Source organism: Sceloporus occidentalis, unplaced genomic scaffold (genome assembly GCF_023333645.1).
Source record: "Sceloporus occidentalis isolate IW3139 unplaced genomic scaffold, rSceOcc1.0.p SCAF_2, whole genome shotgun sequence".
NCBI classification, from domain to species: Eukaryota; Metazoa; Chordata; class Lepidosauria; order Squamata; family Phrynosomatidae; genus Sceloporus; species Sceloporus occidentalis.
In genome coordinates this window covers 209,185,557-209,257,645 of record NW_028316982.1, presented here as the reverse complement: position 1 = coordinate 209,257,645, position 72,089 = coordinate 209,185,557, and positions in this window count along the sequence as shown.

Here is a 72,089-nt window from a genome sequence, read left to right as displayed (position 1 = left end):
GCTAAGCATCCGCTACATCAAGATGGCGGCACCTGTGTAGAATGGGCACCGCCATTTTGTACATCCCCAGGACGTACTAGGATTAGGGGTGTGCATAAAGCACGCCCTTCCCTAACCCTAGTACGTCCTGGGGATGTACTTTACGCCCATGTGGAATGGGCCTTTGTATCTTCACAATGGAAAAGTCTAGCAAATGAGATAGGAAGGTGTCTTGCCAATGAGTTGTTAAAATTGTGTGTTGTTATTTTTGTACTGACTGGATTCAAATTTGTCAAAGCCAAAACAAAAAAGGTCACATAGAGGAGGTAAAGGAGGATGTAGCTTCATATAGTTTATGAGGAAAATACCATCCATGTTCTCTGGCCACCATGGCTGGAGACGTGCTTTTGCTGCCCTCTTGAATGAGGCTAGCAGCCAATTAGATGTGGTTTCTATGCCACATCAGGGAAGGGTTGGGGGTGGAGCTGAGGCTATTTAAGCCAGCACCACCCTTCCTTATCTCTCTTTGCAATTGTTGTCCCACCCTCCCATCTCGACTTCAGTGTGGCTGTGTTGGTCGTATTAAGGGCCAGATAGGAATTTTCTCCCCTTTCCAAGGGTTTTTTGCCTACCTCACACTGTTGTTCGGGGGCTTGGAAAATTGGCTTAGGTGTGGATTTAAATAGGTGGTCATGGGCTGTTGATGGGGGATAATTACTTGTCAGATGAATACCTTTGGCACCCACTTGGGGTGACGGTTAGGCCTCTTAAACTTGTGACTAAGGTGAGAAGGAGAGATACCTTCCTTAGGGCTGACCTGGGATATAACTCTCAATCAAGTCCTGTGAGTTGAGTAAGGAAATCTCAGGTTGGCGTTCTAGATGCGAGCTGGCCGGGAGCAACCCAGTCATGGGTTTTTCCATGGAGCTCAGGTGTTTCACCCAGGGGAAGCTGAGGAGGTGGTCTGAGAGATAGACCACCTGCCACAGCTGCTCCCACATCAGGTTGCTCCCATCAAGTTTGCAAGTATTCAAAAACAATTATAAATTGTTAATTCCTTAATAAAATGTCCTATTTCAACCACATTTGTGTCTGGTCTCATCGTTTCAAGTTAGATAGTAATCTTTGTACTAAAAATGTTTGTGAGCAAAATGGGGAAAATGTGGGGAAAACCATCTTAAACTAAATTTCAATAAATAAATAAAGCAAGCAAGTAAGCAAGCTCTGTTTTTCATTTTCACTGGAGGATGGAATCTTCATGGGAAATATCTTTTAAAAACATTTATAGTAAGTAAAATGTACTACTTAAGGCTACATGCGGAAATTTCTTTCACTAGCTTTAACTCTTTTCCCCCCACAAGTTCATAATATTCCATTTTTGAATTAAATTCTTCTGTACCAACAAAAATTAGTTCACAGTTTTATAACATATCACTTTTTGTATGGAGTTTTCCCTGTTTTAAAGATTTCTCTGTGCTATGTTTCCCAATATACACACATTTCTATGCATTTTTGGGGTAGAAAATTGCATGCAAATTTTATGGACATGCAAAAATCAGACAATAATCATGTTCTAGGGCTCTTTTGCACTATGGATCTACCTTAACTCTCATGGTACCATCCTGTGGAATGCTTGGATTTGAAGATTATCATGAGCCTCTTAGAACTCCCAGCCAAATAGCACTAGAACCTCACCAGACTTCAGGGTGTGTATGATGTAGAATGACAGTGCTATATTTGTGTAATGTGAAAGAGTCCCAGGTCTATTGTTACTCATAGTATACAGCAATCTCCTAGCCCGTAGCTTGCCAATGCACAGTACTGCTTTTGCTGCTTCCTGTCAGAAAAAGTATATTCCATAGGTGTCAGTCAAACACAGAAGAACATCTAGCTGTTAGCACCTTTCTGCTAAGCCATTGTTTCTAAACTATATCAATTAGAAAGGGCAAGATCATTGACAACACCACTTTTCCATAGAGGGCCTACTTTCTGTTTCTAAGCTTAAGAATTTCAGAAAGACACAATGGAAATATATTTGAAATCTGCTTGTCCAGTGTATTATTTATTCATTTTTTTATATGTTATCATGAGGAAAAGGGAATTTTGCTACTACCCTGGTCCCTCATTGTTATAATGATGAGAAGCCATTGCCTTTAGGGATTTTGTTCATTGGTTCATGAGTAATATTTTCTTTTCTTCTTTTATTTTTCCATAGCTGGCTATGCTGAGCATATTATTTTACTAAGGGGCAAAACAGACTGGCTAGAAATGCCAACATCAGGGTGGAGTGGGGTTATGGCAACTGTATGCCACATGCCCTGACTCCGCCCCAATGCTGGCATCACACCGCATGCCGACTGCACTGTGGGGGGCATCATGGCACTCCTTTGGCACACGCTGCATCAAAGAAATGCTGAAAGGCCACTGCTACTGCTGCAAGAACAGTTTTTTGCCAGTTCTAAAAGGAGCAACATTTTGACATTCTTTTTAGAGCCAATAAAGTGCTGAACTGGGGTGCAGCATGCAGTTGCCATGGCCCCCCTAGCCAGCATTGAGAGGGGCAGTGAGAAGCTGCTACTTTGGACTCATCTGTCGAGCCCCTAAATCTCTCTTCCTCCTCTATCTGCAATGAAGAAAAAGAATATTTGCTGCCATCATAACTGTTCTAATCAAATTGAGTGTCATAGCCTTTGCTGGCTATTGTTCACAAGTCATTGATTCATGAACTGGAGTTATTTTCTGCAAGCAGAATGAACTATCCCTCTCTGCCTAATGTAAAGGAAGGATCACTACTTTTAAGGATTCACCACTCCAAACAATGGTTAAAAACAAAGTTATGATGGTTTGTGTTAAAGCTACAGCATTAGACCTCAATGTTTAAAATTTCTTTGAAAACATCTGATTGTTTTTATTGATGTGCAGTATAGACTCAACATGGTTAGTTCTGACATATGCATAATGTGTGCAATCTAGCTTCTGTTTCACTAGTACCTCACTGCTGAATATATAGAGATTGCAGTCCTGACCTCATTGTAAATGAATATTTATGTACTGTAACCTGAATAAATATATCTCACTTTCAGGATGTAAGACATCTCTGTAGATATTTAGGCAAGCAATTTTTTTCTTGAATGTCCCAAGCATTCCCCTCAGCAAAGAAATAAAGATAGGACAACAAATTTAAATTTAAACATTTGTTGTTAACTTTTCGTAAAACAATCCATAGTGTGTAAAGGCATTAGCTACACTAACAATAAACAATACAACCCCTGAAGGACAAATCAAGAGTGGAACAATTCAAAGGCAATTTTGAGACAAAGTCCCATCATCAGCCAAATTTTCTATTGGGTTGGAGGTCCAAGACCTCCAAGTCATCCTGTCAACTTGCTCATGCCTTGCAGACTCCAGCCCCTAAGGGGCGGCACAATGCCACCCCTTTTCTAGCTGGATTGAGGCCATGGCAACCACTCGTTGCAGCCCCAATCCAGCCTTTCTAGGTTGCAAAAAGAAGCCACAAAAAGCAGCTCCTTTTTGCACCCTGGAAAGGGCATGATAGCCATGGCGCTGTGGCTATAAGGAGCTTCTTCCGCACTGCAACATATGGACACAGGGCAGAGGAGCACCGTGATGCCGCGCACCATGTGGTGTGGTATGTGGCGTTACAGGACCCTGGGGGCAGAGTTGGGGTGTGCGTCATGTGGACACGATGCCCCAACTCCACCCCCAGGCCGGCTTTAATGGTCGGTCTGAACAGCCCCTTCCTTGACTTAATCTATCTATCTATAATGTGGCCTTCCTCTTTTCTTACTCCTTTCTACCTTACATCATTGTCTTTTCTATTCAGTCATGTCTTCTCATTATATGTCCAAAGTGTGGCAATCTCCATTTAGTCATCAGTTTCTAGGGAGTTCAGGCTTGATTTGGCCTAGGGCTCATTCATTTGTCTTTTTAACAATCCACACTATCTGTAGAACTCTTTTCCAGCACCACATTTTGAATGAATTTATTTTCTCTATATTGGTTTTCTTCACTTTCCAGTTTTCAGAACCATATATAGAAACTGGAAATACAATGGCATAGACCACCTAAATTTAGTATTCAATGATATACCTTTACAATACAGGATCTTGTCATATTCTTTCATAGCTGCTCTTCCAAGTCCTATTCTTCTTATTTCATGACTGCATTCTGATTATTGACTGAGTGAAGGTATGGCAAATCTTGAACTATTTCAATGTCTTCTTCGTCTTCTTAAAATGATCCATTTAAAAACACCTGTGGTCATTATTTTTGTTTTCTTAATGTTCAGCTGTAAACCTGACTCTGCAATTTCTTCCTTGAATTTCTTCAGTAATTGTTCCAAGTATTTCCTACGTTTTACTAGTAGTATGGTATCTTCTGTGTATCTTAAATTGTTGAGGCTCCTTCCTTCTATTTTCATACATTCTTCCATCAAATCTAATCCTGCTTTACATATGATATCTTTAACATATGTTAAATAGATTGAGTGATAAGATACAGCCTTGTCTGACCCTGGCTGTATCCACACTGAAGAAATCATCCAGTTCGACACAACTTTAACTGCCATGGCTCAATGCTATGGAATTCTGGGAATTGTAGTTTTGTGATACATTTAGCCTTTTCCATCAGAGAGCCCTAGTGCTTCAACAAACTACAAGTCCCAAGATTCCATAGCACTGAGCTATGGCAGTTAAAGTGCTGTCAAACTGGATTATTTCTGCAGTGTGGATGCTGCCCCTTCTGACAATTGGAAAGCATTCTGTTACTCCATATTCTTACCTAATGATAGATTCATGTCCTGAGTACAGATTACACATTAGAACAATCAAATGTTGTGGCACAACAATTTCTGTAAGAGTGATGCATAGCTTTTCATGATATACACAATCAATCTGTTGTAATCTACAAAGGAAAGACTGATTTACTTCTGAAATTCTTTTGTGTGTTCCATTAGCCAACATGCTTTTTGCAATATGCTCCTAGTGCTTCTTCCTTTCCTGAAGCAAACTGGGTTTCATTTTGCAATGAGGCATTCTCCTTTCATATATGGTAAAAGTATTTGATTATGCCAAATTATGCAATTAGCTAAATAAATAAATTAAACAGAGAAATAAATCTGCCCTGGGGTAATTGAAAAAGGTGTGGGGGGGCAGTAGATCATCATTGGCCAAGTGACAGCACCTCCAAAAATTGCTATGTAGTGACAAATAGGATAACTGGATTAATCTATGCTGAAAAGTAAATGAGAGTGAGGGAGGTACTACAGAAAAGACCAAACTCAAAAAATAAAATAAAAATAAAAATGTTAAAAAAAAAAAACTGAAACAAAATGAAACAAACTCAGGGATTGGGACTGTCATCACAGAAATCACCCTAAATAAAACACATACCTCCCATATCCTAACTCCTTCAAGGTGAGAAAAGTAGCATTCATTCCTTCTCCACAAGGGGGAAGGGATGGCAAAAGTGTCATTTCTTTATATCCCTTTCTGTTCAGGCATGGAGGAGCATGAGATAAAGCAGTAACAGTTGTTGTTTTGTTTTCTTTTGGGTTATTTGAAAAGCGCAAGAGGCGATGTACTGGTGTGATAATCACCACATCTGAGGTGATTTAACAGAAGAAGAAACAAAACTGACTGCTATCCTTTATTTATTTATTTATTTATTTATATCCCCATGCTTTGTGCAAAAAAGAGTGATGTGTTAACAGGGGGAACAGGCTCTTTTCCCACTTTTACATGAAATGTCAAAATGGGAGAAAAGTATGTACAATTCATTCCTTTCTCCTCTCTTAAAAGTACTAAGAAATAGGTAAAGTGGGTCTTGGACAAAGGGCAAAAATGTACTATTTTATCATATTATTTTAAAAGGACCACAGGATACTACTCATTCAGAAACCAGTGGTTCATGTAGTCCAACATTTTCTATCCTAACTCACAGCAGCTGTATAGGATTTCAGATAAGTGCCTTTCAAAGCCTAATTTGGGAGATGCTGGAGCCTGAGGTCTCTTTCACACAGGATGCTTACCATGTGTAAATCATTAGGAAATCATCAGAAATCATGGGAAAGTCGTGATCTGTGTTCACACCCTTGTGTAATTCTCCCATGAGTAAATTGTCACGGAGGCATTGACGCTCACTGGTTCCATCAGTAAAGTGTTCTTGGAGCTACCATTTGGCAATAATAGAAGATCCTGTTATTGCCAAATGGTGGCTCCAAGAACACTTTACTGATGTAAGGAGCAAATGCCAATGCCTCCATGATGATTTATTCACAGGAGAAGTGTGTGGTGGTGTGAATACAGATCATGGATTTCTCATGATTTCTGATGATTTCCTGATGATTTACACATGGTAAGCCTCTCATGTGAAAGAGTCCTCAGAATCTATGTCATCTTGTGTAACATCTGTTCTACTTCTAAGCCAGAAAATATAATTCTACTGGATAGTAATCATCCATAGTACTATCCCATGCATGTTTACTCAGAATGTTCCATGGGGTTTAGTCTCTGGAACGTGTATTTAGTACTGATTACAGTGAAATCTTATGTAAAGTGCAATCCTGATTTATTTAAAATCAGTGAGTCATTTGTAAATGTTCAACAAAAGTAAGTACAGCTCTCCTAAATAAGACCTGTGTAGAGGATGACTTGGAGGTCTTGGACCCCTCACCGGAATAGAAAATTTGGCTGATGATGGGACTTTGTCTCAAAATTGCCTTTGAATTGTTCCATTCTTGATTTGTCCCTTAGGGGTTGCACTGATGGGAAAAAAGTCTTTCTGTATACTGTATGTGGGAAGTCCCTATTCACAAGCAGTTAATTTCTACCTCGTTCAGATGGTGATGTCTTCAAAATGGCTGAGAATACTGTCCTAAGTGGCTGCTTGAGCCTCAGCTTACCTTCCTTATCAGTGATTACAGAATGCTTCTTAAAAAGCTTAAAGATCACAGCACTATAAATCACAAGATAAAACAGCAATGGTACCTCTCCAGGCCAGCTGCTGTACTGGTGTGATAATATTTGAGCTTACTTAGGTTGCTGCCGACATGGCATATTTCTTGCAAATGAGTTGACTGTTTCTCAGTTCTTCCCCAGAAAATTAATAATCTTGACTTTACATTCAAGAAGTAAAACAGAAAAGAGTCAATTTTTTGAAATTGTCAGGCTGTTTCTATAAAGAAGTCTGTTTCTTATAGCAGCTATTTCAGCTTTGCAATTAAGCCTTCTCAAAATATTACAACTTAAATAAACAAAGTATTTGTGGAAGGAACAAAATGTTCTATAACTGCAGCAAAGGATCTGCTGATCTGGAGAAATATATTTATGTAAAAGAGATGTCTAAATAGGTTTCATTGCAAATATGGTTAGGTTTTTTTCTTTTTCTTTTCTTTTTATCATGTTTCATTTATCATGTATTTGGAGTTTTATGTATATAACAGCAAACATGTGAAGACAGATTTTGTGACATGGCCAAATCTGTTTCACCAAAATCTACAATAATTAATAAAGATGTAGAAATATCCCATACTTCCCTAGTAGAGTAAATCCCATGTACTCTTTAGTGGAATAAAACCCATGTGAAATTCCTAGATTATGAATAATCTGGATGGATGTTTGCATGTTTATGGTGCAAAACATTGTACAAGCCTGTTTTAGTCAGGGTGAGAGGGTAAACTCAGTTGCACAGTTTACAACATGTATACACATGTGCCTGCACACGCACACACACACACATACAGAAAAATAATAAGCACAAATAGTGATGATTCCATCCAGTTTGGGGCAGAGAAAAAATAATGGAACTGGACACTACCAGATGTGGTGTTAGTTTTCATTTTTACACTGCTTTCTTTTTCTAACATATATATATATATATATATATACACACACACACACACACACACACACACACACACACACATTTCCATACATCACATCCAAGGTATTGTATAGAGCGCTTTTTCTGAGGAAACACCGCAAACAGGAAAGCCACAGGAGTAGCTATAACTCAGTACACTGATATTCTTAAGGTACAATGTAAATAAGTCATTATTCTAAGATATAAAAATTTATCAGTCTCCTTGGCACTCTGGACCCATCCTACCTCTTTATGACTTTCCCCCCACCTACATTGAAATTTTGTCATATGCTTGTTATCTGTGCATTTGTGTGTGTGTGTATATATTACCAATTCTACATGTCTAAATGTTCTATTCCTTGATACGTTTGCACCCATTTTTAAAATCTATGAACTTTTGATCTTGCATATTTTTCAGACCTACATACAGTTTTGTGCAATTTCTTTCCTTTGTTGAAACACAGCACAGAGTCAGGATGTGTTTAGTCCCATTCCCATTTTCATAGCATTAGAAAGTGAAACATTTGAAATATTTTGTCGGTATATTGGTAGCCAATTAATTTATTTTATATTCTGAAAACAAATCTAGTGGTGTTTCATTCATGATAGTTTACTCATAGACTTCACTGGTATCAGTTTGTTTATTAATTTATTATCCCTTTTTTCTTCCAGTATCATTATGACAAAGTATTACAAGACATGTTAGTCATAAATATACCTTTCAATCCTTAAAGAAGAGGCAGTTGTTCACAGCTGGTGAGGAACAGTGGAACAGATGTAGTTTAGCATTTAACCAACAAGGCTTCTCTTACCTTTTTAGTCTTTTTTAAAAAGAGTAAATGGACATTCATTGACCTTTTCCCATTAAAGCAACAAAACCCCCATACAGGACTCATCTCAGCTTTCTCCTTCCTCTGCAATGAATTGCAGGTGGCTTAGTTTTGTTAAATCCTAACCAAACTGCATTCAATAGAAAGAGAAAGCTGACAACCTAGCTATTGGGCATCTCAATGGCAGCTGTAATCCATCACTCTTGTTACAAGATAGTGGATACTGTCCTATCATCTTACCAACTAATACATGTTATCACGACATCTTACCAACTAATACATGTTATCACTCAAAAATGATTCAGAGCAATAGTTCAATCAGGCATGGAAACAGTGCACTTAAATGTTTGAAGTGTAACAGGAACTGAGATGGGCTGGATGGCATGGCCCAAGCCCACACTACCTGCCACAGCTCTGACATGGGCCAGTCCCTGGGCTGGCATGGTGACAGGTGTTTACACACACACACACACACCACTGCACCATGGACCTGCTACCATTTCATCTGCTGAGAAGACCCATCACAGCCTGTCAGAGCGGAAACTAGGCACATAGCTACATCTACATGACCATGTGCCCCCATCTGATGTCACAGGCTATGATGGGGGGTTTCTCAGCAGACACAATAGTGAGGAAGGTACAAGGCATGCAGGGCCATCCAGTCTGCCAGCTGTTGCACTAAGTTTCCAAGAAACTACATGGCAAACAGCTGGTCTTTTAAGACTTGGTTAAGGACCTTTTGGGCTGGGACCAGATGGGATCCACCAGATCCATGTTGGGTCTGCCAAAACCTGGCCCAGGGCTAATGGCTTGCATTGTCTAGACAGGATGATGTGAGGCCACAAGAAGGCCCTCAGTGAAAATGGAATCAAATGTTAAGATACAACCAAAAGTGTTGTTGCATGCTAGTTTCTTTGGCTCCCAAAACACTGCAGAATGCATCAGAGAATACATAACAGTAAAAACTGTCATATATGAAAACATATGGAATATGTACTTCATTTAATTTTTTCTAATGATGCAATCCTGGGCATGTCTACTCAGGAGCAACACCTATAGTGGTGAGTAATCCTTACTTCCAGGAAAGTGAGTTTAAGATTGCAGATAATAACACAAGTTTGATAACTAAGGAGAAAATCAATGGGTTGATATACAGTGGACCCTTGTTATACACTGGGGTTTGATTCCAAGATCCCCCGTGGATAACAAAATCAATAAATGCTCAAATCCCATTAAATATAATGACATAGCAAAATAGTGTCCCTTATAAAAAATGGAAAATCAAGGTTTGATATTTGAAATGTATACCTTTTTTGAACATTTTCAAACCGTGGATGCTTGGATCTGTGTATAAAAAATCAGTGTATAAGAAGGGCTGACTGTAGTAGTCTTTTAAAAGAAAATTAGATTTAAGTTACACTTTCTTCAGCTTCTGTATGGTGAGTATAATTTACCCAGACTAAAATAGGATAGATTAAGGCAGTCAGAATAATATATAGAGACATACAAGCAAGAGCACAAAGGATGTGAGATTGGACTTTCTTCCTTACCCTCCACACTTTCTTGTTCATCAAGCTTCTTCAGGAACCTAGTAAGAGTAAATTTAGTACCATGATCCCTTAAATTATTAGCTCATATAAACGGAACTAAAGTTGCTTCTTAGTGCTTTTCTGCTTATACCACAAGATCTGATGTGCCCTTAATGCTGCATATTTTAACAGGCCTAAAAGTAACACTGGTATAATTTTCTCCACCATCATCCATTGTTAATGAATCAGTGCCATTTCCATTACTGCAAATATGTTCATAGAACATTTTTCCTCATTAAGAGTAATTGATGAAGTAGCATATCATTTTTATCTTCTCCTTTGGTTTTTCCATTTAGTGACTAAATGCTTCAACAATTGTATCTTCTTTGCACAGAGAATTTCAGTTGAGCCCCATGATATATTCATTTTCTGATTATTGTAAGTTCATAATTGCTCACTATCCTTAGGGTTTTAGGAGAAAATCCTAATCTATTGTTAACTTCCATTTTAGTTGTTCAATGTCAAAACCTTATTTAGCTTAAAATATTATGAATTATTTGAAAGAGACTGAGTAATAGATGCAGAATTTTCAGCTATACGTTTTTCTGTTTATTTATATTTTAGGAATATATTATTTTAAATATTTATTCCAGGAAACTGACTACTGGACTTTCTCACTGAGACAGATGGAACATAGAAGAGTTTGATTTGGCCATGGGATTTTGTTTGTTTGTTTAATGTGCAACCACACCCAAAAAATGCAATTGTGGAAAATATGTAAAGTTCTGAGAGAAAATTTATTTAGTTTAGAAATCCCAGTCTGTTAATTTCATGCTATTTGATATGAATAATAGATTGGTAATGTGAAAGATAAAGTAAGTATTCTAGGTTCCTTTATAAACATGAAACGTCTTCACACAGACACATCTTTTCTTCTTTTTTTCCAAAAACACTCCCCACAGACTCTGCAGGGACTATTCAACAATTTTTAAAATATGAAAAAGATTATTCTAAAAGAGGAATGGCAATGTGTAACTCTCCAGACAGTTTTGAATATCATATCTTGCTAACACCATTGCTGGTGAAGGATTGTGGGAGTCTGCAATCCAAAAACATCTGGAGGACCACAAATTGCCCTTTCTTCTTCTAGACATAATACTTCTTTCTTAATAAATCACATGTGAAAGTGTCACATTTATGTGCATTATTTATTAATTAATTACCTATTTATTTCTAGCACTGGCGTGAGTGCAGTATATGTGCATGTGTCTACACACAAAAATAATCAGCTTTGTATTATAGGTAAGATCATCTATCTTCTAGCCACAGCATTATAGAGGCATATTCAACCACTGCAGCACTGATACTAATTACCAGCACCACCTCAGTTTGGTAAACATAACTATTCCCAATGTTGTTTCAGATTTCTTCATTGCCAGGTAGAAATTCACTAAAGCTGACATTCTATGTTTACCTAGATGTCAGGGATGATGGGAGTTGTAGCTCTTCACCTCTGGCTCGAACTCACCACCTTGTTACGCACCGGCGCTGACCAGTTTTGGCCAGTGGTTAAAGCTTTGCTCTAAAGCAGCAGAGTTACAGAGAATAGGCTGAAGACCCTGACAAACTCTCCAAGCCTTCTCACTCTTGCTTCCACAGAAGTCTTCCCACTTCTTCAGGATCCAGCTGGCTCTTGTATCTTCACTCAAGACACCAGACAACTCAGTAGTCTTATATAAAAGATCTACTTTATTCTACTATATACAGCTCCAAAACTATCCAACACAACTCCACTACTCCTCACTACTATCCACTACTACCCACAAAATACATTAGGAATCATAACCATTATTATAGTCCTTGGATCATAACACCCACTCTTGTCAGTATCCACCCAGTGGGCGTGTACATCCATTCTCATTGGTTCTCTTGTTTCTACCCACAATTAATGATTTCATCATCTCAGCCTTGACCACTTAACAATTCTCAGGTGTGTTCAATTATCCACTTTACATTTCTGTCCTTGGCATTTAGGACCTGTTAATTTCATTACCTTCTACACCTGTGTGGCTCTTAATTTGCTTCTGCTGAGTCATCCTGACTCTCACATACATGTTTTATTTCAATCACTGTATATCCCATGTTGCTTTTTCCTTAACACTAGAAACTGTACAGAGTATGAGAAAACAGGCAGTCTTGTATCAACATGTAATCCAAGCTATTAGGGCACAGTAGCTACTAGTACAGGAATATCTTGTTAATCTAAATGAATTTAAGGCCTGTTACAAACTGCCAAAATAAAGCTGCTTCGGGTCTCTTTGGAGGTATGCTGTTTAAATGATGCATGCATCCTAAGAATCCGGAAGCTGCACCAAAGCTGCATTCCAGTGCTTAGGAATGGAGTGTGGCTTTGGCGTGACCTCTGGACTCTTAGGACCCATGCATCATTTAAATAGCATACCTCCAAAGAGACCCGAAGCAGCTTTATTTTGGCAGTCTGTAACAGGCCTAAGTCTCCAGGACCAGATGAACTACATCCAAGGATATTAAATGAACTGGCAAATGTAATATCGGAGTCATTGGCAATAATCTTTGAAAGCTGCTGGAGAAAAGGAGATGTCCCAACAGACTGGAGGAGGGCAAACATCCCCATCTTCAAAAAGGGAAAAGAGAGGATCCCAACAATTATCGTCCAGTTAGCCTGACATCTATACCATGAAAGATTCTAGAGCAGAGAGTCTGTGAACATATAGATGACAATTCCATATTCACAAAAAGTCAACATGGGTTTCAGAGGAACAAGTCATGGCAGACAAACCTTAACTCGTTCTTTGATAAAATTACCAGCTTAGTAGATGAAGGGAATGCTGTGGATATAGTATATCTTGATTACAGTAAGGCCTTTGAAAAGGTTTCCCATGACAATCTTGCAAACAAGCTTGTAAAATGTGGGCCAAGATAATTGTTACATGGATTAGTAATTGGTTGACCAGCTGAACCCAAAGGGTGCTCAACAATGGCTCTTTTTCATCCTGGAGAGAAGTGACTTGTGGGGTCCCACAGGGCTCTGTCCTGGGGCCAGTGCTGTTCAACATCTTTATCAATGACTTGGATGACAGAATTGGGAGCATACTCATCAAATTTAGAGATGAAACCTAATTAGGAGGAATAGCTAATACTCCAGAGGACAGGATCAAAATTCAAAATGAGCTGAATAGACTAGAAAGCTGGGCCAAAACTAACAAAATGAAATTCAACATGGAGAAATGTAAAGTACTGCACTTAGGGCAGAAAAATGAAATGCACAGATACACGATGGGGGACACCTGGCTGAACAAGACTACATGTGAAAGGGATCTAGGAGTCCAAGTAGACCTCAAGCTGAACATGAGTCAACAGTGTGATGCAGCAGCTAACAAGGCCAATGCAATTTTAGGCTGCATCAATAAAAGTATAATGTCCATATCAAGTGAAGTAATAGTACCACTATATTCTGCTTTGGTCTGGCCTCACCTGGAATATTGTGTCCAGTTCTGGGCACCACAATTCAAAAAAGACATTAGGGCGCGTTACAAACGCGCCAAAGGGGCATGCTAGGGCTGAGAAGGGGCGTCACTTCATGAGGCCCCTCAACCCTAGTACGGACCGAGTCCGTACAAAATGGCAACGCCCGTCCACATGGAGGGTGCCATTTTGACATTGCGGGCGCATAGCATCTGGATGTCATGCGGCGGAAGTGACGCCGCAAGTGCACGACTATCGCCTCGCGGAGCCACTTCCGGGGCCCAGAAAGAAGCCCCATTTTGGCTCTTCTTTCTGGCTGCTCCTGGGAACCACATGGTTTCGCCGCTGCGGTTCCTGGACACAGCAACTGGCGGCAGCGGCGGCAGACCGCCCATTTTGGGCAGTCTGTAACATGCCTGAGAAACTGGAAAATATCCAAAGGAGGGTGACTAAAATGGTGAAGAGTCTGGAAACCATGGCCTATAAGGAACGACTGAGGGAGCTGGGCATGTTTAGCCTGGAGAAGAGAAGGTTAAGAGGTGATATGATAGCCCTGTTTAAATATTCGAAGGGATGTCATATTGAGTAGGGAGCAAGCTTGTTTTCTGCAGCTCCAGAGAACAGGACCTGGAGCAATGGATGCAAGCTTTAGGAAAAGAGATTCCACCTCAACATTAGGAGGAACTTCCTGACAGTAAGGGCTGTTCGACAGTGGAACAAACTCCCTTGGAGTGTAGTGGAGTCTCCTTATTTGGAGGTCTTTAAGCAGAGCCTAGATGGCCATCTGTCGGGTATGCTTTGACTGGGATTTCCTGCATGGCACGGGGTTGGACTGGGTGGCCCTTCTGGTCTCTTCCAACTCTATGATTCTATAATTCTATTACTCTATGAACAATATCAGCAACCCACAGTCATAAATATCTGCATGTATAGCTATGCTATATTGTGTCATTTACCCTACCCTGACTTACTGAAAAAGCCATGAAGCCATTGAACATGGCTCCCTCCTTGACGGCCTTCCACTGGCAGGTTAAGACCTACCTGTTCACACAGGTTTTTAAGGAATTATTATAAGGACAGGCTGGGATGTTGCACCATTTTTAAAAAATTATATATATAGTATAGGTATGTATGTGTGTATTAAAATGTGTTTTATTCCTTTTAATAACTATCTGTTTTAATATTGTAATAATGTAATTCCTTTTTAATGTACTTTTTCTATGTTTTTAATTGTACATTTTTTAATGATGTGAAGCTGCCCATATGTATTTTTTGGAATCTATTTGATCATGCAGGATTTTATCTCATGCTGGGAACCTAGACAGATACTGTAGCTCCTTCTGCATGTATTTGCCACCAGTGCATGGGCTACAGGGTCAATTCAAAAAATAGGAATGATCCAGTTAAACAAGACTATTGAAACACATACAACAGCTTTAAAACAAGACATCACTGATGACAGCAGGTGTCCAGCCATGTCACCATCTGGAGCTTCTCTATCTTGCAATTTGCTCATTAACTTAGCTTTATTTTCCCATCACTTTCCCTCTGCAGAAAATCTGAGGCATAATGAACCACTTTCAGTTGATGTTTGGGGTGAGGTGGCAAAGTCCCATGATGAGGACTCAACCAGATCATGCAGCACTGACAGAGTCCTTTTTGGCTCTCCTTTCTCCTTGTGGGGAAGATCTATGAAGCAACTGAGCTGTGGGTTCAAGCATGAGGCCTAAATTCTTCTCACAGCCTATCTTCTGAATTAATTGCTATTCAACATTTACATGAAACCGCTGGGAGAGATCATCCGGAGACACGGGGCGCGGTGTTATCAGTACGCTGATGACACCCAAATATGTTTCTCTGTGTCTCCGGCTGGTGCAGTAACTAAGGATGGCATCTCTCCTCTAAATGCCTGCTTGGAGTCGGTAATGGGCTGGATGAGGGAAAACAAACTCAGTGTGAATCCAGAGAAAACGGAAGTACTGGTGATAGGTTCCCCAGGTCCGGGTGTTGAGATTTGCCATCCAGTCCTGAATGGGGTCACGCTCCCCTTGAAGGACTCGGTACGCAGCTTGGGAGTGCTCCTAGACTCTTCGCTCCAGTTGTCTTCTCAGATGGATGCGGTGGTCAGGAGCGCTTGTTATCAGCTTTGGCTGATACACCAGCTGCGCCCTTACCTGGACCGAAGGGACCTTGAAACTGTTGTACAGGCTCTGGTAACCTCTCAATTGGATTTCTGTAATGCGCTCTACATGGGGCAACCCTTGTACCAAACCCAGAAGCTACAGTTAGTGCAGAATATGGCAGCAAGACTGGTCGCTGGTGCTTCAGGTCTGATCATATAACACCTATTTTGAAAGATCTTCATTGGCTGCCTATTCGCTTCCGGGCCCAATACAAGGTGTTGGTATTAACCTATAAAGCCCTAAATGGCTTGGGCCCAGGGTACTTGGAAGACCACCTCTTCCCATACAATCTGCCCCGCACACTTCGGTCAACAGGGATGAAATTGTTGGAGGTCCCTATGTCACGCTATGCGAGGACCTCACAGAGGGCTTTTCCCATCGTGGCCCCTAAAACTTGGAATAACCTCCCAGACGAGCTCCGTTTCACCACATCTCTAGCTCTTTTTAAAAAGAGCTTGAAGACGTTTTTCTTTTCCCAGGCCTTTCCACCGTGAAACCATCTTATCCCTAGCCTTTTATTGACGACCCTGGATTTATTTATTCCCGATTCCCCTTTACCTCTGGCCCTTGTTGTTGTTTTTTTTATGCTGTTTTTAACGTTGTTTTAATAATTTTTATTGGTATGTTTTACGCCATGGTTGTATGCCGCTTTGATCATATTGTTGGAAAAGCGGGTTACAAATGAATAAATATTATTATTATTATATTATTAATTGTAATTTAGGAAAGTGTGGAATGACCTGGTATTGTTCCACAATCTGAAGGCATGTCAGTTTAACCGCTGAGTTGCACAGAGGGATGTCCCACTATTGATTTATAAAACGTACAAATCACAGTTTTCAACACTACATGTGTGTTAACATGTCCATGTGTCAAGTCAGTATATTCCTTCAGGAAACAAGAGAAATAGATTTATGGCTACTTGCTTTCCCTATTAAATGAAAACTAAGCACAAAATTAACCAGAATGTGAAGAATGTTTTGCTTGAGTAATGAAATTACTGCGAGGTGGCAAGTTTGAAAAAAGCCACCTGCACCGATTATGACTGACATGTTAAACCTTCTGGTGGTAGATAACATCAACACAGATGACACTTCTGTTTATTCCCTTCAGGAAAAATCAACCAGTAATCTATTGTTTTCACTGATTCTTCTGAATAAATAAATTACTTCTCTCTCCCTGTTTTTATTTGTTGAGACTTGTCCTGGTATCAAGGCTATTATCTGAGTGAAAAGTTACTGTCTGAGCAGAAAGTATATGTTAAATGTATTTACTGTGACCAGCAACACTTTTTGACAGAGTGAAATGATGATATGTATAGACTCATTAAAATTTAAACCATTTCATACTTTATTGTGGAATTTAAAAAGTCATCATAACTTTGAAACCCAAAGAAATTCATGGAAAATTATAGGGGCACCAAACAGAATTCAAGAACTAAGTTTTTAAATAATAATAATAATAATAATAATAATAATAATAATAATAATATGTCAATCAGCTTCAGTAGACTCATATGTTTCTTTGCTTTTCACTGCATTCTGCTTAGCTCTCAGTTCTATTTTTTAAAAAAACAAATAAAAAGACCTTTTTACATATAACTTTTAGTGACACTCATTTCAAAGTGACTGTTATTTTTAAGAGTGAGCATGAGTTATATATATCAGTATATAAGGACAAGCTGTCTAACTGTATATAGAGGTCATATACAGGAACTTGTTTCTGGCTTCATAAAATCAATGATGTATATCATTGAGCTGAACTACTAACTAAATACAGTCACATCTCAGTTAACAAACACACTCACATTTTGCTCCTGTTTGCAAAGTCTTTTTCCATATGCCCAGCCTCCCTTTTTTTCTTGATCTTCTGTCCTGCAGAAAGTTTTTTAGCAGTATCTGCATTGAGAGAATAGTAAAGGAGGGTTGAGACATTTGATATAATAATAATAATAATAATAATAATAATAATAATAATATATTTTTTTTATTTTTATACCGCCCTTCCATAGATCAGGGCGGTTCACAGCAAATATCAATAAAACAATTAAGAATACATAAAAACACCCCTCTCTCACTGACCCCTCCCCCCTGGTAAAAAGCCACCACAGCGGCAAGATAGTCCTCCGCAGTTCTGGGGAGCTTCTTCCCAGGTGACATGGGGGGGGGGGGCAGCGGCAGAAGTAGTCCTCCACCAGATTGCACCAGATATCAGATTGCAGCTGTGTTTGTGCAGTAAACAGTGCAATAAAGCTTGGGGGAATTCTATTCTAGCTGATCCTATTCCATCTCTCTGTGTGTCTGAATGACTGACAAAGTATACAGCAGTTGCTCCCAGAGTCCCTTTGCATGAAGAGCAAAAGAGAGAGAAACCAGATACTGCTGCTTCACCAACTACCTACTATGTTTAAAAAAATATATGCATCTATAAGTTTCACTATCAAAATAGAAATCAGAAGAAAAGTGGAGTCTGGTGAAAGAGAAAAAAAACCCTCTCACCAGTGGGTAAGGCTGCAATAAGGAAATGTGTCAGAGGTCTTCTGCTTGTTGCCACAATCATGGGAAACATTGCCTAAGCGTGAAATGCTAAAGTACGATAATATCATCAATGACAGTGAAAAATATATGACATTGTAGTGCAAAAATATCGGAATTAGCAGGAATGAATGAGCCCAGTGTGATAATCTCCTAAAACTACATAGTGTTACTGAACAGAGTAGCTAGGGATACATAATTCTAGATCATGGGTATCTAACTGCAGTATAGAATGTCAGACACTGTTCTTTAGGGATACTGAGAAGCATATGTCCAGCAAACTGGTAACTAAATAGTCAGACTATTGGATTACTATAGCATAAATAAAACCCTGCATGATCAAATAGACTCTAAAAATAAGGTGAGTGGCTTTCTTAGTCTGTTGTTTAATTTCTACACATACAATTACACATTAGTCCTATGCAATGTGAATAACATCTTAACCCTTCCTATTATTCATCATTTTCATCTCTCTCTACATTTGGAAGGTTACTTCTGTCAACAACTGCTGGGCCCAATAACCATTGGCAGAGTATAGCAGAGTAGCTGATGAATCTTTGGAAGCGTGTTCACAGCCCTCAGCGAAGATAACAGCAGATGGATGTCTTCCAGAAATAATGGAATGCAGGTACCAATGGAAACTCTCCAGCATTCACTGCCAGGCTTCTGCTGATTAACGACCAGACAAGCCAAGCTCCCGAAAGTGCTTATCTTTATTTACAAAGTGCAACCAAACAACCAACGTGACTATACAGAACTCAAAATCAACTCCTCTCTCAAAACCCATAATTACTGGAAGTCCCTCAGTTTATATAGACACCAAACCATGCGGTCCCACAAACTCAGCCTCTTCCTGTCCCACACAGAAAATTGTCCCCTTGTCTAATCAGACACGTGTTCAACTTCAGGCTTGCTGCACGCAGGCAGTAGAATGACCTTGTACCTATGAGCAACAGCTGTAGCTTATTAGCTTCATTCATGTGCTCATCGTCACCACATATCTAAACATTTTGTGTTAGCTGGCTTTTAACCCTAAACAACTTCTTCATATGGATGTGAAAATCTCTCAGTCTTCATTTAGCTGTTGTTGATTCAACCAGGGCTCATGGCAACCCTGTGGATGATACATTTCCAAGACTCCTTGTCTCCCATCAATCTGCTTAGGTTTTGCAGACTCATGCCCATAATTTCCCCAACTGAGTCTAGTCTTCTATGGTGTGGTCTTCTTTTATTTCTGTTGCCCTCAACCTTTCACAGTATTATTGTCTTTTCTAACAACTCTGCCTTCTCATGATGTGGCAAAAGTGTGACAGCCTCAATTTGATCATCTTGGCTTCTAAAGGCATTTCAGCCTTGGTGTGTTAAAGGATCCATTTGTTTGACTTTTTGGCTGTCCATGGGATCCTCATCACTCTTCTCCAGCACCACATGTCAGATTAATTTTTTTTTAATCCGCTCTTTTCACTATCCATTTCACTCATCCATGCATAGTGATGGGGAATGCCATGGCTTGGAGGATTCTAACTTTAGTGCTTAGTTGTATATATTTACTCTATTTCAATTTCCATATTTTCTAGTTTGAGTGTATGTATGTCCTCCATGCTGCTGCTGCTGCTGCTGCTGCTGCTGCTTATTATTATTATTATTATTATTATTATTATTATTATTATTTCTGCCTTTGCACTTTCTTTCTTGACCTTCCTTAGTAATTGTTCCAAGTCCGTAGCATTTTCCGCTGGTAATATTGTGTCATCTGCCTATCTTAGATTGTTGATGTTCCTTCTTCCTATTTTCACTCTTTCTTTTTCTAAGTCTAATCCTGTCCTTAGTATTATGTTTTCTGCACACAAGTTGAACCAGTAGTGTGAAAAAATTCAGCCTTGCCTGACCCACGCCAATTGGGAACCATTCTGTTTCACCATATTTTGTTCTAACAGTGGCTTCTTGTGCTGAGTACAGTTTTCTCATCAGATTGATCAATTCAAGTGGTACTCCCATGACTTCAAAATCATTCCATAGTTTTTTGTGATCAATGCAGTCAAAGATTATGCTGTAGTATATAAAGTACATGTTGGTGCTTTACAGACCACCCAAAAAGAGTGGTCTGCTAGCGCCTCTGTTTCTGCCGTCAGGAAGCCTTAGCCTCCAGATGGCGAGGCTTCCCAGCAGCCGAAAAAGAAGCCCCAAAAGGGGGCTTCTTTTTGCACAGTGGAAATGATGCCACAAGGCGCCAATGGCACACTCACGGCGTCATTTCTGTGGCACGACGTGCAGATGCTAAACATCTGCTATGTCAAAATGGCGGAGCCCATGTAGAATGGGCACTGCCATTTTGTACGCTCTTGGTGTGTACTAGGGTTGGGGCATCCAGAAAGGACGCCCCTTTCTAACCCTAGTACGTGCCGAGCACGTACTTTCCACCCGTGCGGAACGAATCGTTGATTTTCTTTTGGAATTCCTTGGTGAGCTCCAGTAGCTACTGTATGTTTGCAATGTGGTCCCTGGTGCCTCTACCTTTTCCGAATCCTGATTGCATGTCTGGGGTTTCTCTCTCCATATATGGTTGTAGTTTGTGCTCCAATAGATTAAGCATAGTTTTGCTTGCATGGGAAATTAGTGCTATGGTCCTATAATTACTGCGGTCTTTTGTGTCTCCTGTGTGTGTGTGTGTGTGTGTGAGAGAGAGAGAGAGAGAGAGAGAATTGGGATATATATTAAGCTTTTCAAGTCGGTTGGCCAGAGTTTTGTTTTCCATATTGTTTGGCATATTTTAGTTAACACTAAAATTTACACAATTTCTACTATTTCTATTTAACATATTTACTTACACAATTTATATAATTTACTTTTTCCCACTGTTCAGCTCATAATTTTGACCATCTCCCCATTATATCAATTTTAGATCTTCCTGAAATATATGTTTTTGTATGCATCCTATTTCTCATAATTTCCTGTAAGCTTTACAATTGTGTGAATATTCAAAAGCAAAGTGCACATTTCTTGCAAAAGGTTTGAGCAATGTGAAAATACTATTTTCATTGACACTATCCAACCAAGTTTCTTTATCCCTGATTTCTGAATGGGAAAACCTCTTCTATCCATGATCACTCTCTGCACAATTTCCAGGAATTTAAATTATTTGGAGATATTCCATGATTAAAAGATTGCCTGTCCTTCAGAAGTTTATTCCCCATGTATGTTGTTTGTGTATTGTTAATGGATGGAAAGGGCAGAAATGGTAATGGGGGGGGGGGTGTTAGCACACTCTTCTTTCCCATGTTTTTATTCTACACATGTATTTATTCTACACAAATTGATAATGACTGAGGAAGACTCTTGGGGGTACTTCTGCAGATAAAATCACTTGGATCCACTTTGAGTTGGATGCTATACTTAATTCAGATCCATATTACTGTGAACTGAATAGGGTATTTCCTGCTCCTGGTGTATGGGACTCTGGTCCATGAAAGCTTGTGCTACAATAAATATGCATGGCTGCATGTCTATCCAGTGTACTTAAACTACATGATCGTTGTTTTACTCCATAGACAATCAGGAGGGGAAACCTAAATTGATCATAGATTAGGTAATACTGGGATCATATTTTAAAACTTCTACATATAATTATTCACTCTATGCACAGATGTGGAGGTCTAATTCTCTTATCATTGGTCCCAAATAGAAAGGCCAAAATAAAGCTGCTTCGGGTTACTTTGGAGGTATGCTGTTTAAATTATGCATGCATCCTAAGAGGCTGAAAACCATGCCAAAGCCATGTTCCAGTCCTAAGGACTGGAACGCAGCTTTGACACAGCTTCTGGCCTCTTAAGATGTGTATGTCATTTAAACAGAATACCTCAAAGGTGACCTGAAGCAGCTTTATTTTGGCCTGTCTGTTCAGGCCCATTATTTGCACCCCTATGCAGAAATTAAGAGGTGGATAACAGTGATGGGGTAAACTAGGGCCACATTTATTAATATTCCTAATCCTTCCAAAACTACAGTGGAGCTTGCTAACTGCAAAAGTCAGTCAGGGCCAGGGGGTCCTTCACCTCCCTAGCTGAATATGGGTGAACACCCAAGGCCCAATGTTCTCCTGTGTTCTCATGGTGAAATATCAGCCAAACAGCCAATCTAGCCAAGAAGGCCCTACCATGTGACTCTGGAATCTTGTGGGGGATTCAAATCACATTAGCCCCAAAGTTGTCTCCTCTGCCCCACACAAGCTACAGTGTAAGCCAAGCAACCCCATTTTCCACAAAAAGATGTTTCTGAGTGCTGACCAGAATATAAACACCCACCTTTTCTGCACTGTCCTGACACCCCAGGGGCAAAGCTTACCTTAGCCCCTGGACCCCATAAGTCTTCCTAAAGTGGCTCCAAAGTTACACTGCAGGGGTCTAATGAATATGTCACTGCATGCATCAGACAAATGCACTCCAGTGCTGTCATATAACTCCAGCAGATCATACATGATTTCTGGATGTGTCAAAAAGGTTCCTGTCAAAGGGTGGATGATGGGGAGGAGTCGGGTTGGGGTCCTGCATGGGAAGAAGATGGACAGAAGGACCCTGGAGAAACCCCAAGGGAAGGAGAAGCCAAGGAAATAGGAGACTCAGCTATGGCAGGGGTGGGCCTGGGGGAGGGGACTGAGGCATGGAATAGAAAAAGGGATGGAGAGCTGAGGTGAGGGGAGGACGAGCTAAGGAAGACGTCGGGGTAGAAAGAGGCCGCTGGGTATGAAGAGGAGATTGTGCGAGGTGTTCGGGACTGCTGACTTGTCGCAACGTCACCAACAAGGGTGACGGGGAAGTACCGGGAGCAAAGGTATACGAGAGCACCGCGGGAGGGCTTCTTCACAGACCGGGTCTACCCCTCTACTCTTGAGGTGGACGAAGGCCCCTACGAAGCTCATCAAGTGATTACCCTCTGTTTGTGTTGCGATATTAGAGGGTGGTGTTGGACGGTGGGTCGTCGCCCAGGTCTACAGGTGCATGGTGAGCCAAAGTCTGAAGAAGAAGGCTAGCCTCAAGTCTTGAACATTCTGGAACTACTGAAGTGGATGAGCAGTGAAGGAACCAGTCCACCACATGGATAAGCAATAGCAAAAGAGTTGGTGTTAGAATTAAGGCATTAACCATTCAATCCGGCATCCTAATATCCTTCTGCTGTGATGGAGCTACCCGTCAACCCTTCCCCAATTGGAGAAGCCATGGGCCCGCAACAGTTCCCAATTCCTGGGCTGTGTCATTCTTCATTTTTCTATTGAGTTTATATTTGGCCCTATCCAAGTGGGGTCCCCAACGCTACTCCAAGATCTTCAAGGAAGGAGGGTTGGCCAATCTAGACTCAACCCAGATCACCTCCACTATAACTCTGTCACTTCTTCCCCTCTCTGGATAATGAAGACCTTCTCTTTGACCAAAATGAAGTTATTTCTCCCAAGATGTATTAACTTGGTCCAAATGTCATACATGAGTGTGGCTCCATATGATGACCCAAACATGCTCTACTGCACATTTCAAACCTAAACTTAAAAACAAACAAACGTTGAATTATCTACATTAGGAACAGCATACTATATTTTCTGGGAGAGTGTAAACATACTTTGCTTATGTCCTGAGTTGGGAGGTTCATATAAATGTAAATAGTGCCAATTCTGAATGAATGGGACCCGAATTTGATGTCCCCCAAATCAATAATAATAATAATAATAATAATAATAATAATAATAATAATAATAATTTATTTATACCCCGCTCTTCAGCCAAGGCTATCAGAGCGGCTTACAATTTGTTAATTAGACATTTCTCTGCCCTCAGGCTTACAATCAAAAAAAGACAAGACACAAAAGGAGAAGAGAATGACAGTAGGGAAGGAGAAAAGTCCAGCAGATCTTCTCTCCCTAAAGGCTTTGCTAGTTACCACCCAAAATTGGAATTTTGTTAATGGTGTGCTATCCTTGTGATAAAACAAGCTTCCTCAACTCTCCTCACTTACGGCCAAATATGGTGACACTACCCATAGTGGGCAAAGGCTTTTCTCAAGTCACTACCATATTGGCACCCTTGCTCAAAAGATCAGCTTTAGAGTGGTGGGTCCTAATCCTCAAGTGGTCACCCCAAGCCTGCATGTCACTGCGTTCCATTGCCCTACATGAAGTGTCTCCCCTCCTTGTGGTACCAATTTGCTGGTCTGAAGAGCCAACAAAAAAAAAATGTCATGTGGGAAGTGCAATAGGAAAGACACTGCTCAGAGGTAGAAAAACATAGAGTAGGCTACCCTGAAGCCTGTCACAAAGCATCCAAAAACACCACCTGCCAATCTAAGGGTGTACCAGGAAAGAGGCTGAGTCGAAAATGGCTAAGAATCTGCCTTTTCCAGAGGCAGAAAATCTGCCTTTCCTCCACAGATCATAGAGTGGCAATTGTTGGGTAAAATAAGGAAATATTTAATAAATATTTTATTTCCCTAGAAATAAAAGCAATGTTTCAGGCAGTTGTTTTAAAAATGCTTATTAAGTAACTAAATACAGTTTCTGTTCCCCATTTTCTATAATCACTAAACTTCTGGGGTTAAAAAAGGCAAAGAAACACATTCCTTTTGATAAGCCTTTTTGGGATTGGGGGAGTATAGGCAAACAACCCCGCTCCTTACTCTGCTCTGCTTTAAGCCCTTTTGACCACATCCTCAGCTACCTATACCTACTGTAAAAAGATCTGTTAGCAATGAAAATAACTGTATGGTAAATGCATTTTAGGACAATTTCCCAACGAAGCCGAAGTTGTCAGAATCCATTGTTGTGGAAAGAATGTAAAATAGCAAGCAGCCTGAAGCATTCTGATGAGTTCTCTAGAACAGTTGTCTGTAACCTGCCCTGTTCTGCCCACCTTTAACTCTTAGCCTACAACCTGGGACTTCCTTTCAATAGTTTCACCTTGTGATGGTTAATACTGTGAATAAAATATCATTTAATCTTAAAACCTTCAGGATAGAGGAACTCACATATAATTGATAATGTAACATAAAAGATGATGCACACTGTCTCTGATGATTACTTCAAAGCTCAAAATCAGTGCATGCTTTAAAAAGCAATGAGTAGGAGGAAGAGATTCATTCTCAAACATTTTAATTGCACATTTGGATTACTATGATTTAAAGATATAAATATTCTCTTTCTCTGTCTTCACATGCATTAATAAATAATATTTCCTTGCATTCTACCCGTTGCAGAAGAAAACAAAGATTTCTAAATAATTCTCAAGAGCTGTTCTCATTTTTGTAGGGAGTCATTTTTCACTGAAACATTTACAAATTTCTGCAAGGAAAAACACACAGTTTTCATAAGAAACATTTTTTCCTGCATAAAACATACTGTTTCTTGTTAGAATACATATTTGCTATTTCAAAATACAAAAATGTTTGTAAGCAGAAAAAACTATATGTTCATTTGCATAGATTTTGCAAAGTGCTCAACTCTTTCACATTTTTTTAAGGTCAGAAAATGTATTATCTGGCAGGAAAACAAATAGGAATGAGTGATATTTCCCAAGTGAGATTCATTAAGATTTATTGTGGTATACTGGACAGAGAGATTCAAAGACTAAATGAGTTTGAGATTTTAAAAATGTGGGAGGAAGCCAAGGTGGAATATTAACTCACTCAGACTCAAGGCTTTAAAGGTTTAACTCTTAGGACTCTAGTTCCCCTATCCCTGTTTATTCAACCATATTTAGTGGCCCTTTCTCTTTCTCAAAAGGCTCCTCATCTTTAAATACATGTGCAGCAGGCAGAAAGATGCAATATCTTCTTTTCCATGATAGGACTGGCTGAACTGACAGCCCAAAGTATCCTGGCCCCAGAGCTGACCCAACCTTCCCCATTACCTGAAGCCTTCTCTTCCAGTGCCAAGCAGCTTTTCACAGACACATTCCACTGTGCTGCCCAACATTGTGGTGCAGTGAATCACATACTCCTAGGTTAGAATGAGGTGCCCCATGTCTGGACACCATTTTCTGACCTCAGTGCAAGTGATCCATGGTGGTGGCAGACGCACTCAGCAGCACAGCAGCTGTAAGCAGCTGCCTAGCAATAGAATGGAGGCTCTGGATCATCTGGAAAGATCCAGTGCAAGCAGTGACTTTTTTTACACCATTTCAAAAAGGGTATACTGATTGGACTGGATTTCATCCAAATTGTTCATGCCAGACTTGGGAATTGGGTCCTGTGACATCCAGACTCCCTGCCTGGAGGACTGAAGGGAACCAGTTTATTTGGCCCATACATACAGGGTCTTTGTAATTATGATTGGGACAAATAATGGACAGCTTTTCTTCTTAATTGTTGAGGAATTTACTAAAACTCACATTTTTTCATATTCAGTTTGGAAAGAAATTGAGGTGTTTTGCTTTTTTAAAAATAATAATAATAATACTAGTATGAGAGAAAGCAAGACAGAGATTTTTGTCTCCCTCCTTAATCTTAGCCTGCCATATTTCATAGGGTTTCTCTAAGGTTATTATGAAAAAGTTCATACCAGTGTTCCTTGGAGAAGAGGCAGGATACAAATGTGCTAAATAAATAAAAGATATTCCTTTGTGTGATTGTGCACAATAAGAACACAAAACATGAAGGTATTAACCTTGTTCTGGGGCAGAGGTAAGCAGGGAAAGGCAGACTGATTATGACATTACAATCTTCTGCAAGACTGCATGAACAATGGCATAAAACTAGTGTTCTGCAAGAATAAATATATCCCCAGATGGAAGTGAAGGAAAAGTGAACAAAGGCTGTGTGTCTTCTGCATGTTTTTTTGTAACCTGGAGCAATAGATTTAAAACCTTGCCCTCACTGAGTTTGTTTCCATGCTCTTTAATCACACATGCTAATTAATCCAAACATTTATCAATAGTTTTTGTAAATCTGGGTTAATTTTAGACTCTTTATTATTTTCAGATTTCTTGATCAATGTCTTCCTGTGTTTTGTGTGTGTGTGTGTGTGTGTGTGTATGAAAAGCAAAACAGGGAGTGCATTTAGAGCAATGCTGAAGTTCACCCATCCATTATGTTAGTTTTTTCCATTAAGGATCACTGGCTAATGGATTTCTGTGGTAGATGGAAGTTTTTGTGCCACAGAGATATAGCTGTGACAGATGAGGTCACAATAGCTTTAACTGATAGTATTTCAAGGCTGAAGATATTCTTTTCATGGTTTCTGCTGAAGCATTTCTATGCAATCAATGATATTTTGTGCAGCCAAGTTTTCTCTTCAGCAAATACAAAGAAAATATGCTCTTTTTTCTTTTTTCTCCCTTACCATCAAGCACCAAGACATTAACAAAAACAAAATCCTTAATATACTGATAAAATTGTACTAATCAAGCAGTGGAGAAAAACAAAAATGAGAAGGAGAGATATCCAAAAAAAAAAAAAAAAAAGGAAGGAAGGAAGGAAGGAAGGAAGGAAAATTATGACTCAACTTGTTTTTCCAACACAAGGGAGTTTTTACTCAATATGATCTCAGCTTTGCAAGGGAAGAACTTCACTTGTTTTATTTTCACCTTTATTATGCAATGTTCTTCTGTGACTTGGGGTGGGAGAAGAATTGTTCTTCAATATTAGGGTGTTCACCTTTTTATGCAGCCGAACATTCTGAAACTCATAAAAGTACCAGAGATCCAAAGGCTAAAAAGTCATCCTTAGTGTAAAATGCTTTGCTAATCTTAAATTAATTTTAAATCACTTTAATTTTAATTCACATTAAAATGTAATTTACTACCATCCCAGCTACCACTTAGAACTTTTAAAATAGATTTAAATGTGTGAGGTACACTGTGAAAAATCAAGGCCAGAAAAAAGTTTGAGGTAAGTCGAACATTATGTTGTAATGTTTCAGGTGATTAAATCACCTTTTACCTGGGATTATTAAGAGCAGTGCACTAATACTCTGCCAAACCTTACAGAATGAAGGTTTGAAAAATGGACAATTAATTGGAGTGACTAAGTGAGAATGAGATAGAAGGACAAGGTGATTTTGCAGCAAAATCAAGTTGTTTTTTTTTATTTGAAAGATAGAAAACAAAGATATTAGCAGAAACCAACAGAACAGTCTGTATTCAATGCAAGCTGCTTCTCAAAGTAAAAAAGAAAATAAAAGAGGAAAATGGCATGAGACCTTAAACTCTATTCCTACCCAATCTAAGGGCCAAAACAGAGGCCCTGTTGCTCCACTTTCTGGGTGATGTGGGAGCGTGACGTTTAGACACTGTGTGCTCCCAAGCCACCAGGAAGCTGCCTGGCCATTTACATGGCCCCCTAAGAAGGATGTAGCTAAACTTAAAGAGACCATAAATGAAAAAAAGTCATCAATTTTTTATTATGACAACTGATTGAGCCAATGTGAAGCAGAGTTTAGAATAGCAGAGCAAAGAACCATGTCTCAAGGAAAGACACAGGGAATTCCACACTCCAGAATCAGAATATAACAAAATTGTTTTTGGAACTGACATCCATTTTTCCTCCCTCTACATTATCTGCATTTCTCATTCACGGCACACAATATCCCCTACAAATTCTCTTTGTCTCTCTGCTCCCTGGGCTTTATTGTTCATTTTTATATCTTATTCCTCTGGTTTTTTTTCTAGAGGTGTCTTAGCTTCTGATCACATAGATGTGTCATGTAGTCCAGAATAAGTTCAATATCTGAGTGGCCCAAAACAAAGTGACTTCTGGTAGTCCCACCCATTTCAGTAGGTCCTATTGATTGTGATGGCAATGTTCCAAGTATCATAGTGCAACTGATTATAAATTGTGATAAATTGTCTCAAACTAATTAAATGTTGAGATTACTGTGACAAATTAAAAGCTTGTATGAGTGGCAAGTGGGGGAGGACAATACATCTAAGCCAGTCTCTGGTAATGATACTGAGTACAAGGTTTCTGAAGCTCTGGGATCAGCCTTATTATACCAACTGATGAACCCAGCATAGACATAAGTAGTGAAATGTAAGCATAGTTCTTACTTCTTATCACCTGCTTTTATTACTTTATTTGCAACTAAATTTGTTTTGGCCTGGAGTATAACTTTTGTCTTTAAAGCACAATCCTACTTTCTGCAACTACTTCTGTACACTCTGCACTCTGCTGAAATGGAAACAGTGAAGGTGAAAAAGTAATCATTTCTGGGTGGATTATCAACTACTGATCAAAGTAAGCAGTGTCACTACTGCTTTCATCCTTCCTTTTCATTCTGTATATCTATAGCTATGTTGAAGATAAACCTACTCAGAAAATGCATTTTTGAATGTAGACATAGGTCCAAAACACACTGCAGAAATAATTCAGTTTGAGGCTGCTTTAACTGCCCTGGCTCAGTGCTAGGGAATCTTAAGAATTGTAGTTTATTGTGGAACCAGAACTCTGACAGAGAAGGCTAAATGTCTCACAAAACCACAGTTCCCAGAATTCCATAGCATTGAGCCAGGGCAGTTAAAGTGGTCTCAAATTGGATTATTTCTGTGGTGTGTTTTGGACCTGAGTCTACAAAACCTAATGCTACAACTTCTTTTGTGTAGTTAGTCTCAAATGTGCTACAAGATTCTTTTGCATACTATTCAGGAAACTTAAACTAGGACTTTGTTCAATTACCAGTCCCAACCAGAATAGACCTTTGAGTCAGTACAGCTTACTTGAATCCCCATTGATTCAATGGTTCTGCTGTAGTTTAGACTAATAATTGGATTTAGGCCTAAAGTAAAATGGAACATTTATATTATGCATTCATCTTGTATGCTTCAGAAAGTCTAGAAAGTATTTTTTTAAAAACTCTTCACCTTTTTGGATATTGTATGAGTTTGGCTCAATGCCATTCTTAAATATGGCAGATGATTTGGCTATCTATGGATACCATCCTCATTCTCATAATGCTCTGTTATATAATAATTCAATCTCAGCTTCAGTCTAGAACATTAGAAGAGCTTTGTATGTTATATTATACAACGGTTATTTATTAATGTGAATAAGCTAGATACTTTGACACATTAAAACTAGAGTTTACATTACTTTTATACCCTGGATATGCAGTGAGATAATGTAAGGTTTTACAATATTGTCATGGAATATATTCAGTCTTGTCAATTGAAACAACATGGTTACATGCAGAAACATTTTTTATGGATGGACAAAGAATTTCCACCCTTTCTAGTTAAACAGAAGTATAGGCTTTGCCATTTTCATTTGAGTGCATTGCAGATCTGTATGTATTCAACTGAAGTAGTTGGATAGAACTGTACTTATTATATTTTAGTTTTTTTACCCATTCCATGAATTATGATCTAATATATAACTGTTGCAATTAACCTATGCACCTGAGAGCTCAGTGGCAAGTTTGAGGAACCTGACAAATTGGAATGTAATCCTCACTTAGGGATTCTTGCCTGATATTAATGGGCATGATAACTTCTTAAAAGGTTGTTATATGCTCTTAATCAGATGCAAACAGTCTTAGTGATATTTAAATTGGTTTTAGAAATATTTTTAATGTATTGGCTTTGCTTTGAAAGATTTTAATAGATAAAGACTAGAATAATCTTGGAATGCCATAGGAGGTTCAAGACTGAAGGAAAATACATTGTTTAATGGATATGCTAACCATTGTACTCCTTATTTTAACGAGCAGAATAAATGTACCTGGCTATCCTTAAAAACATGCATGTAGGGCAATGTCCAAAATTATCTTTTATCTGTAGCTATATCTGGTTAGGGCTGCTGAAAAAGCCATGTCCCCATCGTTCAGAAGAATCCCATGTTTCTGGCTGATTTTACAGTTTTTCCATGCAACAATCACTTGATAAGTTTGTTGGGCTCTATTACTAGGATTCATCTGTTATCCTCTACTTCTGTAAATTGTGGGCATACAATCTGATCCTAAGCATTTGTACCTGGAAGTGAGCCAACACAGCTCACTGGTATTTAATCTCAAATTTAAGCTTATGTGAATTGTAAACATGGAATCTCAAGCATCATCTCCACATCAGATATGATAATTTGGACTTAGACTGGAGTCCTGCTTATTTAACAGTTATTGTTCCAACAGTGTGTATAGTTCAGCATGAATTTCACAGTTGTGATTTGTCTCAGCTTTCTGAAGACCAACTACATTATCAAAGTGGAAAATGAGCTAGAATGTGACATTTTAATTAGTCTTAACCTAATATAGTTGATGTACAGATTGGCACCATCCTGCTGCCCCTTTTTGCCCTGGATAGTTGCCACGGCAACCACACACTGCAGCAGTGATCCAGCCTCCGCACAATGCAAAAAGAAGCCACCATTAGCCAGCTTCTTCTTGTGCCCCAGAAAGGGCATCATAGGCATGATGGTACATCATGATAACACCCCTTCCACACTGTAACATTTGGGTGCTGTGGCTGGTGTACGTCATCATGGTGCACACTGTATGGATGGTGTCATGCCCAGCCTGGAGGACGGCTTGGAGGACTCAGAGGATGAGCTAGAGCCCCTGGGACCTGAACCTGTAATGGAGGAGCCAGAGCCCCTGGGGCTTGAACCTGTAATGGAGGAGCCAGAGGCTGGCCCTAGTTCTGCTGGAGCAGAGTCTATGGCCTCTCCAGAGGTTCAGCAGTCAAGTTTGCCTGGTGCCGAGGCTGTGGACATGGAGGAGGATCTGGGCAGTGTGCCTACCTTCAATGAGCGTCGAGCAGAAAGAGAGGGCCTTCGAAGATCTCGGAGGCTTTATCAGAAGCGCCTTCGTAATCAGACACAGCTGAAGGCCAGCTCCTTGCCTTCTTAAGCACCTGGAGTATGTGTGGTTCTTTGCCAGTGGATATCTGACTCTTTTAGAGGAAAGACTCTGTCTCTGGCTCCTTGGCTTCTTGTCTTGACTACCTGGAAACCTTGACCTTGGACTGCTTTATCGACCTGCCTATCTGTTATCCTGAACCTCGGACCGTCTGACAATTCTCTTGGTAATCCCTTTTGGTAGAACTACTGTGAATCTCCAGGACTGTGTAGCTCACACTGACTTTGCTGTGCTGGGAGGGGCTTTGTTTGTTTGAGAACTAGCTGCCTTATCAGCCCTTTGGCTGCTTTCCCGGACAGATGGGTGCATACAGAGTGCCGGTCTGTACAGTCCCATAGTTATTGTATTAAAACCTTTTGTAAAAGACTTTTTTAATGAACCAAGTAGCAACCTAGATTTTAAAAATTTCCCTATTTAGTTGCTTAGACACCATATTGTTTATTATTATTATTTTATCACATCCTCTGTCTGTCTGTCCAGTATTGCTGTTGTGGCTGCCTTCTTTCCTAGGAAGAAGACCTTTCCCACATCCAGTTTTGTGGATCCCCCATACTACCATTTGTGGAACCAGAAACACTTCTCAAGATGCTATAGCTCAGGAATGGGGAAAGTGTGCTCATCCAGATGTTGCTGAACTGCAACTTCCCATTGTACCTCATCATTCAACTGGCTGGAGTTGATCAGGGTTGCAGTCTACACTATCGGCTGTTCACATATGAAATAGTAATTTTCCATTTTTGTTTTCTAATTCATCTTACTGGTTTATGTTTAATAAGTATCTTTGAGGATCTTTATCCATTTTTTATTCTAAATTCTTTTTGTGGATTTTATACCAGTAATTTTTACCACATTCACAGCTCCACCAGAGATGGTAAAAGGTACTTGTTTCTTTTTTACACTTCCAACATAGTTTGTTTAAATTTTTATTCATCTTGACCAATTTGAAAAATGTAAAAGCCACTAATATTACATTTTATAAAAATTCTCTCTCAGATTATAATTTAAATTGTATTTCAATCTTGAAATTCTATTGCACCATTTTGGTTTTAGATTTAACGAGACCCATAGGAGAGCATGACGTATAAAATGATTATTAAAATCTCTAGTTACCTTAATCTTATCATAAAATAGGTAACCATGCCAGCCATACATAATATCTGCACCTTCTAATTGTAACATTCTTTTTCTTTTGATTTACTTAAGAAGAGAATTTTTTGAATATAGTAATAAAAATTCAAAAATGTTGTCTAGATCCACAAAAAAGAAGAAAATGGAAAGTATGATAAATATGGTTACTGATAAATCTGGCAAAATATGCAGAATGATGAAAGAAAAAATAAAACATTTTGAAGAATTTCATAAGGAATTATATCAAGTAGAGGAGAACTCTGTGGATAAAATAGAGAAATACGTGGAAGAAAATTGGGAAATAAAAATTAAGGAAGAAGATAAAGAATTACTGGAACAACTCATTGAGAATGTAGAGATAAAGGAAATTTTTAAAAAATGAAAAATGGGAAAGCTCCAGGAATGGATGGATTGGGACCAGAATATTAAAATGTGTTTGAAAAGGTGTTAATTCCAAAACTCTTAGACTTATATAATGGAATAATAAATGTGGAGAAGATACCAGCATTATGGTATCAATCATTAGTAATTTTAGTACCAAAGCTAGGCCCTGTACAGATGGGCCAAAAAGCACATACTCAGTACGTGCTAGGGTTGCCTGGGAGCATCCTTTTCAGATGCTCCCTAATAATAATAATAATAATAATAATAATAATAATAAATTTTATTTATACCCCGCCCTTCCATAGAAATGATCAGGGCGGCTTACAAAATTTATAAAAACATTACATTACAGGATTAAAAATTCAGTATACGATAAAACCATTACTACAAAAAGCAAAAAACAGGAACAGGAAACAGTAAAATAAAAAATACATATATCAGGGGCAGAAGAAAAATGCAAAAAAGTTCCATCGGTCCAGGGTCAGAAGGGAAAAAAGGGGGCAGGAAGAATAGACAAACAAATTAAGGTGGGAAGGCCAGCCGGAATAGATATGTTTTCAGCTGTTTTTTAAAAACAGCTAATGAGGCGGCGGAGCGAAGCTCTGCAGGGAGCTTATTCCAAAGTAAAGGGGCAGCAGTAGTAAAGGCCCTCTGTGAGGTCCGGGTAAGGTTAAACCTAGGGACCTCCAACAATTTGGTCCCGGATGTTCTGAGTGTGCGGGGTGGATTATATGGGGAGAGGCGGTCCTCCAAGTACCCTGGGCCCAAGCCATTTAGGGCTTTATAGGTCAAAACCAACACCTTGTATTGAGCTCGGAAGCAAATAGGCAGCCAGTGAAGGTCTTTGAAAATAGGTGTTATATGGTCCCTAACCCTAGTACATACTCAGGATGTCAAAATGGCAGCACCCTGTCTACATGGGTGCCGCCATTTTGACGTAATGGCCGCGTTGCATCCAAACAGCGCGTCAAGGCTGTTACGTACTGGTGCCACTGAAGGGTGCTTGTGCCACCCTTTCAGCTGCCTTTACATGGCTGCGCCAGTGATACTGAAGAGAAAGGGGCCAAGTGGCCCCTTTCTCTCTCTCCCCACCACTGTCGGGGTGTCCTTGGGGCACAAAGCCCCAGGCACACCCCTTTCCAGGCCCCGGGGAAGCGGTGTTTTGCCGCTTCCCCGAGGCCTGGAAAAGTGGTGAATCAGAACCTTCAAGGCTGCTGCTGTGGCAGCTCAGGCCCCGATCCATCAGGTAAAGGGGCGGGTGCAGGCCTCCCCCAAGGGGGTGGTCTGTATCCCACCGTAGATAAAGATTTAACTGACCCAGGATCATATAGACCTATATCATTAATAAATCAAGATGCTAAGATTTTATCAGCAATCATGGCAAATAGAATAAACAAATGTATATCTAAATATATAGGAAATGATCAATGTGAATTTGTGAAAGGAAGACAAATGTCAAACTTAGTAGAAAGAGTATTGGATAAAATACATATATTGGGAAAAAATAAAAGCAGGGATTTTGGCATTAGATATATTTAAAGCATTTGATTGTATGGAATGGCCAACATTAAAAATAATTATGAAAAATTTTGGAGTGGAGGATAAAGTAAGGAGATTAATAGATCAACTATATTCTAATAATTCAGCAATTGTAATGGTAAATGATGGGGAAACAAATGAAATAAAGGTGGCAAGAGGTACCAGACAAGGATGCCTGTTATTTACAATGGTAATAGAGATATTAGCGAATATTATAAGGAAAGATAATAGCTTAGAAGGAGTAGGACTGAAAACAAAACATAAAATTAGGTTTATTTGCTGACGATGGCTTATTAACCATTACAGATTTAATGGATAGATTGGGAAAAATAAAACAACATTTAAATGTATTTGATGAGATGACAGGGTTACAGATTAATTGGAAAAAATCAGAAATGATTTCATTTAATTACACAAAAGAAGAAGAATGTGAATTTGCAAGACAAAGAAGTTTAGAGATACTGTACAATTAAAAAGTAGTATAAAATACTTAGGAATAAATATAACAAAAGATTTAAAGGACGTGGAAGAAAAAAATCTCGTAGTATTTAGGAAAGAAGTGGAAGAAAAATTACTACAATGTAAGAATATTCAATTACCGTGGTTTGGAAGAATAGCATTAATTTTAAATTATCCTACTGCAACTATGTGTGTTTATGTACAACAGACAAGGTAAACAGTTGTCATGAAAGTAATTTACTGAGCATGTGTGAACAGCAAAACAGAAATAAAAGGGAAAGCAGGTTTATTTATTTAATTAATAATTAATTTAGAGTATTTATACTCTGCTCTTCAACCACAAAGGCCCTCTGGGTGTTTTACAGTTTGCTAATTTGACAGTTCCTTACCCTCAGGTTTACAATCTAAAAAGACATGACACAAAAGGAGAAGGGAATGGCCAAGGGAAAAGGAATCAAGCCCACCAGATATTGCCTGTTCTCTCTCTCTCCAGCGCCCAGGCAGTGGCAAGCGGACTGGAGCAAGGGTTCTCCATCTGCATCAAGAGCTATCATGGCATGATGGAAAAAACACAGATGTATAAATTAAATGGAAATCATAAGAAAAGTGGAGACTTTGAAAGAAAGAAAAATCATGCTGTGATGTATTTGGGAAGAAGCTTTCAGGTGGTCTCTAGAAGATGCAAAGTGTGTTTACTTACATGAGGCTTACCTGAGTTGGTTGTTTCATTTCACATGTGTGAAACATTAATTTTGAATAAAAGGTTTCCTGAAATATGCTACTCTCTTGGGGGGCATAGGTATCTCTCCCTATTCTTTCCATGAGATTTCTACCTCTGGTAGCAAAATTTCTGTTAAAGAAATAAATCCCAGGAACAAATCTACTTTATTAACTGAGGTATACCTGGACTTAACTCTCCCATTTTTTAGTTAATAGAACTTTTAAAAAAAGTTTATTCAGGTGTAATATTAACTGCCATTCCACCAAGCCATCTCTTTTTCTAACCAGGCCCACACTTCGGGAATGGGGAGGAGCAGTGATTGTAGCTTCCAACATGTGTTTTGCAGTGCAGAAAGCAGATCATGCAAATGAGAATTACCAAAGCACTATCTTGGGTAAAAGTGTGATAAGAAATTATGCAAAACCGGTATGCTTCCATTCTTAAACTTGCATGATTTATGGTGGGGCAACAGTCTGGGGTGTAAAGTTTTATATGTTCCAATATGTCTCAGAATTAAAAAGGACTCAAGGATAGAAATAAAATATTACAGGGAATTGCCCAAAAATCATTGAAATATTTTGAGTCTTATCTTGTGAACTGTATGCTAAAGTAATCCAATCTGTACAATTCCTAACTTTCAAATAACAAAAGCTAGTCATTCTGCATTATATCACTCTGCATTTAATTTTCAGCCATAAAGCTTTGGAAGTATTAATTTGTGAGGGGGTGCTAAACTGAGACAGGTGCTAATTTCATTCCTCTATACCTGCTGTGCCTTCTCAGTAGGTTACTCAGTTCATTGTTCTGTTGTTCACTGCTTCCTTTGAATAGTAGCTGTAAAAAGTGTGCACTTTTCCAAATGCTTCAGTGTTCAAAAACTCTGGTCTTAGAAGTACATTTCATTCAAATTTTGAACTCACTTGTAAAAAACTCACTTGTTAAAACATTTACTCATCACTTAATATGGATTAACTGTCCCTTTATCCCTATTATTATCATGCCCCTAATTGAAGTGGTTGAAAAGAGGTAATATATGATCCTCACATTTCTCTCTGTTTGATTCTGGATTGGGCTTCAAAAACTAAGCATTTTTTCCTAACACAAGAAAACAGTCAATTAAGTTCAGTTAATACATTAGTATATCCTCATGGTGACATCCACTGTAGTGCAGCAGAGTTTGGATGTCTATCTCATATTATACTAAGGACACTCCAAATACTCTATGTAGTTTCAAAATTGGGTACAGCTTTGGCTGCTTCAGCTGTGATATCATTGGTGACAAGGAAGGAAGGAATGAGCCAAATTCTCTCCACAATGCAATATCCATATTGTCAGGAAAATTGAGGTGGCAATCCATGCATCAGGGAGAGAAAGGAAGATGGAAAGAGATGTGTTCCTGCCACAGCAAGGTTAGTCACTGTCAGCTCTTTCACACTAAGTAGGCTTAACACTTTCCCCACACTTCAATTGCCAGCGGGATACAAATAAATATAATAAAAATAAATAAATGATTGTATCTCGTGAGATCCTGGGATTTAGATTTTTGGGGGATATTTATAATCTTCTGATAGAGAGTTCTAGAGCCTCAGCAAACCATAAATCCTATTATTTGGAGAACCATCTATGTTGGAGAAGAAATATGGGAAAGAAGAAGGCCCAATGTAATGCCCTGTCTCTATCTAACTCAGTGATCATGCTTCACGGATGAATACAGAAAAAACAATGGAATAGATCAGCACTGTAGCATATCTTTGGACAGGACTAAATTGATAGACTTAGGGGCTCTACAGACTGCCCTGATAGAGCAGTGTCCTGTCACCTGTTTCAGCACCAGATCAGGACGACAGCAACCACATGCCATGGCCCCGATGTGGTGCTTTGCTGACTGTAAAAGAAATGGCAAAATGTCGCTCATTTTACAACCAGCAAAAAGGTTCCCCTGCCACCATGAAGGCACATTTCAACATTCCTTTCAGCATGTGTCTTATAAATGCCATGCTGAAGAAGTGCTGTGATACTGTCCAACATGTGGGTGGGCGGGTAGTGTGACACTGGCATCAGTGTGTCATTGGGGCGTGTGACATCCAAATGCCATGCCCCCATGCTGCCCCCACACTGGTGCTTCAAGCCCGTCTGTACTGCCCCAAAGTTTCACCTCTATATCCTCTCCAGTTCCACCTTCTCCTCCTTTCACATTCCTTTCCCATGAAAAGTCAGATACTGTATGACCTTGGTTCACACACAGCAACTACCCACAGCTGTCTGCCACCTTCCTCCTATATCCAAACTCCCAACTGGCTACAGCATAGCCAAGCAGGCCCAACTATAATATAATAGAGGGAGCCCTGAGGCATGACTCTGACACCCACTATATTTACGCACGACACTCTTATAGCACTACTATTCCACTTTAACTGCTCTGGCTGCCTCCTGTTGCCTTCTGGGATTTGCAGTTTAAGGAGGGGCATTTAGAATTCTCAGCCAGAGAGCTCTTGGGCCTCACCGAATTAGAAACCCCAGAATGCAACAGGAGGCAACCAGAGCAAGTAAAAGTGGAATAGCAGCACTATAAGAGTGCAGTGCGATAATCTACTAAAAGGGATTACTACATTGGTACTGTTGCCCTTAAGCAGCTTGATACATTCACCCAATGGCTGATGTCATATTTGATACAATGAAGATTTTCACACCTGGCTCCAGCACTACAGTCTTATACTGCTACTATTCCACTTTACATGCTTTGACTGCCTCCTGTTGTTTGTACACCAGGAGCGCTCCATAGAGGGAGCCATGGAAATGTGGCTCCCTCTAGCATTCTTGAATCGTTGCAAGGGAAGCAGGTTTCCTCAGATTTCCTCTTAATGGAAACTTTGCGTTCAGAAGAAACCTGCTTCCCTTGCAACGATTCAAGAATGCTAGAGGGAGCCATGTTTCCATGACGATTCATGAAGCACTCCTGATGTTCAGACATAGGGACTTCTTTTCCCTTTTAGTTCCATTTGGGGGACGTTTTAGCAGCGATGCAGGCAAGTGTGAAAATCTCCATTGTTATTGAGTTAAATACCTTACAAATACTGTAAATGAACAGGTGCATATTTTCATATGTAGACACTTTTTTCTCAGTAAGCCGCACCTAAATTGCCTGTACACAATGTTCACAGCATGATGTTAGGACAAATCCACTGATAATGTGCATTTCTTGCTTATATATTTTTCAAGATGCTACTCCATTGGTACAGCCTAATTTCTTTAGTAGTGGTCTTTAATGCCATTCTCCACTATCTAGTAAAGCTAAGGATAAATATCAGATGTCTGTTCAGTGATGACAAGCATTTGTTTTCTTTCATTGTAATACATTCATACTGCATAGTGCAGATATAATTTTCCTGCTGTGCTGCTGTAGTTCTCAGATATTATCTCTACAGGAAATAATAGCAAGAAGATAAATTAATTAGACATTCTACATAATAACAATAAAGGTGTGTTGATAGTGAAAGATATATAAATCAGAAATAATACAAATTCACAAAACAGTATTTTACATCCTTTATCCTAAATGCTACCATAAATAAGGAAACTAATTAGTGATGCCTATACACAGTGGAATTATTTAAAGGGTGACAGCTGTATTGTGAAACAATTTCTTCATATCACATGAATGGTAAGAACCTCTCAATTCTGCTTGTCCTGCTGTTATAGAGTCACTAAGGTTGTAATCCAAACCTAATTTTCTAAGAGTATATCTGACTGAATTTGGTGAGATTCACAAGCAGGCTTTTGCCATAAGCTTACGGGTAAGAGGGCACAGAATTTCATACTCTCTGCATCACTTTAAAAATAAGCCCAGTAAGTATACTTGGTTTTTCTAGTGTCACATATGGGGATTGTGTCATTTCATTTTTTAAAAATGTATAGTTATTTATTTAAAATATATATTGTACATAGTTTTCAAAGCAAAGCCTCTTCATGCCAAACTAAAATGTTACACTAGGAGATAATTAAACTGGATACAAAAAAGGGCCATTTTATAATAAAATATTCAGGGGAAGCTACCCTATATTGGTTTTGTTGCGTGCAAGGGTACCCCTTTCCTCTTCTCCAGTTAGCCCTGAGTGAACCACTCCAGCCTTGTTCATAAGCCATAACACACACATTGTAGCTGGGCAGCTACACTGCCCATCGTTGGGCCCTGAAACATGAAAAGCACACCTCTAGATATTCCTTTCATGTCACAGATACCTACAGATGTTATTAGTTCCAACCCCTTCATTTGCCACGAATAATGAACTACTTGTACCAAATAAGGGAATGGGTTTCATTTTCTCCGCTGGTACAATCAACATGACACACTGTACTGACTGCAAATCACCAAAAAACAAAACAAAACCCTAATGTATTGAAAGATATATCCCTTCAAAATTATATCAAGGTGTGTAATGACTTTATCCAGGGTTGAAAACTGGATGTTCCTAACTTCCTGTTAATCTAATGTGATCTACCTAGCTCCCTTCGCAAATCCTCCAGAAGATGGGATTTAATTCTTCACTAAATTTATTCTTGATGGTAGCAACAAACAATTTCAGCAATTAACTTCCTGATGCATGATTCCTTGCAAAAGACAGTGGTGCTGGGAAAGGTAGAGGGAAGTAGAAAGAGAGGAAGATCACATGCCAAATGGTTAGATTCAATCAGGAGGTCACTGGCCTTAACCAGTAGGATTTAAACAGGGCAGTTAAGGACAAAGGATCTTGAAGATGTCTCACCCACAGCATTGTCATCACTTGAGGTCAACTTGAGGCAGTTAAAACAACAACAACAACAACATATGACAGGATTGGGAGCTGTAGTTTCCAGCTATTTTGGGAGTACAACTTCCATAAAACTTCAACATAGGCTGTATTGACCAGGCCTAATGAGAGCTGAAGGCCAAAAAGAGCTGGGGTCACAGTTTTCCACCCTATAAAGTCTTATAATTTTTTTTAAATGTTGAAAATCCCACTGTATATTGTCAAGTATTTGACTGCACCTAAAGTAATCAGTTCTTGCTAACAGGTCATTTTAAACTTTCATGTCCTGCTTGTGGTCATTCCCTGGACAGTTGACTGAAAAGTGCATGAAAAATGCTGTACTACATAAGCCTTTGGTGAAATCAAGCATGGCTGTTCTTACTTCCTTAATGCTGTCCACTGACATTAAAATTTATTAAACTGGAAATGGATTCCAGAATTGTTTCATATGAACTCCTTCCTTCCTTCTTTCCTCTTTCTTTCAAAAAATACCTTACTTTATTCATGTTTTATACCATTAGATTTTAGAATTAGTGTTTCCTGATTGTGACCATATTAATCTTTTGTCCTTTTCTCCTTAGGTGGAGATATTCCTGTGCAGCATTCCAACACATACTTATTTCCAGAGGACTGACCAAACATTGGCATGTCCCAAGTTAAATGAATGAGGAGATTGAACAGGCTAACTCAGTGGTGGCAAACCTCTTGCAGGTATGTCCCCTCTGGCATGTAGAGGTCTCTCTGCTGGCATGGAGAAGCAGTTTAAGGGACAGGAGGGTGTGGGAAGAAGAAGAGCTGGTGTGCGCCTGTTCCTCCTCTTCCCTTGCCCTCCTGTGCCTTTAACTGGCTTCCCAGCTACTTAGTTAGGTTTAGAAAAGTTACATTACATAACAGATCATATAGGATTCCAAAGAGCATTCTTTATAGTTACCAACCAAATATTGGAATCATGGTGATATACATCAGACAGCTGTGTTGTTTTGATCCATCCTTGTTTTTATGGATAACCTTTTGCCAGAAGTGAAGATGATTTCAACAGCATTTTTGGGGGGCAGGTAACCACTTGTTTAAAATGACTAATATTTTAGGCAAATTCAATTATAGGAAGAGTGGGCTGCAGTCAACCGAAAAAATAATTCTGGAAGCTTTATTAATCCATTAGATGGAAATAAATGTGAACATTAATATTACAATTATATTCTGTCCTTACATTAGAACCAACATGTATTTAAGGAAAAAAATGTCATAACAGTATTCTACTAAATTAAAAGCATGCCTGGTTACTGAGAATAAATAGTTACAGATTAAATCTTAAAAATGGAATTAGAAGATATCAGTATTTTATATTCTGTGACATAAGCACAACAACATGAATATGTTCCATTTTATGTAACACTGTAGTTGATCCAGTGCTAAAATTTGGGATTTATATGGAGAGTTGGATGAAACCTTTCTTTTATTCAAAGACTAATCATGCCTGCCAGAGGTTTGTATGTTGGTATTTAGACTATTTGTGTGGGAGTATGCAGTCATAGCATTAGATTGGGCATCATATACACACTTGTTAGGATTAAATTAAATTAAATTAATGCTGTCATGGTCATGTTACAGACTGCCTGTTTGGGGCGGCCTGTAGGCGTGCCTTTCCCCGCCAGATTGGGGCCTCAGCTGCCAGAACGGTAGCCTCCGAGGCCCCGATCCACTGCTTTCCAGGCCGCTTCCCCGCAGCCTGGAAAGGGGTGTCCTTGGGGCTTCATCCCCCAAGGGTACCCGACGGCGGTGGGGAGGAGGAGAAATAATAATAATAAAAATAAAATTTATTTGTATACTGCTATTCAAACATTAGATCATAGCGGTTAACAACATTAATACAATAAAAACATAATACATATCCCCAACAACAAATATCCCCATCCCCCCAAAAAAACATACTATACAGCACATCGTTAAAAACATTACTATTTACAAGACAACAAAATTAACTGGATAGAAACAGTTGTGTATTGGGGGGATTCTCCTTTGTGTCACTGGCGCAGCCATCTAAAGGCTGCGCCAGCGATGCGAACCATTTCGGAGCCCCTTCGTGCACCGCGGAAAGGGCGCTCTATGCACCCTCCCATGGCACAGACGTCACGTCCGTGCCACCTCGTTTGGAGGCGGCGCATTCATGATGTCATAATGGCGGCCCCCGTGTGGAACGGGTGCCGCCATTTTGTACGTCCTGAGGACGTATTGGGGTTAGGTGCGAGCGTAAGGCACGCACTTTGCCTAACCCTAGTACGTCCCCAGGACATACTTTACGCCCGTTTGTAATGGGACATGGTTTGGTTTCTGATTGTTATGTTTAAGTTTAATGCTTTATAAAAGTTATGTTATAGACTGTTTAATTTAGAATTGAGAACTGAGAGTTTCTGCACATAATGTTAGGTTAAGTTGCATGAGAATGTTGCATTTAGAAACGTTACAAACTTTTGTTTCATTGATAAGAAGACAAATGTTGCCGTAGATCAAAGTGAATAAGATCATAAATGTCAATGCAAAAAAGTAAAGAAGTCAGTGCTATGTTAAGGTTTGATAGTTGTTAAAATTAGATTAAGAATACAATTAATAGAAGGGGTGGAAGAATTATGAGATGTTTTATAAGATATATATGAGTTTTGTGTATAGATAAAATTTATAAGTTTAATAGTGTGTTTTGATTTGGTTAAGTAAGTTTTGTGTTAAAATTCAAGGTGTTTAAATCTATTATTCCACCTGAGAAAACCCAGTTGCACAAGGAGTTGTTATCACAATATGATAGTGCCAGCTTGAGAAAATATTTGGAGATTGTTAACTGTTAATGATGAGAGTTGACTCTTTGAAATCCTGACTCTCTGGGAACATGGGAGATATTACTGACAAAAGAATTTCTTGTTATGGTCGATTTTGAAAACTCTATGTATATTGCAAGATGTTTTGAGAAACTGGTGCCAAATGAAAGGGGTGGGAATAACATTTTGTAGTGGTGTTTTCATTATGAGGAGTGGAGCTGGAATTTGCTATTGTACTTACTTACTGTACTTGTGTTTGCCTGTCAGTCTTGTCTAAAGAGTCTTCCTCCATTCCTCCAATCAAGGCTTTTCTGTTAACTTCAGAAGCTAATTGACTGGGCAAAGAGAGGGGGGCTACTAGCTCTTGACAACTGCTTCTCAACAGACATATTCATGTAACTAAAAGAAGCTTGAATGTCTACAGAAAGGCTGACCTCTTTTACATTATTATGTTGGGGTCTGTGTTTGGAGTGCCTCAGTATTCCTGTGACCACTCCTCATATTCCAAAATATTTCAGTTTTGTATTCAGCAATACTGTTGCCTCCTTTGGGCCTCTTACTTTGTGGGTTTGTTTTTTGTGACAGTGGTTTTCTTGTGCTTCACTTGATCTCATCCACTCTCACCACCGAGTCAATCATCTTTCTTCTGTCCTACTGCTCAGTTTAGGGGATGATATAATAAATGATGTAGTAAATGATGGAACACCTATCTACTCTAAATTAATTCAAGTCTCCAGAACTGAACACATTGCATCTAGCAGTAATAAAGGAACTTTTTGATGTAATCTCAGAGCCACTGTCAATACTCTTTGAGAATTCTTGAAAGACCAGAGAGGTCCCAGAAAACTGGAGGAGGGCAAATGTTGCATCCATTTTCAGGCAGTCCAAAAAGAGCACACAAGCAACTAGTGGCCAGTCTACTTGTGAGGTTGATACCAGGTTCAAGAACAGATAATTAAGCGCTAACATGAATATCTATATCTATCTAAATGTCATGCCATACTAATCATCTCTCTCTCTCTCTTTTTGTAGAATTGCTAGTTTGGTTGATCAAGAAGATGCTGTAGGTGTAATATATCTTGAACTCAGAAAAGCTTTTGACATTTTTTTTTCACGCAAGCTGGTTAATTATCATCTAGACAGTGCTACTATTAGAGGGATTTATAATTGTCTGACCAACTAAACCCAGAGAGTTGGTCTTCCTCCATAAGGTGCTCTCTCCAATTTATGAAGTAGAACCCAATAGAAATATGATCTGTAAGAAATTAATGTTGAGTGCAGTGAAAGATGCTTTACACAAAGTTAGGCTATTGGTTCATCTAACTAATGTTTAGTGTATTCATTGGAAGCAATTCTCCAGTACTTCAGATATAACTTTTTTCTACTCTAGATGAATATCTCAGGAAATGAGCCTAGGACCTTTCTTCAGATATGAAAGTGAAGTGCTATAGTTGTATTACTTTCATGTGAGGTAGGTTTGGAGTGTTTTATAATAATTGAGACTCTACGTTAATCTCTTAAATTGGACAAGGACATGGGTAGAAGAAAGAGATGAAGACTGCATCCCAGGTGGATGCATTCAATCAGGAGGAACATAGGGTTGCAGGAACTGAATAGAGAAGTGGAAGACAGGGATTCTTGGCAGTGTAATGTCCACAGGTTCACCACGAGTCAAGATTAACAGAAAACAACCACAAATGAATCCAATAATTACGTTTACATCATATCTATGTGCAGTGTATCAAATGTGGAGATAGGGAATGGGCACATAATTATAATCCTTTTGAGTCTTAAGTGGAACACACTAAAAAGGAAATGCTCAGGAGAACACAAGAAATAGGATCTGACTTTAAGGCAGGTGCATTGTAGAAAAGAGACAGGACAGTTGCTCCTAGGGCTTTACATGAAGTTTGCCTTTCCTGAGGAGCAGGGATATTACAAACTGCATTCAAGATTTCCTGTTGTGACCAACTGCTTCAGCAGCATGAACATTATCAACACCTGTTAAGATTAAACTCCTGCAAAGAAATAATTTGGAGTCTTTCACTATGAGGTAGCATGAATATTAGACAAGCTGTTGTAGATATGCCTGACTTTGAAATTATATCTAGCAAAAATGTCTGTAAATGTTATGAATTCTATACCTTTCATTTTATTTCACCCAAACTGCTTTGGCATGCTCAGACCCATTTCTCCAAGCTCTGGCAGGTTACAAACCGCCACCTCCCTAACCCTAATACGCGCTCTGCGCGTAAAAAATGACGGCGGCCATTCCAGACGGCCGCCGTCATGAGGACGTCATGGCTGCGCCACCTCTACACGGGGCGGCACAGACGTGACGTCCTCACTCCGCGCCAGGGCGCCTAGGGCACCCTTTCTGCGGACCAGGAAGGAGCTCTGTTTCAGAGCTCCTTCCTGGTTTGCGGCGGCGCTTTGCTTCGCTGGGCGCAGCCTTTAGACGGCTGCGCCCAGCAAAGCAATGGAGAAAGGGGCCAAGCGGCCCCTTTCTCCTTCTCCCCGCCACCGCGGGGTGTCCTTGGGGCTTGAAGCCCCAGGGACACCCCTTTTCAGGCTGCGGGGAAGCGGCGTTTTGCTGCTTCCCCATAGCCTGAAAAGCGGCGGATCGGGGCCTCAGCGGCTGCCGTTCTGGCAGCTGAGGCCCCGATACACCGGGGAAAGGGGCGGGTACAGCCCGCCCCAAATGGGCGGTCTATAACCCGCCTCTGAGTTCTAAATTAGTTCCAAAGCCTGCAAGTTCCATGATTCATCAGAAGACTGAAAAGAATTCCTATCCACCAAACAATCAATGCAAGAATATAAAAAATTTATAGGGGCTTTATTTAAGCCTGAAGTATTTTGATTTTATGGTTTTTTTGTGGGTTTTTCGGGCTATTTGGCCATGTTCTAGAAAATTTTCTTCCTGATGTTTCATCAGCATCTGTGGCTGGCATCTTCAGAAGATGCCAGCCACAGATGCTGGCGAAACATCAGAAAGAAAATTTTCTAGAACATGGCCAAATAGCCCGAAAAACCCACAAAAAAACATGGATGCCGGCCATGAAAACCTTCGACTTTACATTGTTTTGATTTTACAAGTGTACAAAAACATATTCAAATCATGTAATCAGAAATATATTTTGTTAATCAATGCATCCAAACCAAGAGGGTGTAACTTGTTAACCTCCAGATATTGCTGGACTACAACTCCCATCCCACACCACTGACTACGACTATTGGAGGATACTCAAGGGCAGGATACTCAGCATTCTGGATGTTGTGGGAATTGTAGTCCAACCCATTAGGATGCTACCCATATTGTGACCTCAAAAGCCTTTTTTTTTCAGGTGCTCCGAATAGCTTTCTCTTTGAAAACAAGCTTGCTATTTCAGAATTTAATTGATGATGGTATTTATTTTCCTTTGAAAAGAAGTATTCTTGTGAACTTGGAATATGACTGGAAATTCTGGATTTTCCCACTTCTCAACAGATATTGAAGGGAAAAAACAATGGCATTTCTTCCCACAGTGTTAAAAGTTAGGACTTTTTTTTCTTGAAAAGGACAGAAAACTCACCACAACATTTAAAAACTGCATATTTTCAACAAGCTCATGCAGTTTTACTCAGAAATGTGAAAAAAAATTTGGAAGACCAGCTGTCTGCCTCTGGTCATGACTGTTTCATTTTGCACAACATTTTGAAAAAGAGGGACAAGACAGCACAGGAAAGGATGGATTAGATACCAGGAATTAATAAATAAAGCTGTATTGCATACTGAGGTTTTAGGGTTGGTTTTCTAATTTTGATTACTAGAGGGGCCACAGAATGCAACAAAAATCATAATTGCTTTTCACCTTCTAGTCTAAGGAACCCACAAACAATGGACTCTCTAGTCTATGAGTCTATCCTCTCCTTCTTTTTTTGACCATTCTGACTACTTTAGTTCCCTGATTCCTTCTCAACCCCACCAAGATGACTCCTTTCCAGTCTCTCCCTCCTTCTCCACCACCTTTCCTGTGCATTTCCATGCAGAAAATGCTGTTTTGTGAAAGTAAGTAAGTAAGTAAGTGTAGTGAGGGGAGTCAGGAGACTGGGAGAGCTGGAGGGGTGGAAGGGGACCAGGTGGACAGGGAGGAAGGAATGAGCCAAGGGGCGGAGCGAGCGGAGGGGAGGAGCCCCGGAGGAGGGATAAGAAGGAAGGGAGAGTGGCGCTCGGGAGGAGGGAGAAGCCGCGGAAGAGGAGGTCGGGGAGCTGCGGACGAGAGAGGGTCAGTGCAGGTCAAGAGGAGCCCTGGGAGAGACGGCGTCCCTGTATCTCTCCGAACCCGCCTTACCTTCCAACGAAAGGGGCCTCACCAGGAGGTGGAACTGAGGGACCCCCGGACCGAAGGGGACTTTACCTACTCAGACGAGGAGGAGTGGGCACAGACGCCACGCCGAGACCTGGAGGACGAGTGGTGGGATCCTAAGGGGGAGAGGTGGGAGTCTGGTCCCACACCTCAGGACTGCGACAAGGCTGACCGGGAGCCTTTGGAGAAGCACTCCGGCCGGAGGCCGAGTCGAGACCTAGAGGACGCCAAGGACGGCGAGTGGGGAAAGTGAGGGTGGACGCCCGCGGACGTGAGAGTTTGAGTCTGTTTGGCCCGTTGGCCTATGTTTGTTGATCACACCGGGGAGAGAAGGAAGAGTGTTTGGTGGAACTATTAAAAGACACTGTTGCAGCAGACCAGGGCCTCGAGAGTTTGTTTCACACGTGTGCCTAGAACTTCCTCTTTCTTAAAGCAATATGCAGCCGGCTACCCCGGCCCCGCCCACAGTAAGTAAGTAAATAGAAATTTTGCACAGAATAAATCCTGAACTGAAATCCCAAACTGAAAGAATATGATTCTTATCAGTACAGGATTCTTCTGATCAAAATTATTCAGCACTTGAAAAACATGTTTTTCAGCAATTTTATGGGAATTTTGAAATACTCTTTCCATCCCTAGTCTTATCATATTTCTTGTTCATATGGCCACACTAGATGAGTTGTGATAGAGCACAAGAAAATATCTTTGGTCTAACTCTGGCATAATTAGGATATCTCAAAAGGTAATTTCTTAGAGGTTATTTGGCAGGCAATGAGTAGATCAAATCTCAAAGGAAAACAATTTAATACAATATATAATTACACTATATCTGTCTATTAAATAATTCTAAGTAATGTTTTGAGAACTATGGTTGCACTGGAAAGGCCTTTGTGCCAATTAGTCTTCCACACTGTATTAAGTTGGCAGTGTTGTTGGTTGAAAAAATACTGCAAAAAGGTGTTTCATTATCATCTTCAAAACAAGCTTGTACTATCCTGAGATAATTTAAATCTATTAACACAGTAACAGTTCTTTTCTGTGTAGGATATTTTTTTTTTAAAAAAAAAATTACATGTTGTTAAAATTCTAGAAGCATACATCCACCTTACATTACAAGTGTCTAAAAATAAATGCTATCCAGAGAAAAAATATGGAGTAAAGAGTTTCCCAAGTTGCATAGACCAGCAAAAGCAGCAACTAAAAATGCTATTAACCTTACAAAGGACTATTTAAAAACATCTCTACAGAAAATATACTAAATAGCTGTTGTCACATAACAAAATATTGGGTTTTATGTTTTATACCTATTTTATTACCCCTGAAAGGTGGGCTGATTTTTTTAAAAATTTAATAAATAAATAAATAAGCAAACTCCATTGTTGTAAAAGAAATATATCCCTAAATATCCCTAGTATCTAAGCACTAGATAATTAATGCAGCTAAACACTTCCATAGACACACAGCAGATGGAATAAATGTAAACCTTAGAGAAGAAAAGAAAAATCTCTTCTCATTATGTTGTGCCTGAGAACTCTTGTTTCTAGATTTGATACATTTTGGACAGATCATATATCATTTGTGTTGCACTGCTGTGATCTCTTGAAATAATAGCATCAGGTTTTTCAATAGAGCTCACATCTACAAGCGTGTCTGCTGTTTTGCTGTCTTCAGCTCTCAGAGAATGACCTAGGTCTTGAGTGTCTAGTCAATCATTTCACCTGGTTGTTAAGGACAAGGAAAATCTGTGGTGAAGAGAAAGAGAGAAAGGTTCATGTGGTCATCAAGCCAAGAGTCACAGGTTCCCTGAAGCAAATTGGATCTTGTCAAAACAGCATCTATTGTAACAGAAGCTGTTCACCATTAATTACTTCTTTTTGAGGACTCTCTCACACAACTTGTCCTGCAATCAGCCTTTCTTAAAGAGAGTTTCCCTTCCATTCACCTTATAAGACCCAGTTACAAAACAGATAAAACTTGGATCTTTTGAGAATTGTAAGCTTACTGAGAGCCTCCTTGTAACTGCCAATGGTCTTCCCTTTCCCTAATGATAATAATGTTCTTTAGAGCTAGCATGGTTCACCTTAGGGTTGTCAGAAACGATGAAGACACACAACAATGAGCAACAATATGGGTAATCATATGGTCCTGTATAAGTTGTTAGAATCTAGGAAGCATTAGTAATGGTGATAAATGCCATAACCTACAATCCAACAACATTTGAAGTGTCACATAATTCTGACCCCTGCCTTAGGGCTGAATAATTAGATTGGTCATGACTTCAAATACCACTTAAAGACAGCTATTCTAAAATATTTTTTGTTGTTTATTCTCTCTTCAGTCTCCCTAAAGATGAAGACATAAGCTGCAAGGCCATATTTATCACTCATATCCTTTTTTAAAAAAAAATCTGAAGAAATAATAGAACATGGAAAGGAATTTTGTTATCCAGAGATTTGAGAAATGTGTGAATGTTTTAAAGGAACTTCAAAAATCCACATTTGCATATATTATGCTCCCATTCCCAAATACTCTAAAAAATAAGAAATTTCTCCAGCAAAAAAATATAAACACATTATGTAATGAGATTAAATGTTCCTACCAAAACCTCATTCAGTTCACACTGACTACAAAAGAAAAGAGAAGTTTGGTTAATTAGCAATGCCAAAAATATTTGATAATGGCAAGTTTAGAAACAGTCATCTATAGTCAAAAAAGCTACGTTTGTAAGGAATGGATTTATTCATGTGCTCTTGAAAGCATACCATGTCCCATTAACTTTATGACTGCCCTATGTCCTTCTAGATTAGGTTTTGTTTTGTTATATTTCATTTTGCTGGTGGGCTTGCAAAGAAAAGACATTAAAATAACAGTTGCTGCAGTCCTGTGGTTAGAGATGCATACTTTAGCTCATTTACCTGAAAGAAGTGACGTTATTCCAAATGGATTCCAAATTGTAACTACTATGAATAAAGCTTTTAATAATTTAAGTTCCTGCATATTTTGGTGCAGGATGAACAAAGCCTCCAATTCATTGCTTTCTTTGGTCTGTGCTTATTTCACTGAGCCTCCATGTCTCAGGATGAGAGAAAAGAAACTGTGGAAGACGTTTGCTACCTATGCTGTTCTTATTTTAATGAAGGAAGTAATTAACAATGTATATAACTTTAATTGAATCTAATCATTAAGATTTTGGTCACTTTGGCTTGTACTGTTCATTTTCTACTTGTCTATTTAATTTTTCTGTTATGCAAACATATCAGTGTTCTCAGTTGGAAAATTTACAGTTAGAGAGAAAAACTTTTTTTCATCCTCTAAACAGAACAAAGATAGAAATAATAATCTCATTTTCTCAAAATTAATCAGGCTTGAAAATGTTTTTTAAGACTATAATTCCCAGTATCCTTAGCTAGCATAGCCAACCATACATGCTAGAACATTCTGGGTATTATAGTCTAGAAAGTATCATTTTCAAACTCTGTAAGTAATACTATTGAGAGAGATCTGAGAGATTATATAGTTAAAAAGTGAATGAAAGGTGTGTCACAAACCACATTTAATTAATATTTTATCCCTCAAGCACCAACAATATCATGACATTTTATATGGTAGGAACAACACAAGGCATCTATTGAGGGGAGTGCATTTGGCAGGCCTAACAATACTGATTAAAAAGCAAAAACAACAATAACAAGTACATTTCTATACTGTTTATCAGTGGCCATAAGCACTCCCTAAGCAGTTTACAAAGTGTAAGTTAAATGCTCCCAACAATCTGGGTACTCATTTTAGCAACCTCAGAAGGATGCAAGCCTGAGTCTGAGCCCCTGGCTGGTATTGAACTCACAACCTTATGGTTTGTGAGTGACTGGCTGCAGGACAGGCATTTAAACACTACACCACCAGGGCTCTGGTATGAATGGCTGAAGAAACAAGCAAAGGCTTTATTGTAAGAACTTCATTAAAGACATGAAATCTGTCTAAGGATGCTAAGCTAATACTGGAGGAATCTACTTTCACTTTTGTTGAAGTGAAAGATAAGGAAGGAGCAGGAAGAGCTATCTTCCCATAGGACCCTGCCTAAAATTTAAGATCCTGACTAGAAGCCCTGTTGACTATCCCAATACCTTGAACTTTATCACACAGTATTATGATAACGTTCTGGCAATTAAATGAGAATGGAACATAGTGAAGTTTACTGCACAGTACGGGTCCCATCGAGTTCCCATTCTGAGCTCAAAGTGTTCCAACAGCGTTATGAGATGAGAACGATGAAAAACAGTTCTCAGAAAGATGGAACGTTATCATACCATTACATGAAAAGTTAGTACAGTAATCATATCTGTTCTTATATCCGTTCTGTCAGTCCTCATATCCTGATTGGCTGAGACAATTTCCTCTTCTGTAGTCCTAGAGCATTCAAAAAACCTAATGCTCTTCCGGGTATGACGCGGCACCATGTTAACATGTAGAAATGATTTCCCTCAAAGCAGAAATGGTTTTCCCCTACATCATGTTTAAACAAATGTTTACATGTGAATAGTTTTTATTTTTTATAGATACACACACACGTATTTATTTATGTACACACACATATATATACACACACACACACACACGGTGTGTGTGTGATATGTATATGCATGTATATCTATCTATCTATCTGTAGATATATATATATATATATATATATATATATATATATATCTCACATATATATATATCACATATACACAGAGGCATATGATACGATATGAGAATGTACTTGGAAAAAGCATCCATTCAAAAGGGGTGCTGTGCGATATAATGTGTTCCTATTACGTTATCATCCCATTATTACTTCTCAAATGTGATGAGTCCTGTTCCCAGATCGTTCTACCATGGAACATTTTCGGAACTCTATGGGAACGTTACAGGTTCTGATGCGATAAAGTTCAGGTTAGGTTGATTTGTACACATCACAGGGCTTTCTCTATAGCAGCACCCAGATCTGGAACTCCCAGCCAGAAGTTAGACTGGTTTTATCCATTCTGAGCTTTCAACAGACAGCTAAATCAGTATTTTTCTACATAGCCTTTGATGTTTGAAACCTCTCTGTTTTGGTTATTTAAAATTATATTTCAGGATTCTATTTATACTGTTTTTAAAGGTTTTTAAAGAGTATTTTAATCTGTTTTTTTTCCATGTTTATCTATAATGTTGTGCAATATCCAGAGAGCATTTTTGCTCTGGGAGACAATATATAAATATGTAGATAAATAGACAGACAGACAGACAGACAGACAGACAGACAGACAGACAGACAGATAGATAGATTTCTAGAGCTACCAGTTAACATCATTTTACAGAAAGGTTAGGCTAGGTGAATAATAGACGGGACAAAGCTGAGAAGATTTTGGGATATTTAATCCTATCACTGCTTTTACCTGATATCTTTTTTTAAGTGTTGAGCTTTGTAGCATTTCATAGTTTACATTCTAAAATTTGGTACATAAGGACTTATGGAGAAAATGAAATCAAAGGTAAATAGGGAAAGACAGTGCATGCAATTCAGTGACCATATGTAATGAGCTTTAAAGGATTGTGTCAAAGGTCCCAATGTGGTATTTAGAAAGGATTTGAAGAAAGAGAGGAATCACAATATGGTTCCAGAAGCAGCTCCTGATGAAGCAGCACAAAACAAAGGGTATGGCGATCTCAAAAGATTTGCTTTCCAATTTGCAATTTAGGAGTATTTTCATTGACTATTAACACCTATATTAAGGACACCGATCTTGATTCATTTTCCCAAAATAGTAAATTAAAATGTTGGCAGGCTGTTGTTTTTCACTGAATTCTACTATAAGACTTGTAGGATTAATTATTCATACTCTCCATTCTAGTATCTGGAAACATTCTAGTATCCAGAAATAAGACTGTATGTGAGAGAGAGGGAAGGTATGTCTGTCTAAGACGGGAAAATACTTTTTTCTAAAGAAAAATCAACTAAAAATGTAACAACATACTCTCAAGAGCAATGAAAACAGCATTACAACTGTATGACCCCAAATCATATGATACGCCGCTCCTTCAGTACTTCTTTCCTTATAATACAAGTTCACATTTTCATCTGTCAGATATCAGAGGATATCTATCAATATAACTAGCCACCCCCTCCTTTCTTTCATTACACAAAGGAAAGATATTTGAACTAAGGGCATGATATGGACCTTGTTTTGGAATTTGGGACTTTGAACTGGAGACATTTGTCAGAATCTGAGGTCTGAAGGTGAGGAACACAATAACATTTGTTTTGAACTTTGCAACTTTGATATGAACTGTAGAAAGTGAAGGGCTTTAGAGACAGAAGGATATGACTTAAGGAATCAAAGTTCATTGAGCATTATGCTTGTGGGGAAGAGAGAATATTTTTCATTGAACCAGCAATTTAAGTTCTATAGTCTTGCTATACATTAAGAGCAGAATATCCTTTCATTCATTAGTGCATTACTCTTAAATCCAATTATATTACTGTGTTCTGTAAAGAAAAGTCCAATGTTAAGAGCAGGGAAAAACTGTATTGCTTTTACTGGAACTAACTTTGTAACTTTATATTAGGAGTCACAGAATACAAGATCCCTAACCTTAATTCTAACCTTGGAGCTTTGTAGTTCTCATCTTAGGCTACAAGATATATCTGCCAACCACAAAGTTAACTGAGCTTGTAGGGAGAGGGTTGAGATGGCCTGCTTTTAAAAGTAGGTATAGAAAAGAAATACTTTAAGGTACCTAATCTATACTATGCGTTCTGTACACTTAATGAGGTCCTAGATTACTGTTTTTCCAAAAATTCAATTCAGACATTTTTTTCTACAAAGGTGCATAAGCATTTACATAGTTTTCCCCTAACTTATTACAATGCCTCTTTCAGATAATCCTGAAAAAGGCTACATCACAATTCTGTTGGAACCCTTTAATGATACATCCCTTTAAACAATATCAAACATACAGATGTATTTATAGGAAGAACATACACCTACTGCTAGTGATATGCAAGCACCAACAGATGTATACATTGGAGAAAACACATAAAGCAACAATTTCTGTAGTAAACCCAACTTAATAATTTATTTGTCATTTATTGTCTTCTAGAACTTTAAGGCATTTGTATTCATGTGAGACAACTGATACAATTATTTCATGTACTGAAAAATGTGTCATAGGGCTGCACTAACTAGGACCTCATTGAATGTGCTTTCAGAAGCAGTGTGAAAGAGAATTATATACTCATATACATATAAAAACAGTAAAGAAAACTGGACACTGAAGAAAGCTAACAGGAACAGAACCAGCTCATTTGAAATAAAGTGGGTCCTTGGTATCTGCTGGTGTTTGGTTCTAGGACCCACTGTGGATATCAAAATCCACAGATGTTCTAATCTATTAAATACAATGGCATATAAAAGGGCAAAATAATTTGCATATATTTTTAATATTTTCAAACCATGGATGGTTGAATCCATGAATAAGGAACATGACGACAGAAGACAACAGAAGGGTTGATGCAGTCCACGGCAGTGGCACCCAGGTCTTGCAGGTATAAGGAGGGTTGACTATATGATGCTGAAGGAACAATATGGATACCATGGATTGCTAAAATGACAAATAAATTGATCAGGGACGTAGCCAGGATTTTGGGAAGGGGGGGTCCAGACTAAGTAGCACCATTATAATGGGGATTGGGCATGGCAGCACGCACCATCCATTGTATCTAACAGAAGGGGGTCCGGACCCCACGGACCCCCCCCCCCTTGGCTACGTCCCTGAATTGATGATGAAACAAATCAGGCCTAAACTAATACTAGAAGCCAAAATGATCAAACTGTGGCTGTCACACATTGGACAGAACGTTGGACAGAAAATATCTGGAAAAGAAGAAGGCTGCAGGTAGATTGATTCAGTCAAGCAAGCCATGGTCCTGAGTTTGCAGGACTGAACAAAACAGGTGATAACCAGAACTCTTCAAGATCTCTCATTAACAGGGTTATCACAAATCAAAGGTGACTTGATGGAAATCAAGCAGCACATATGGGGAGAGTAGAGTAGAGATATGCTAAGGGATCCAAAGCACTGTATATAGCTTTGCAAATTTTATAATTATTTTGTTTTCATTTGATTTTTTACAATCCTACTCTGATAGCCTGTTAATAAAGGAGACACTTTGTGTCACCAACCATTCTGCTTTAATGTTAATAGCATATTTGTTTCCATAGCTATCACATTTATATGCCCATTTCATCTTCCCCTCAAAAAGCTTAGGTTGACATACGAAAGGGCTGGCATACTGAGGATTTCAGCTCAGTCAAATTTACCTCCACACTGATCCATGATGTGGTGATATGAAAATCTCTTAGCCTTGATTTGTGTATGTCTGTCATATTGGTCCTGTGATGTTTTACACACATTTAATCACTCCCACATCACAGGAAGAAGTATGATTTGAGGTCACTCACTGATTCCAACTCTAAGAATGTAATTTATGTTATTCTATGGCCTTGCCCTAAGATATATGTAGGAGAGACTACTAGGAATTTGAGAATTAGAATAAGTGAACATAAAATTAAATTAGAAATGGAAATCTTGATACCCCATTTGGGTATCAATTTGTTCATTGTCCAGATTCCTTCAAGTTTTTCGTTATTGAATCAATTAAGTTTGGTCCCTTTAATAGAGGATCTCCATAGAGCCAACTTTTACAAAGACAGGCATTTTGGATATATAAATTATCTTCTAGCAAACATCTGTGTCTAAATGAATGTTTGGATTTTTTTTCTGTAAATAAGTTGTAAACTTGTATTTACAGAATTTTTAATATCAGTTGAATGAATGAATGAAATATTTATTTATATCCCGCCTCTTCCATTTTGGGGATTGAGACGGGTAGCAACATTATATAGTATATAAAAATCAAACATTAAAACCCACAAAAACCCTGTCTAACCCTCCCACCCAAATTTAAAATTACATAGTAGGACACAGTTAAAATATATAACAACACATCACAACATGGTATTATCATTACAGCTCAAAATATATTTCATTTATGGTATTGTAGTTTATAAAGGGATACAATTATGTCATTCAGCCTGTTCTTAGGTTTTCTATGCTGGGAGATTTAGTTTGAATGGGAGCAAACTCATGTTCCTTTAAGAATTGTTATACATGAGTGAGCCACCTGTAGGGCATTTAGAAGAGAGTGTATATGATCACCATTAGTTACAACAGTTTGTACTCATTGATTTTGCTGTAAGCAAGCAGGATATGGCCTAAAACAGAGGTAATCGTACTACAATTAGAAGGAATGATACATTCGCTCTTCCCTTTGTGATACTTGAGATTTCTATTGTTAATGTTTATTCATTTTATGTATTCAGAAGTATGAAAAAGCAAGTTTGAAACCTTATCTTTCTGATTTGAAATCCAAAATTGAAACTTAATTAATACAACTGAAGAAAACTATATAGTTGAAATGGCTCCATAACTCCGGAGATAGTCATTTGCTACCTGTGCTACTTCTACCTGTGCCACCTTGTTACCTTGCTTTTCACCTGATTGGAATTACTGATATGTTTACCTCATATTGATAAGCATGGATTTACTATTTTGAGAAGAGGATTTATTTTCATCTTACCACCCCATTCAAGTTACAGTATAATACAGTATAATACTTGCAATGGGACTTATTTTTGTTACCTGTGTCACTTCTACTGGTGCCATCTGGTTACCTTGCTCTTCATCTGATTGGAATTACTTTGATGTTTGCTTTATGTTGACTGCCATGGATTTACCATTTTGAGAAGAGGATTTTTTTTTCATTTTATTACTCCACACTATTTACAGTAATATCCTTGCAAGGTGATCTATTTTGGACTCATAGGCGTGTTACAGACCGTCCCTTTCCCCGCTGTATTGGGGCCTCAGCTGCTACAAAGGCAGCCTCTGAGGCCCCGATCCACCACTTTCCAGGCCACAGGGAAGCGGCAAAAGGCCGCTTCCCCGTGGCTTGGAAAGGGGTGTCCTTGGGGCTTCATGCCACCCGATGGCAGCAGGGAGGAGGAGAAAGGGGCCGCTCGGCCCCTTTCTCCCTTGCGTCCCTGGCACAGCTGTCTAAAGGCTGCGCCAGTGATGCAAACTGCAGAAGGAGCTCCGTTTCGGAGCTCCTTCTCGTGCCGTGGAAAGGGCACTCTAGGCGCCCTCATGCGGCATGATGACGTCACAACTGTGCCACCTCGTTTGGAGGGGGCGCGGTGGTGATGTAGTCATGGTGGCACCCATCTGTATAGGGCACCGCCACTTTGTATGGACTGGGCCCGTACTAGGGTTAGGGGCGTCAAGAAGTGACACCCCTTTCTAACCCTAGTACGTGTTCGTCGCGTACTAGGGTGCCCGTTTGTAACGGGCCAAAATTAACATTTATTGTTCCTCAGTATCATGATGAACAGATATTTTATTGTCCATTGGTAATTGTTTAATTACAGTATACTTATATTTGTAAAAGCATAACTAATTTTTGTGCAGTATCTTACTGTTTGTTGGTATTTGTACTTAGTGATATATAGTGCATCCACACTTTGTTTTTCCTTCTCTCCTTCGTTTGGATTAGTAAATGCACTCTTTAACACAATACAAGAATTGCATCATAATGCAATCATTACATTATATGGATTTCCGAGATTCAGCTTAGATGGAGTGGTTTCTATTAAAATGTATATTATATTCCTTTTATAATACTGCATTAATTTACATTTTTAAAAGCTAAATAAAAATCCACATATTAAGGTTTTTCAGCATGGAGTTTTGTAACTATATATGTTGTTTTGATTGGGCTGAGAAGATGGCAGAGTGTGGTGGCCAGAGAGAAGTGGCAGATACCCTACACCCAATTTCTCCCTTCATCCCACAGCACAGAGAAAGAGCACGTATGTTGTGTGCTGTGTCAGGAGGCAACAGTCAGGTGACTGTTTCCAAAGGGCTCTGTCAGATGGTGTTTAGTGATAGAGACAATTCTTGTGAGGTAAATTGGATTTCTTGTTGGAGTGTAGTACATAGGCTCAGACCTTCTATTAGCTGCCAAATCAAATATTACACTCAAGTGCCAGACATCTGTTTATCCTGCTTTGCTATGAATTTCCCATCTTTATCTTTTGAATGCATTGCACAGGACAAGCAGCTTGTTAGACCTGCCACATATTACAGGTAAATAATGAACATCTGTTAGCAGTTGTAGCTGCATGACATTACATGCATCTTCTTGTTACCGCTGCAGCAGCTAAATACTTTGAAATAAATAACAGGAGAAAATGTGCCCTTTTTGTTTCCTTACATGCACTAGCTACTCTGAAAAAATAAATATTATTTTTTATTCTCAATCTTTTGTTAAATGGAAATTAGAACTCATGGGCCTTTCTTCTAAATGTCCTATCTGTATATCAATACAATGTAATTTGTACTTGAATTTTTAATAATAATAATGGTGTATTCCATATACAGAGTCTTAGTAACCAGCAGGATGCAAAATTTTATTATTACATCCAACTTATTATGAATGAAGGATGGAAGGATGTTACATTAGTTTAAAAAATCAATTTCACCAAAACCAGAAAAAGTATCTTATTTAAAAACCTGACAACACTTTTAAATTATCTGGCTACGGAATCCTGTTGGATTATTGTAAAATCAGTGGCACAAATGCTACTTCCTCAAAGGTTGTGCCTTCAAGGACAGTTGTCTTACATGGTTTTGGTTTGCTGGTGAGGAGCTAATCAATCACTGTGTGGTGAGTGAGATCAAGACCATAGTGATAAGGTGTGGGACTGTGGTATCCAGCATAAATAATTTGGCATATATTTCCACTGTGCAAAAGTGTAGAGAATCTTAGCTATCTGTCAAGAACAGATTGCATACATCATGAACACTTGCATTTTAAAAACCCATAAAAATTTCTCACTAAGGAGCCCAGGTGGCTCAGTGGTTAAATGCCTGTACCGCAGCCACTCACTCACAAACCACAAGGTGGTGAGTTCAATACCATCCAGGGCAGGGGTAGGCAACCTTTTTGAGCCGGGGGCCAGGTTGCTGTCCCTCAGACAACTGGGGGGCCAAAGCCGGGGGTGGAGCTTCCACCCTCCGGGGGGGCAGAGCCGCATGCCAGGGGTGGGGCATCCACCCTCCAGGGGCGGAGCCACATAACAGGGGTGGAGCGTCCACCCCCAGGGCGGAGCCGCATAACAGGGGTGGAGCTTCCACCCTCCAGGGGCGGAGCTTCCACAGAAGCATCATCATCAACTGTCATCTTGGCCTCAGAGGGAGTCATCAGGCAGACCCAGCAACATCAGGGACTGTCTGAAGGAAGAGGCCCCTCCCTCCTAAACTGTCATCTCGGCCTCAGAGGGAGTCATCAGGCAGACCCAGCAACATCAGGGACTGTCTGAAGGAAGAGGCCCCTCCCTCCTCAACTGTCATCTTGGCCTCAGAGGGAGCGATCAGGCAGACCCAGCAACATCAGGGACTGCCTGAAGGATGAGACTTCTCCCTCCTTTGTCACCTTGTATTTTGTATTGCATTAAGATTTTTACTGTACACCGCTATGATCATTGCGGAATAGCGGTCTATAAATAAATAATCAACTGTCATCTCGGCCTCAGAGGGAGCCATCAGGCAGAGCCAGCAACATCTTGGACTGCCTGAAGGAAGAGGCCCCTCCCTCCTCAACTGTCATCTCGGCCTCAGAGGGAGCCATCAGGCAGAGCCAGCAACATCTTGGACTGCCTGAAGGAAGAGGCCCCTCCCTCCTCAACTGTCATCTCGGCCTCAGAGGGAGCCATCAGGCAGAGCCAGCAACATCTTGGACTGCCTGAAGGAAGAGGCCCCTCCCTCCTCAACTGTCATCTCGGCCTCAGAGGGAGCCATCAGGCAGAGCCAGCAACATCTTGGACTGCCTGAAGGAAGAGGCCCCTCCCTCCTCAACTGTCACCTCGGCCTCAGAGGGAGTCATCAGGCAGACCAGCAACATCAGGGACTGCCTGAAGGAAGAGGCCCCTCCCTCCTCAACTGTCATCTCGGCCTCAGAGGGAGCCATCAGGCAGAGCCAGCAACATCTTGGACTGCCTGAAGGAAGAGGCCCCTCCCTCCTCAACTGTCATCTCGGCCTCAGAGGGAGCCATCAGGCAGACCCAGCAACATCTTGGACTGCCTGAAGGAAGAGGCCCCTCCCTCCTCAACTGTCATCTCGGCCTCAGAGGGAGCCATCAGGCAGACCCAGCAACATCTTGGACTGCCTGAAGGAAGAGGCCCCTCCCTCCTCAACTGTCATCACGGCCTCAGAGGGAGCCATCAGGCAGAGCCAGCAACATCTTGGACTGCCTGAAGGAAGAGGCCCCTCCCTCCTCAACTGTCATCTCGGCCTCAGAGGGAGCCATCAGGCAGACCCAGCAACATCTTGGACTGCCTGAAGGAAGAGGCCCCTCCCTCCTCAACTGTCATCTCGGCCTCAGAGGGAGTCATCAGGCAGACCAGCAACATCTTGGACTGCCTGAAGGACGAGACTTCTCCCTCCTTTAACTGTATTTTGTTTTGTATTAAGATTTTACTGTACACCGCTATGATCATCGCGGAATAGCGGTCTATAAATAAAACATATTATTATTATTATTAAAACATATTATTATTATTATAATCATCACTACCACCACCTCCACTGCTATCATTGTTACAGCAGACCTTTCAGCAATAAATGCACCAAAAATACACAGAAATGCACTTTGGAAAGTCACACTCCTCCTCCTCTTTCTCATTGAGAGGGGATTTTGCACATAGAACACCAAGGGCAAGTGAAAATAATAATAATAATAATAATAATAATAATAATCAGTTACAAGCATGGAAACTACTAAAATGCAATTCAAAATAAAAGGCAGGAAACATGCACTCTTTCAACCCAGAAAAGCCACAAGGTACTACTGAGAGGGCATTTTGCAAAGAACACCAGGGCAATTAAATAAAAATATTAATATTAAAGTTACAGGCATGGAGATTACTAAAATGCAATTCAAAATAAATGGCAGCAAGCAAAGAAAAGCCACAAAGTACTACTGGGAGGGCATTTTGCAAAGAACACCCACCTAACCCCCTCCCCCAATGCACGAACCTGTGGCTGCAGCTGCTGCTCTGGCTCCGTTTCTCCCTGGCTTTGCCCTCCTTCTGCTGCCTCCTCCTTCTCCTTTCCCTGCTCTTGGGAGGAGGAGGGCGGAGGGTGAGTTGAAGCCTGCTGCAGGCACACTGCAGCCCCTGGAGCCCTGTTGGAGTGCTCTAGGGGCTGCAACGGGCCTGCTACATGGGCGCCGCCATTTTGTTTTTCAAAATGGCAGCGAAATCTCGTGTGACCTTTGCCATCCTGAGGTCTCGCGAGATTTCGGCCGCCATTTTGAAAAACAAAATGGCGCCCGGAGCGGCAAAAAAACGGGGGAAATCGGCGGCAATCGGCGGCAGGAGTGCTCGGGGGCCGCTTGGAAGGCCTTGGCGGGCCGAATCCGGCCCGCGGGCCGCAGGTTGCCTACCCCTGATCCAGGGGCTCCAGGGTGACTCAGCCTGGCATCCTTCCATAGATTGCTAAAATGAGTGCTCAGCTTGTTGGGGACAATTAACTTACACATTGTAAACAGCTTAGTACATAGGTAAGCAGTATAGAAATGTACTTGCTATTGCTGTAGGATTCAAAAGGAACAACCAATCTGATGCCATTGAAAGAAAGAAAGAAATCCCAAAAAGAACATCCTGCAGGAGTGAGCTGGCAAAGGTACAACCACATGATAAAAGTATAAATGCTGCAAACTATATTGCTGTAATGGGCTTTCCTTACAACACTCTAATGCGGGGTGTTTCTATTAAATAGAAGACACATTCTTCCCACCTACATTATCTGTTGTAAAAAGAACAGTCATGCAATTTGAACCACTATTATTGCTAAGCATTTATTACCTTACATGATCACTGCTTGGATACAAGAATAATAACAAGTTGCCCTCCACACACTGATCTCCACTACATGCATCAAGGATAAAGGAGGAAGCACACCCACCCAAAACACAGAGAGAGAGAGAGAGAGAGAGAGAGGGAGAGAGTTATCAGAGTACTCAAGTGACCATACCAAGTCTCCTTTCTAGGCAATCCAAGTTCAAAAACTATGCTAGCATTTCAGTTGTTCACTATGACATACTGCTTTCTCTGTGTTGTCAAATCTTATCTCTTTTATAAAATTACCAGGTTGGTAGATAAAGGGAATGCTGTGGATATAGTATATCTTGATTTCAGTAAGGCCTTTGACAGGGTTTCCCATGACATTCTTCCAAACAAGCTTGCAAAATATGGGCTAGACAAGGTAACTGTTACATGGATTAGTAATTGATTGACCGGCTGAATCCAAAGGGTGCTCAAAAATGGCTCCTTTTCATCCTGGAAAGAAGTGACCAGTGGGGTGCCACAGCGCTCTGCCCCTGGCCCAGTGCTATTCAACATCTTTATCAATGACTTGGATGACAGAATTGGGGGCATACTTATCAAATTTGCAGATGACACAAAATTAGGAGGAATAGCTAATACTCCAGAGGACAGGATCAAAATTCAAAACAACCTGAATAGACTAGAAAGCTGAGCCAAAGCTAACAAAATGAAATTTAACATGGAGAAATGTAAGGTACTGCACTTACAGCAGAGGAATGAAATGCACAGATACAGGATGGAAGACACCTGGCTGAACGAGACAACATGTGAAAGGGATCTAGGAGTCCAAGTAGACCACAAGTTGAACATGAGTCAACAGTGTGATGCGGCAGCTAAAAAGGCTGCATCAATAAAAGTATAGTGTCTAGATCAAGAGAAGTAATAGTGCCACTCTATTCTGCTCTGGTCAGGCCCCACCTGGAATATTGTGTCCAGTTCTGGGCACCACAATTCAAAAAGGACATTGAGAAACTGGAGCGTGTCCAAAGGAGAAGCCTGGAGAAGAAAAGGTTAAGAGGTGATATCATAGCCCTGTTTAGGTATTTGAAGGGATGTCATATTGAGGAGAGAACAAGCTTCTTTTCTGCTGCTCCAGAGACTAGAACGCGGAACAATGGATGCAAACTGCAGGAAAAGAGATTCCACCTCAACATTAGGGGGAACTTCCTGACAGTAAGGGCTATTCCCTCTGAGTGTAGTGGAGTCTCCTTCCTTGAAGGTCTTTAAACAGAGACTGGCTGGCCATCTGTCAGGGATGCTTTGATTGAGAGTTCCTGCATGGCAGGGGGTTGGCCCTTGTGGTCTCTTTCAACTCTATGATTCTATGATATGATTCCTACCTTTGTACAGCCTGCTTTCCCATTAGTACATGACATCTTATTCTAAACAGGACATAAGCAAGACTTGCTTTATAAAGATTATCACAGCAACACTTACCCTGGGGTAAGTGCTGCTAAATCACCTCTACAACGTTGAGGAAGCATACGTGTGTGAAAGCCTGGTGTACTTCCCCAGTGCCAGGGAGTCATCAACTCCCTCTAGCATCACTGAAACATTCGGGGAGAGGGAATTTCCTCTGAATGCAAAGTTTCCATTCAGAGGAAATTGCCTCTCCCCAAATGATTCAGTGACCCTAAAGGGAATGATGGTTCCCTGATTTTGAGGAAGCGTACCAGACTTCCTCAACGTTTGAGAGTCAATTTAGCAGCGCTTAAACCCTGGTGTGATATGTGATCTGCAGCAGCAACTGCTATGTGTCTAGCTTTTCCTTGGTGAGATTGCATGTTTGCTTTTTCATGACATGGATCCCTTGACAAGGGCTTTGATTGGCAATTATGGACAAGAAGCATACCCTGCAAGTGTCCTGTTTTCAGCAGGAGGGCTGCATTTATCTATCTGTCTCCTGCTTTGTCACCTGATTTTAAATGACAATATTCCTAACCCACTTCCAAGGTTGCTGCTTTTTAAAGCAAGGAGCATAGTTATGGGGCAATAGATAGATAGATAGATAGATAGATAGATAGATAGATAGATAGATAGATAGCACCATCAGCTAAGATGGCTGTTCCTGAGACAAAGGTGAGGTACCACCACTTGAAATGGGCAGTGAATGTTCAGCTAGGTTGGGTGGAGGAACTGGAAGCCAAGACAGCTCCTCAGCCTTTAGCAACCTTTCTAGGTGAATGAGGCAGCAGTGGTGAAAAGTTGCTGCCCTCCTACTCATCTTCACTGCTCTCACTTCCTACATGGACTAGCTGAGACCTTACCAGCCATGCTAGCAGCAGCATTATCCCTTTAGTCCGCATGGGCCAGAATACTCCAGGAACAACCTTTACTATTCAAGACTGTCCCAACATATCCCCCCTCAATTATCTGGGGCTCTCTGTTGTGATGTGGGCATTTGCACATGTGTCCTGCTGTGCTGCCTGGCATGGCCACTGCTGTGGTGAGTCACTTACTATGAGATCAGAACAAGGCACCCAATGCCTTGTCCAGGTAGCACAGTGGGACGCATTACAAACAGCCACAAGATGTCACAACAGAGGGCTCTGGATCTTCTTGGAAGACCTAGAGCACATAATGAGGTTTTTAAAAAAAATAATAATGGGGGGGGGGGTATTGTTGAACTGGACAGAGTTTGTTTCTTCTCAACCAAAACAGGAATTGGGACTTCAATCATCCATACTCACAGCTGAGAGGATGGGGGAGGGTGTATTATTTGAATGGTTCTGACAACTCCTGTCAAGGGCCAGGGTCTGAAGGATCTGGATCTAGAGAATGAGGCTGAAGAAGAGCCTCAGCCAGCTCTCCTTGTTGAAGAGCACCCTCATGCAGTCCTCCCTACTGAAAAGCTTCAGGCAGCTTTCCCTGCTGAAGAGCAGCCTCAGTCAGCAGGACAAAGGCAGGACTCACTTGAAGATGATGCAAGACACAGCTGGAAGAGGACACAGGACACAGCTGCAAGAGCTGTAGGGAAAAAAGAATTAACCAAAGAAGCTCAATAAGGCTGCTTGTGAAGCAGCAACAGGGAGTCTTGAGCGGGATACAGACGGGCAGGGGAAGACGTCTTGGAGGTGTATTCTGCTGAATACGGAGCCTCCAGACCGCCCGCCCCGGGGACGTGCTTCAGGTGCTGGGGCTTCCACACGGGGGGCAGTGAAGACGCCTCACCTGGGTCCGTTTCGGACCCGTAGCTTCTATACCACCGCCTCGGAGGACGCCGCAAAGAAAGGGGCAGCTTCCGCACGGGCGGCCCAAACCGCGGCTTTTTTTTTCTTTTGCCGCATGAGAATTGCGCAGCTGCAGCACTCCAGCAGCAGCCGGCAATTTCCCTTTTGCCGGCTGCGGAATGCGCATGTGCACATCTAAAACGCCAGGCCCCTTTAAACTTTTTTCTCCGCCCTGCCCAAGAACAAAGGTGGCCTCCTGCCAGCTGGTGATCAGCTGATGTTGGCATCCTTGCCCGCTTGAGCATTGCGAGTGCCACCACTGGCATCATGGATGCCTCCTCTTCTTTGTTCCCTGTGGTCTTCCTGAAGCTGCAGTCCACAGCCACAGCTGTCGCTGGTGCCACCGCCATCTTCTCCACCTCCTCCGCCTCCTCCGCCTCCTCCGCCTCCTCTGCCCCCTCCGACCCCTCCGGCCCCTCCGCCTCCATTGCCGCTGCAATGGAGGTCCCATCATCCACCACCATAACAGCTGTAGACTTGGATGACAGCAGTAGTGATGATGATGATGACACAGAACAGCGCACGGCAGTGGCTGCCATAGCACTTCATCAGGCTACTGTTGGCGGTGCCATGGCCCTGGCCAGAGTGGCACGCCTCCGCCAATGCTGGAAGGTCCCTGCATCCCAAGACTTGTGGGACAACTTTGTCTCAACCATATGGTCTGATGAGCAATGGAGGCATTTCTTCCGAATGCCCCGTGCCCTCTTCCACAGGCTAGTGGGCATCCTGCGCCAAGAACTGGAGAAGACAGACACAGTGATGAGGAAAGCCACCCCGGTGGAGAAGAGAGTGGCCATTGGTGTCTTTTCACTGGCACACAAGTCCACCTACATTGTGATGGGGGCGCTGTTTGGGACTGGCGTTGCCACCGTGGGGGAGATCGTGGTGGAGTTTGCCCTGGCCATGGAGAAGCTGCTGCTGTCACGGACCGTGTACCTGGGGAACGCACATGAGGTAGGGACAGCCAGACCACCTTCCCTTTCATCTTTGGCAGCTCTGTGATATTCTGTGTCAAGTGTCACCCCCTCACTGTACATTTGCTGTTCTTGCTATGGTGCAGTTGCGCACGTGTAAAAGAGTTGTCATCTCAATTCCTCTCTTTCTCTCCCTTCCTTTCCCCCACAGATTATGGATGCCTTTGGTCGCCGCGGCTTCCCACAAGTGGTTGGCCTCATGGACGGGTGCCACTGCCTGATCATACCACCCTTGGGGCTGAGGAATGCCTATGTCAACAGAAGGGGCTCCTATTCTGTCATCCTGCAAGGGACATGTGACCACACAGGAAGGTTCGTGGACGTGGAGCTCGGATGGCATGGGTCAGCCCACGATGCCAGGGTGGCACGGAATTCTCTCATCTATGAGGCCATGGAGGCTGGCATCTATGTGCAAGGGAACCCCAGCATCAACATCAGAGGCCAGCAGATCGGGCCCCTCATACTGGCTGACTGTGCCTACCCCATTCGGAAGTGGCTCATGACACCGTTTAAGACCCCCCGCACTCCCAAACAGAAGCTCTTCAACAAGAAGTTGAATCGCCTGAGGGGGGCCGTGGAGAGATCGTTTGGCAGATTGAAGGCAAGATGGCACTGTCTCACTGCCCCACTGCTGGTGGCAGAGGAGAACGTGGTGCCCATCCTGGCATCATGTGTCATTCTGCACAACACCTGTGAGACCAAGGGCAGGGTCCTGGATGAGGGCATGCGATATAGGCGCTGTTTTGTGCTGCACACCCTGGCACCAATCACAGAGGCTCAAGAGAAAGAGAAGAAGAAAGCAGGGGAGGATGTGAGGAATGCCCTGGCAGATTTTTTTCTGACAAGGAGAATCTGAAGGATGGCTCCTGTGCCATCATCTGTGATGTCAGAGTGCAATGTCCTGTAATAGCATAAGCACGTGAATAAATGTATCCCATTATCCACAGCCTGTGTCTGCCTATCATTCCTGATCTGTGCTGTGGGCATGTTTTGCCACGTGCCTGAGGGGGACACACACAAACACACACACACAAAAGGTCTCCTGGTGCCTGTTTTCCTGGGTGAAAAAGATACATCAGCTCCAACTGCCAATTGCCCCTTTCACAATGTATCAATCCCCCTCAAATTCAAGCTTTCCTAATGGCTCATTTGAATGTATCAATAGGGCACCCAGAGGGCATCTATTGGGGGAGAGATTCAAACTGCTCCTCTGAAAGCTATCATTGGCCTAGGACCACCTTGGCCTAACGGCCCTGAGCCACAGGTGCCCATATATACCCGTGCGCAACTGTGCAAGACCCCAGGACGGCGATCAAGATGGCAGCGCCACGCAGGAGGGTCCCAGTCTGATTCGCCTACTGGACCGATGAGGAGGTCGGGATCCTCCTGGACTCCCTGATGCCACAGGCAGCTGCGAGGAGAGTGATGGCCAGCACCAACAAGCCCAACCGGGGGCATTTTCTCGAGTCCTCTCGTGCCCTCCGAAACCAAGGGTTTCAAAGAACGCTGCACCAATGTAGAGTGAAGTTTAAAACTCTCAAGGCAGCGTTCTTTGAAACCCTTGAGGATTTCGGAGAGGAGCCCCCGGTTGACAGGTGGCCACCATTCTTCTCGCGGCTGAAGGACCTGTGGATCAGGGGAGATCGGCCTAGACCAGAAGATCGCCGTCCTCCAGGTAAGTCAGAGCTCTTGCCATGCCCTGTCCTCCCCTCCTTGACCCTTCCCTTGCCCTCCTCTCCTTCCTGCATGGTGCCAATGCCATCCCTCCTCTTCCCTTCTGCAGGCGTGCGGCCAAGGCGGAGGCAGAGGGAGGGAGGGCACCGTGCCAGGTCACCCTCTCCACCATCCTCGGGGGACGAGGATGTCCCCGAGGGTGGGCCACAGCCAGGACCAGCTGCTGTGGCCCCTCCGCAGCCAGAGCAGGCTCCTCTGGCGGCAGGTAGGTCCCCAGGGTGAGGGGTGGGGGTTGCCTGACTGCAGCCCCCAAGACACTTGTGCCCTCCTCTGCCATGCCAGCATGGTAACTTGGGCCTTTTCTTCCTCTTTTGCAGGGCTTGAAGTCCTTGCTGCTGTTGCCGCCGCCGAGGAGCCTGGCCCGAGCCGCCGCCTGTCTGGCCAGCCAGAGGACTTGGCCCTGGATGCCAGGGCCATGGATCACCTGCTCCAAGCCCGGCAGCAAGGTAAGTGTGGAGGTGAACCCAGGGAAGGGAGTGGGGGTACCCAAAACCCTGCCTGTGGGAGTGGGTGATGGGCTCCACAGGCTGATCCTAACCATCCTCTTTCTTTTCCCCTCACAGAGAACCGGACGGAGCGGAGGTTCTCTGCACTGGAGGACAAGGTGGAGAAGCTGGCGGAGAGAGTGTCCTCCATGGAGCAGACACTCCAAGAGATCCTCCGCCGGCTTCCCGCCCCACCGCCGCCTCCCCCTCCCTGAAGCAGCTTCCCTCCCCTGCCCCCTGTGCCATCCCCCTTCACCACCACCCTTTACCATCCCCCTTCCCTTTGTAAATAGTTGTAAATAAGATTTTTATTGTTGTTATTAATAAAAAAGTTTATTTTAAAAAAAACTTGTGTGGTTCATTATGCACAACTGCGGCAGTGTGGCTGTGAGTGTGAATGTGACAGCTTAGGCATAACTGTGCAGTATAAAGCTAGGCAGGAGTGCTGGGAGGTAGCAATGTCCAAACTCTCTCCTTCCAGGCGTTTGGACTTCATCTCCCAGAATCCCAGACCACAGGGCAAGGTGGCTGGGGATTCTGGGAGATGAAGTCCAAACACCTGGGAGGACAGAGTTTGGACATTGCTCGTTTGGGGACCAGTGAGCCAGGCATGGTGGGAGGAGGGAACAGGAAGGGTAGACTAGAGTAGATAGGGCTGGGAGGGAACACATGCCCTGGGAGGCGAAAGGTCTTGGGCACATTCAAGGTCCGGGGTCTCATCCTCGTCCTCCTCCTCCTCCACCGCCACAGGCTCCGCTCTGGTTGGCTGGCCCGCCGGGACCCTCACACGCTCCGCATGAGACCAAGACGTCCCCCTGCCTTTTTTCGGGGTGCTGGTGGATGGCTGTGCCATCCTGCCTGGTGCCAAAGGGGAGCCACCACACAGCTGTGCCAGGAGCAGCCGAACTGTGCCTGTTCCCAGGTGAAAATGGCGCAGGAATGTGTGTAGGGGGTCACTTTAAATTCCAAACTTTCCCTTATCACTTTCTACAACCAAAACATCCGCCGGCAAAACTTACAACTTCCCGCAATTCCAGCAATGCATGCGCACATGGAGCTCTAGGGTTAGGGTTACGAGACTTAAAATGCGCCGCAGCTGTGCCGCAGCTTCCACAGCTGCATGGCAGCGGACGCTGCAATTAAAGCCTGACTGCAAACCACGCATGTCCCGGACCCCGACCCAATTTGCGACGCAGCTGACACGGAGCTTTTAAATGGGCAACTTAAATTAGCGGCGTAGCAATTCTGACGTACCGGTGCAGCAGCTTACAGACAGAGCTGCGCAGCTGCGCATCAAACGGAAAAGAAGCGGAGAAAAGCAGCACCTTTTTAATGCCGCCTCTTCCCGCTTGGGGCGTGCGGGGGGCGTGTTCATGGCGGCATTCAGGTAAGGCCCGTCTGAAGGCTCTACCTTCATGATGTCATGAATACACCCCTTTTTGCCCGTCTGTATCCCGCCTTGGATTAGTTGGTGTCACCTCATTTATACTCTGCCTTAGATGTTACCTACAGCTTGTGCTAGAAGGAACTTGTCTGTTTCTTGGCTGGCATTCCTGTCTCCAGTAATTTGAACCTTTGACTTCTTGGCTTGTTTGATCTTTGAACTGGGTTGACTTTACTTCTTGTTGATTTCCTTGACTTGGACTGCTTGACAATCACGTTTGACAACTCCCGCAGACAAGGACACTTTCTGTGTGCTGATAATTTACTTCCTTTGCTGGCACTGTCAATTAATTGTTTCCTTCTATCCAGTCTGTATATCTGTTAGGTGAACCAGCACAAGTCCAGTATCTCAGGAGGAGCTGTCTGAGTTGGTGGACCTTCCCCTCCACTTGAGCCCAACACCATGCCACTCCCCCAGCCAAGCCACAGCCAGTATTTGGGCAGGAATCAGAGAGAGAGGATAAAAAGATAGTAACAGCAGTGGTGGCCGTGGAGCCACCGTGGAGACATGTGAAGAAGACAGTAAAGGGGAGAGAAGGGAGGCCAGTGGTCCCAATTTTGATCTGTGAAATGTTGGAGGGTATGAAGACTACATTGGTGTTTTTAACATAAAGATGACTGCTATCTTTTGGCCTGTTAAAGAATTTTCCTAATGATCATTTGTCCTTTTGGCTTTACTGAGGAATAACATCAGATGTATCCCACTCCCTCCTCAACATCCTTCATCTCTGTCTTTTTTCAGTAAAGACTATGGCTT